This window comes from Vicia villosa, linkage group LG3, assembly GCF_029867415.1.
Source record: "Vicia villosa cultivar HV-30 ecotype Madison, WI linkage group LG3, Vvil1.0, whole genome shotgun sequence".
Lineage (NCBI taxonomy): Eukaryota > Viridiplantae > Streptophyta > Magnoliopsida > Fabales > Fabaceae > Vicia > Vicia villosa.
Genome location: NC_081182.1, coordinates 35,928,310 through 35,989,467, shown reverse-complemented (window position 1 = coordinate 35,989,467; position 61,158 = coordinate 35,928,310). Strand labels below are relative to the sequence as shown.

The 61,158-nt window shown below is 36.3% G+C and overlaps 5 protein-coding genes across 9 annotated transcripts; 3 read left to right on the top strand and 2 right to left on the bottom strand.

The window, feature by feature from the left end:
- The first annotated feature begins 23,856 nt into the window (after positions 1-23,856).
- LOC131660995 (uncharacterized) lies at positions 23,857-27,832 on the top strand. Of its 2 annotated transcripts, none has more exons than XM_058930383.1 (2): positions 23,857-24,001; positions 24,973-27,832. In XM_058930383.1, exon 2 carries the CDS (start codon positions 25,131-25,133, stop codon positions 27,573-27,575), a length of 2,445 nt encoding a protein of 814 aa, XP_058786366.1. In that variant the 5' UTR covers positions 23,857-24,001; positions 24,973-25,130; the 3' UTR covers positions 27,576-27,832. The 2 variants fall into 2 exon arrangements, with proteins under 2 accessions (XP_058786366.1, XP_058786367.1); XM_058930384.1 differs by lacking the exon at positions 23,857-24,001 and adding an exon at positions 24,016-24,325.
- Positions 27,833-29,813: 1,981 nt separating this feature from the next.
- LOC131660994 (nuclear transcription factor Y subunit C-1-like) lies at positions 29,814-32,225 on the top strand. 2 transcript variants are annotated; one of them, XM_058930381.1, is made up of 2 exons: positions 29,814-30,537; positions 31,963-32,225. In XM_058930381.1, exon 1 carries the CDS (start codon positions 29,876-29,878, stop codon positions 30,533-30,535), a length of 660 nt encoding a protein of 219 aa, XP_058786364.1. In that variant the 5' UTR covers positions 29,814-29,875; the 3' UTR covers positions 30,536-30,537; positions 31,963-32,225. The 2 variants fall into 2 exon arrangements, with proteins under 2 accessions (XP_058786364.1, XP_058786363.1); XM_058930380.1 differs by having other exon boundaries at positions 29,815-30,537; positions 31,966-32,225.
- A 6,938-nt stretch (positions 32,226-39,163) lies between these two features.
- On the top strand, positions 39,164-41,557 carry LOC131660990 (acetolactate synthase 2, chloroplastic). The gene has a single exon (XM_058930375.1). The coding sequence runs from the start codon at positions 39,224-39,226 to the stop codon at positions 41,207-41,209; it is 1,986 nt and encodes a 661-aa protein (XP_058786358.1). The 5' UTR covers positions 39,164-39,223; the 3' UTR covers positions 41,210-41,557.
- A 155-nt stretch (positions 41,558-41,712) lies between these two features.
- LOC131660993 (uncharacterized) lies at positions 41,713-43,833 on the bottom strand. The gene is made up of 3 exons (XM_058930379.1): positions 43,309-43,833; positions 43,110-43,214; positions 41,713-43,002 (listed from the first exon to the last, which is right to left on the bottom strand). Exons 1-3 carry the CDS (start codon positions 43,351-43,353, stop codon positions 42,046-42,048), a joined length of 1,107 nt encoding a protein of 368 aa, XP_058786362.1. The 5' UTR covers positions 43,354-43,833; the 3' UTR covers positions 41,713-42,045.
- Positions 43,834-44,609: 776 nt separating this feature from the next.
- Positions 44,610-49,734, bottom strand: LOC131660991 (TITAN-like protein). 3 transcript variants are annotated; one of them, XM_058930376.1, is made up of 8 exons: positions 49,576-49,734; positions 47,632-47,963; positions 47,407-47,533; positions 46,950-47,274; positions 46,763-46,836; positions 46,448-46,496; positions 45,789-46,210; positions 44,610-45,061 (listed from the first exon to the last, which is right to left on the bottom strand). In XM_058930376.1, the coding sequence occupies exons 2-8, from the start codon at positions 47,934-47,936 to the stop codon at positions 45,026-45,028; spliced, it is 1,338 nt and encodes a 445-aa protein (XP_058786359.1). In that variant the 5' UTR covers positions 47,937-47,963; positions 49,576-49,734; the 3' UTR covers positions 44,610-45,025. The 3 variants fall into 3 exon arrangements, with proteins under 3 accessions (XP_058786359.1, XP_058786360.1, XP_058786361.1); XM_058930377.1 differs by having other exon boundaries at positions 46,448-46,493; XM_058930378.1 differs by lacking the exon at positions 49,576-49,734 and having other exon boundaries at positions 47,407-47,537; positions 47,632-47,896.
- Positions 49,735-61,158: the final 11,424 nt, after the last annotated feature.

Genomic DNA, 61,158 nt, shown 5'->3' with positions numbered 1-61,158 from the left:
GTATTAAATGTTGTACTATCTGTCATAATATTGCTTAATTACTCAGATAATATCTTATGTGTTTTCTGCCAGTCAAATATTCCTATTTCTGTGCATTAAATGATTTTCAGGGTTATTATCGGTAATTTTGCCCGCATATCGTAAATATTAGTTATTTATTATGTCTGTGTTTTTAACAAGTCATGTAAATAAACTTTCATTTTTCACATAAAACAAAAACAACAAAAAAGAAAATTAACTTTGACTGTTGATTTTTCACTCTAACTGCTACATCAATACCTGGACAGTCAGTCGACAGCCAAACTGCTGGCAGTACAATTCTCAGTGTTTTGTACCATCAATCAAATCAATCTTTCACGATTCAAAATTCCAAGATTTTTGTGATAGAAGTCTTCTGAATATCACGCGATTAGCAGAAACTCAGCACTGCACAAAAATCAGGTACGCTTAACTGTCTCCTACACAAACAGTCCCTAATCAGGGTTTTTCTTGTTTTTACAGGAGCAACAAGTTTTTGAGAGCTCAAATGGATTTCATACACATCCATATATCTCAAAGTACCATCATACAAATTTTCAAACTTCAATTCACTCAGACGCACCGTCAGCAGCTCAAACAGTCAACAGACGACCCGTTTGACCAAAAAAGTCAACAGACAGTCAAAAATGAAATTTTTTGTCAAAGTCCATATTTTGTCAAAGGATTCATCATTTGATCATTGGATGATCATAATTCATCAAGGAAAGATCAAAAATCAACAAAACCCTAAGATTCAAAATTAGGGTTTTTGCCTGAAAAGTCAACTCAACTTTGACTGATCATAACTCTCTCATCCTTCATCCAAAAAATTCAAACCAAAGCTTGTTTTGAAGGAAATTCAATTATCTTTCAAATGCCATTGATCCCATGGTCATTGGATTCACCATTTGAAAAAATATGACCAAAGACATTACAGGTCATTTTCAAAGTCAACAAAAAGACACTTTTTTCAAAAGGACACACAAGGAGCATCAAAAATCATTTTGACATGAGACCAAAGACATTGGTTAGAGGACTCTTTGAGGTTTCCAAAAAGTGCAAGATCTCCTTCATATAACAAAAATTGAGGGATTTACACCTTGTTGAAGTTGGCTAAATTTTGGGAAAATGCATGAAACCAACATTGCTCAAAAATGTATTTTTTCCAAATGGGGCCAAGTTTTCAGCATTCAAACATCATTTCCATGTTATTATGGGCCTCCCACAACCAAGACAAAGCCCACATCATTTTTATCCATTTTTGATTTAATTTTATCACATATAAGATTAAATTTAAAAAGGAAAATGGAAGAATAATGGGTAGCTTATTTTCCAAGCATGACTCATCAAATAGTCACTCCAATTATGCAGCAAGGAAGCTGCAAGGAAAGCCTAGAGCAAAGGTGTGGAGATCAAGCAATGGTGGCTTAAGTTTTAAGCTTGAAAAGTCAAGATTCCAACAAAGCTCATGAATGCTTCTTAGCTTATTTTCTAAGCACTCCATGGCTTATATAAAGGCAAGAATACTTCCCAAACAAGGAGAGAGCCAAGACACCCACGAAATATAGCAAGAGTATAGCAAGAAAACTCATCAAATTTCTCAAAATTTCCATACACTTTGTAATTTTCAAATTCAATATTCCAATCAATATCAATACAAAACAATCATTCCAATCATCTTCTAAGATCATATAAAGTAAGAATAAACTCTTTGTGTGGTCCCATGAGAGTCGTAACACATGCATAGTGTTCTTCATATTCATACATGATCAATTTTCGTTTTACTATATTTAATCAACCTCAATGTAAACTAATCATTCTAATGTGTTCATGAGGTCCTATAGGGCAGGTCTGGGCTTTAACATGTTGGTTTCCACGTGAAAATTGCTCAAAACCATTGATGAATGTTCATGCATGTTCAAACTTTAATCTCTTCGAATCCATAGTTACAGTGCTCAAATAGCAAAACTAACACCACCATCGTGTTCAGGAGGTGATTTTAAGTCGATCTGGGTCCCTTTTGTTTTTGTTCATGGCTGTTTTGTGTAGGTTTTCAAAAGCATGGAAATTTGAAGCAAAATCCGCAGGTAATGCTGCAGCTAAATCCATAGGTAAAAGGTTGAAGAAGATGAATAGTAAGTTGGAAACATTGACCAGCACGCGTGGCACTTCTGGCGCTTCTCATTCGCCGGTCAACAAGTCTCACTATCCACATGTGCATGGTGGGGCCCAACTGACTTGTTGAAAGTCTTGGTGATCCCACGTGATCACTCCCACGCATGTGTACCATGTGCCCACGCATCTGGGCCATAGATTTCCATTAATTCTTCATCTAACGCACCAAAATACACTCCCTATGCCATAGACCCTCAGATCAATCATACAGGATAACTGCTCCTTTTTATTTTCTATTTTTATTTTTAATTTCTTTGTTAAATTAATTAAAAATAGTTTTAAAAATCCAAAAAATACACAAAATATATTTTTAGACTTCTAAAATAATATATTATTTTCTGAAATAAAAATATTTTATTTTTCTTCAAAATTTCAATATTTTGCATAATTAATTAGTATATATTTATATATTTGCTGTTTAATTATTCTAACCAATCAAAAAAATCATAAAAAATTGTTCTTTGTGTTAAATATTGTTTATATATTATAAACTAATTTTGTACATATTTTGCATAATTTTCTCTTTAAGTTTTAATTATTTGTATAATTATTTGTATAATTATGTTTTAATTAGCTTAAATCAATTTCAAATCAATTTCAAAAATTCCAAAAAAATTAGTTTTGTTTTAAAATTAATTGACAAATATTTTGTACATATTTTAAACTTAATTTCTAGGTTTAAATCTATTTTCATCTTTTTTCTTCATTTTAATTTAATTAATCATGCATTAATTCTAAATAAAATAAATCATAAAAAATCCAAAAAACATGCCTTTATTTTTCTTGCAATTTAAATTCCTAGATAAATGTATAGGATGTCAAATTCATGTAAATAGGCTAGTTTACATTTCCTGCACAATCGATGTAATAGCGTAGATTTACTTTCCGCACTTTACATTTCCGCATTTTAATTTTTAGCAAATATAAACTGCGTGTATGTCAAAGATAAAATTGAACCGTTAGATCACTAACTTCAAAGATAAAATATCTGAATACAAACACAATCACACTTGCACCTCTTAAGGTAATCCCTTCTCATTCTTTTCAAAATCAAAGTCAAAATTCTACTATTTTGAGTACAAAATCGAACCTTGCGTTTATATCCGGTGAAAGGATAGATTTTTAAAGGAAATAAGGATAAAGACCTTACAACTCAGGGTAGACCTCCTAGTTTGCTTGCTCAAATCAAAACAAACAAAATTCTCATACACTGTTGTTTTTCAAAACAAAACTTTCAAAAAAGACAATACTTTGTATACATCCAAGCACGGATTATTACAAAGTTAACGTTCTTTTCAAAACATCTTTCGAAAGATAAACAAAGCATTTTGTATACATCCACACACGGATCATTACAAAATTCAATTTACAAAAGTATTTGAAACCACATATGAGCAATTTCAGAGCAATTGAAAAGTGATCGAAAAACAAGTGAGCTAAGCAAACTTAAGAGCCCATGGATAACCATGGATACAAAGGGTGCTAACACCTTCCCTTTGTATAACCTACCCCCTTACCCAGAATTTCTTAAAGGTCTTTTTTCTGTTTCTTTTATAAACCTTTCCTTAATTGGATAAAATAAAAGGTCGGTGGCGACTCTGTGAATTTTCAAAATGCGAAAGCATTAAGCGATAAAAAAGAGTCAGTTCACGTATCTCTACAGAACAGAGGTATGGCCCGGGATTAAAAAACGGAGGTCCACAGTAACTTTCAGAATCCCTGCAGATGCGCCAAGGGATAGGTGGGTGCAAGCTGATGCAAGAACCAACAAATGGCGAAGTTGGGACCAAGGTGGTAGAACTGCAATGGCATATAGGAAACAATTTCAAAGACCAAATCGAGAGGCGTATCGATTAGAGAATTATAAAGGAAAAAATCCTATGTCTCGGTCCCAGTGGAGAAGGCATCAGAGAATAAAAAAGGCTCAGAAGGAATACAGGCCAAGAGAAGCTGGAGAATCTAGTAGCAACCAAGTCCCATACCAGGGGGCAAAGTCAAACAAACCTCCGGTGGAACGCAGATTATTCGAAGCTGAAAAACTCTTGGATGAAGAAGAAAAGATGCGTTCAAATTCTTGGAAAGAAGAGGATAGAATGACAAATGATTTTGATTCTGATGGAGTGTCATCTATAAACTTGAATTGCAATGTTGTTTCCGTACTCCCTCACGAGTTTAATCAGGAAACTGAAGTAGAAGACTGTGAAGAGGCTAATATCGAAGAAATGACAAAACACAAACCTGTGTGTTACTATGTGCTGAATAATGGTGCAGTAGAAGAACAGAATGCTTTCTTCGAAAGGCCTGATGAGGGTATGCGAAATCATTTGAAGCCACTCTATATCAGGGCTAAGATTGAGAACGTTGGCATTAATAAAGTCCTAGTTGATGGGGGAGCAGCAGTGAACCTAATGCCTCAATACATGCTAAAAAGAATTGGTATGTTCGATACGGATATAAGGCCACATAACATGGTTTTATCTAACTACGAAGGCAAAATAGGACAAACACTGGGAGTTGTTCAAGTCAATTTGACAGTAGGCTCAGTTACCAGGCCAACCATGTTCATGGTTATACCAGCAAAGGCAAACTACAATCTTTTGCTTGGTAGGGAATGGATTCATGGGGTAGCAGCTGTGCCCTCAACAATGCATCAGAGGGTGACAATTTGGAGAGAAGATGGTATAGTGGAGAATATCGAAGGTGATCAGAGTTACTACATGGCTGAGGTCAACCAGGTGAACAAAACCAACTTCGATAGGAACCTGGCAAACATAGGCCCTTGTCATGCTGCAGAAGAAATGTATACCCCAAATAAAAATGCATTGTACTATTTAACTTTACACCCAAATGGATTCCAATGGGATAGAGAGATCATGGATGGTCCACCAGATACAGCACCATTGGAGAATTATCCGACAGTACGGCCAACAGGCTGGGACGATGACATTAATCATGTCTGAGTCTTCGTTCTTCGAAAAGATTTCGGCCTATGTGGCCGAGAACAAAAGGAAGGCGGCTCTCGAAGCCGAACTATCAGATACAAAGATAGATGCAGTTTTAACCAAAGAAGGAATAACAGGATTGGAGATACGTGCGAGTTTCGAACTCCCTGAACACACGGCTCTAGACGAAGAGATCATAAGAGAAGAACCAAACCAAAGGTTGGATGCAATATACGACGAGGAACCTTTGGGGTTCGAAAAAGACCCAATGGCGCCGAATATAAAGATGTTGGCCCAAGATCCACTTGAAGAAGTAAATCTTGGAGACAATGATCAAAAAAGGATAACATATATCAGCGCGAAACTAGAACCAGAATTGAAAGCAACGGTCATCAAAATGCTGAAAGAAAACAGAGATTGTTTTGCTTGGGACTATGATGAGATGCCTGGTCTAGGAAGGGATTTAGTCGAACTAAAATTACCAATAAAAGAAGGGAAGAAGCCCATAAAGCAAACTCCCAGAAGATTCGCGCCAGAGATTCACTCGAAGATTAAAGCAGAGGTCGAAAGACTCTTACGGTGCAAATTTATCCAAACTACAAGGTATGTTGAGTGGATTGCTAATATAGTACCTGTAACTAAAAAGAATGGCTCATTAAGAGTATGCATAGACTTTCGTGACCTTAATGCAGCTACTCCTAAAGACGAGTATCCCATGCCTATAGCAGAAATGCTAGTAGACTCAGCCGCAGGTTTTGAGTATTTGAGCATGTTGGATGGATATTCGGGATACAATCAAATTTTTATAGCAGAAGATGATGTATCCAAGACAACATTTCGTTGCCCAGGGGCAATAGGCACTTACGAATGGGTTGTGATGCCTTTTGGTTTGAAAAACGCTGGGGCAACTTATCAAAGAGCAATGAATTCTATATTTCATGACTTTATAGAAACATTCATGCAAGTGTATATAGATGACATTGTGGTAAAATCTACCTCGGGTATGAGTCATCTTGATCATCTGAGCCAATCATTCGAAAGAATGAGGAAATATGGCTTGAAGATGAACCCCCTTAAATGTGCTTTCTTTGTGCAGGCAGGTGATTTCTTGGGGTTCGTAGTCCATAAAAAAGGGATAGAAATTAACCAGAATAAGACGAAAGCCATTAGGGAAACCAAGTCCCCATCCACGAAGAAAGAACTACAATCATTATTGGGCAAGATAAATTTCTTAAGGAGATTTATCTCTAACTTGAGTGGACGTACGCAAGCTTTCTCACCTCTACTTCGGCTTAAGCAAGGAAAATTCGAATGGCGTGCTGAACATCAAGAAGCTTTCGATCAGATAAAGCAATACTTGACTTGTCCACCAATTCTGTCTCCCCCAAATGGGAAGAAGCGCATGCGCCTATACATTTCAGCATCAGATAAAACAATAGGCAGCATGCTTGCCCAGGAGGATGAGAATGGCATCGAAAGAGCCATTTATTACTTAAGTAGAGTACTCAATGATGCAGAGACTAGATATACTGATATAGAAAAACTCTGCCTTTGTTTGTATTTCTCCTGTATCAAACTTAAGTATTATATAAAGCCAGTTGATGTTTACGTTTCATCTCATCGTGATGTTATTAAACATATGTTATCTAAGCCAATACTACATAGTCGAATTGGCAAATGGGCTTTGGCCCTTACTGAATATTCATTAATATTTCAGCCTCTCAAGGCAATGAAAGGTCAGATTGTGTCAGACTTCATTGTCGACCATGCGGTGGTTGAGAATCATCAGCATTATGTGGACTTAAAACCTTGGAAGTTATACTTCGATGGTTCAACGCATAGAGAGGGTACTGGGGTTGGAATATTGATAATTTCTCCTGATGGAATTCCAACAAAGCTCAAGTTTAAAATCGAAGGTCCATTATGCTCCAACAATGAAGCTGAATACGAAGCATTAATTGCTGGACTTGAGGCTTTGTTAGAATTGGGGGCAACCAGAGTCGAAATTAAAGGAGACTCCGAATTGGTCATCAAACAATTGACAAAGGAGTACAAGTGTATCAAAGAGAATTTGATTATGTATTTTGTCATCGCAAATAGGCTACTCAAGAAATTCGAATATGTGGAATTAAAACACGTATCAAGGGTGAATAACCAGGAAGCAAACGACTTGGCACAATTAGCTTCAGGATATAAAGTATCAAAAGAAAAGTTGGAGGAATTGATTGAAGTAAGAGGAAGAGCAATGTTTACTAAACTTTCGCCAAGTGATCTAGAGAACTCACAATTGGGTTATGCCAACAAAGAACAATTCGAAGTACTAAATATAGACTCGTTGGCAGACACAGATTGGAGGAGTCCAATTATTAGCTACCTAAAAAACCCTTCGACGGATACAGACAGGAGAATCAAGTATAGAGCATTGTCATATTTTTTGATGGGAAATGAATTATTCAAGAAAACTCCTGAAGGGATATTGTTGAAATGCTTGGGTGAAGCAGAAGCATATTTGGCTATGTCGAACGTACATAGTGGGGCATGTGGTGCACATCAAGCAGGGCACAAAATGAAATGGCTCTTGTTTCGTTATGGGATGTATTGGCCTTCGATGTTAAAGGATTGCATAAAGTTTGCGAAAGGGTGCCAAGAGTGCCAAGAACATGCAGGTATCCAACACGCTCCAGCAAACGAATTAAGTACGATAATAAAACCATGGCCTTTCAGGGGATGGGCATTAGATTTGATTGGAGAAATTCACCCCAAGTCATCTAAAGGTCAAAGGTACATTTTGGTAGGAATAGACTATTTCACAAAATGGGTCGAAGCAATACCACTGGCAAATGTGGATCAAGAGGCTGTGATTGAGTTTATTCAGAAACACATTATATATAGGTTTGGAATCCCAGAAAGTATAACAACTGATCAGGGATCAGTCTTTACTGGACGAAAAATGCAAGACTTTGCCAGAGAAATAGGTTTCAAGTTATTTACTTCTACACCTTATTACGCCCAAGCAAATGGACAGGTTGAAGCAGCAAACAAAATAATAATTGGCCTTATTAAGAAACATGTGGGAAAGAAACCTAAGAATTGGCATAAGACTTTAGATCAAGCGCTCTGGGCTTGTCGGACATCTCCAAAAGAAGCCACAAATACAACTCCTTTCCAGTTGACGTTTGGACATGATGCAGTACTCCCAATTGAGATATGTTTGCAATCGGTAAGAATACAAAGACAAACAGACATTCCTCTCAACGTATACTGGGAGTTAATGATGAATGAGTTAGTAGATTTGGACGAAGACAGACTTCGAGCACTGGAAATGATAAAAAGGCAAAAGGAAAGAGTGTCCAGAGCATATAATAAAAAGGTGAAAGGTAAAACTTTTGTTAATAATGACTTAGTTTGGAAAGTTATTTTACCTATAGATCGAAAGAATCAGGCACTTGGTAAATGGTCCCCACATTGGGAAGGACCCTTTCGAATCTTGAAAGTATTCTCGAACAATGCTTACGAAATTGAAGAATTAGCAGAAGATCGTAGGATCTTAAGAGTAAACGGGAAATATTTGAAGAGATATAAACCAAGTATGTACGAAGTAAGGATTGCAAAAACGTAGATACTCAGGGTACTACGAAAAGCCAAAATGGTCAGGCATGTGTCAAAACATATACGCTACGTTGATCAAAATGGCTTTGCGATCAGAATAAATTTTACTTCTACACCTTATTACGGAAAGGAAAAGAGTCTAAGGAGACACCAAAAGTGTTTTTCATTTAAAAGCATGGAAGTACATGCATTACAAGGGATCCAAAGAACAGGATCCAAGATTACAAAAAAGGGGCATATAAATAAAAAAAAACCTAAGGAAAGACTAGCTAGTTGATCCTTTGGTCCAAGCCTTCCAAGGACAGCACAGGCGAAGGTTCAGCTTCGAACATATCTCTGGCTCCAGAGCCACGCATCCGCCTCACTATACCTTTCTTCAGGAAAATGTAACTGAGGAGTCTCCCGTAGGGAAGACAAGTCACACTCCCTCGACGGTCAACGCCGATAGAGACAGCTTTAACAAGTCCTTTAAAGATCATTAAAGGAATGTTAACTTTCCTCCCTCGAAGACCACAGAGGATGAACTCCAAGTCTTCAACCATGATGTTGTTTTCATCGATCCGCCGAGGTTGGAAGTTCCCCACGAGCATCTGGTGCCAGATCCTGATGACTTTGGCACTAAAGCGATCATTGTCCATAAGAGTTCTCAACATGAGATGAGTAGTCATGCTGAAACTGTTGTCATCAAAAGTTTCACCAGAGTTATTGCATCTTATTAGGTTGGCAATAGTGGTGGGAGTGATGCTGAGACGAGCGTGTCGAATTTCAGAATCAATGGTGGTCCTACCTTCAGGATCTATGCGTAAAGACGCATTCATCCAGAATTCTGCCACCATGTTGGGGTAAATAGCACCCTCCAAGACTTCTTCAAAATAGAAGTCCAGTTCTTGGTTGACAAAGAGGTTTTCGATGTTGATGAAATGACGAACAAGTTCATCCTCAGAGAGTCTGAACTCGCCTCTGATGAGGGCTTTGATGTCGTTAAAGAAGAGAGGTTCAGCCATTGCAAGATAAGAAAGGTGTTCTGAGAGAGAAGTTGTGTGTTTTCTTTTTCTGTGTTTGGTTTGGAGAGAAAGCGCATGAATGAAGAAGATGAAGAAATAGGAATGAAAGGTTGTGTAGAAGTGCAAGACCAAGTATTTAAAGGTTTAACGGAAACCTTTTTTAAATCTTTTGGGTAAAATCCAAGGAACACGTGGCGGCTGGTGATTTAATCCAACGGCGGTCGAATAAAGTTAGCTTCACTCCTAGTATGTAGGAGTAATGATCAAGAAGTAAGGTTAAAACGTGGGAATGTAAGTTATGAGAAGACATCTTTGAAAATGACAAGACGTTTCGGAAACAGGGTCATCAATGATTATGACGTTAGTCAGCAGTCTTGGAACTCTCAAAGATCAATAAAGAACGAAATCTTATAATGACAAGAAACGCCTATTTCTGTTGACTCTCGAAACAGGCATTTATTGGGGGCAATTTGTTAGCTGAAGATTTCGTTTTGTAGTATTTATCCTTCGAAGAAGTAGAAAATCGAAGGAAAGATGGTTACTGATGGCCATCCCTTAAAAATAAAAGAATGACTACTGATGGTCATGCTTCGAGAGTAAAGATTTCTAAGTTCGCTATGAAGATAATGAATACTGAAAGCTAGTGAAAAGTATGTGTCTTCGGGGACTTAGACAAATTTATAAATATATTCAAGTATTACTACTTAGCGCGTGTTTTTTTCGTAGTGTTTGTTTAATACACTGCCACGCGTCGAAGACAGACTCAGGCGGGAAGATTTGAAATTCGAAGACGGTTTCGTAACTGTCCAAGTAACAGATGGCATCGCTAGAAGTTCTTATGAGAAACGTGGCAGCAGATTAGTATAGGACCGTTAAGGTCGAAACTAGTATAAATAGGAGTCTTAATGTTAGGATTCTGTGTGTTCATTTTGTACAAATCACTCACATATTTACTCAAGTATCAAGCGTTAAGAGAAAGAGTTCGCTGAGAAAATGTACGTATGACACCACCATTTTAATACATGTGTATTATCCTTTGTTTTTAAATATCTTCCAGAATTACTGCATTTCGTTTACTTCTTGCCATTTACATTTCTGCGTCTTTACTTTAATGTCATTTACTTTCGAATTACTTTCATGTTATTTACTTTCAAAGTCTTTTACATTTCTGCAGTTTAAGATTCTTTACGTTTCAATAGTCCTTTTAATTTTCTATGTTATGTTACTTATCTTTTCGTTGAAGTCACATTTATATGTAACAAAGTGATTGTCAAGACTATTGGTTCTTTAATCGAACAACGCTTATTGAAGAAGACAAATAATGAATATGGTTCGAATGAACGTTGATGACAATCTTCTTGACTATGTGTCCTAGGATCAATCTAGTCGATCCTGCGAGTAACCAAATCATATTTATTATAGTTTGGAAGACTAGCGGTTGTTTACCGGAAATCACCGTAAACACCCCCCCCCCCCCGTAATATTTGGGCACCCCCTAAGCGTGTAAAAACCAGGGGGGGAAATCAAAAAAGTATATTTTACAGGGGGTAATTTTCCCTCTTAGGGGGCAAAAGACTTACAATTTTAATATTATAGGGGGGTAATCTAATTTTTTTTTAAAAGAGGGGTAAATCAAATCTCGCTACTATTGCAGGGGGTGAAAGCCATTTAACCCTAAAAAAAACAAGGAAATTTTTTACACTTTTCATTAATTACATCTTTAAAATAATTTTTAAAAATAAAATTATCAAACATATGTTATTTTGTTTTTTCTTCAAAACTGTTTTTTAAAATTAATTTATAAAATAATTTTGAAAAACTAAAAACTAAAACAAATTCAAATAGGACCATAAATCTTCCTTTTGCTAGTTTTAGTTTTGCCTTATAAATTTTTTTTTTGTATTTCTCATTTTTTTAATATACTAATAGTTTTATAATTTTTTTTAATAAATTCTCGTTAAGTCAGCTCATTTAGTAGTTGTTTAGAGACATTAGATACATAGTTATGGGTTCGAATTTGCGATATCTCATATTTCACATGTGTAGGTCTAAAGTAGATATTGAGGCTTTTAAAGTTATTATTAATATTTTATTATATTATTATATTAACTATTTAATTTTTCTAGGTAGATTTTTATAGACTTTCGAATATCTGTTTTTGTAGTCTTTTTGGAATACATAGTTATCTATTTTTCTTCAAAAATGCCAACATTTTAATAAAATATAATTTTTCATTAAACAACTATCATCATCCTATTCTTTTTCCCATTTTGAGATGTCTATTTCTTCTTGATCCCCCCCCCCCCCCGTTCTGCTCTTCGATTACATTTCGTTTCTTCATGGATTTGGAATCTCTTTTCCCTAAAATAACGGCTCCGCCGTTAGCCTCGGGCAAAACTTCTTCTGAAATTCCAAAAGAGTCAACCTCCAATGTGCAGGGAAATAATCCATAAAAAGTCCTTCATTAAAGCTCTTAACGGGGTATGAGATATCCCATTTTCTCATATTCCTCCGCCTATTATCAAGGGGGATAGGTTGTCGATCATGATTACAGAGGAAGAATATCAGGAAGGTTTACAGGACTGCAAGCATAATCTTCATGGCAGGATTTTATGGACCAAAGGTACGACTCCTCTCATTGTTTTTGCTCTTCGCGCTACGCTGACAAAGGTTTGGACTAATATCAAACAATGGAGAGTTTTGTCTCTTTGTAAAGGTTACTATGAGTTTATGTTTTCATGTGCTGAGGATGTGAGACACGTGCGTGCTGCTGGTACTTTGAATCTCAACTCAAGGTCGTTGAAATTGTTTGCCTGATCCCGAGACTTTAACCCGTCTTCTTAGAATAACACACCTTCTTAGGTTTGGGTGAAATTTTTCGGGTTTTCGCAAGAGTACCTGAGACTGAGGATATTGTTTGCTATATCCTGTAGTATTTCCACCCCATCTGTATTGATGCCGCTGTAGTTAAATCAAGTGTTAATAGATCTTCCGGGCACTTCGTTCGTGTATTACTGGATATGGACTTGGCACAACCTTTGAACTGTAATGTGTTGGTGGAAAGAGCGGGATTTGTGTTTTTTTTGCTGATATGGAATATGAAAAGTTATCGGAGTTCTATACACATTGCAGAAGATCGGGTCATGTTGTGCAATGCTGTAAAACCCTTAACAAGGTTTAACAGGCTAATGTTTTTGTGCAGAAAGGCAAGTCTGATTCCAAGAAGGCGGAGGTTTGTGCAGGTTCTTATGATGTTGTGTCGGGTGTTATTATGGATCCTGTTGTTATTTTGGTGAATGGTAATGATGATTTTATGCAACAGAATCATATAGTGGTTGAGGTGTAGGTTAACACGATCATTCCTAATTTTGTCTCTTAACTTTCGGATGATTCTGAGTCTCCCTCTTCGGATTTTGCAGCGCCTACTAGGAAGGAACTTTAGATTGTAGAGGTGGTTTCTGATGAGGCTTTGATCGATAGGAATTTCCTTCGAAATTCTTGGGCAACCTTAGCCGATGAAGAAGATGTAGCAGATACTCTGGTTTGTGATGAGGATAGAGACAAAGGTTCCTTTTCCAAAGCCATCTCTAACCTTAAGCAGAAACATAAGAATCTGAATTCGTCCTAGAAGTATAGCACAAGGTCCTAAGCAGGCCTCAAGAACCTTACTTTATGATGAGTCTATATTGGAATAATAGGGGAATTACTAATCCCCCCTCAAGATTATCCATTAAATGGTTGTTACGTTTACATAATCCTCATTTCCTTTTCATAGTGGAGCCGGAGATTGCATTTGATAAGTTTCCTGTTAATTGGTTTTACAAGCTGGGTTTTAAATTCTTCGCTGCCAATAACTCTCCTTTGCCTTCTCTTTGGTGTTTTCGTAAGCTTGATATTGTTCCGTCGGTGTTGGTTTCCTCGGCCCAATTTGTGGCTTTCTCATTTGTGTTGGAAAGTAATACCCTGACCATTGCTGCAGTTTACGCCTCTAACAACATGTATATTAGGAAGGTCCTTTGAGAAGATCTTAATAATCTTGAAGTGCTTCACAAGCTTCCTTGGACTTTTATTGGGGATTTCAATGCCATCATTGGTGCGCACGAGCATAGTGGTATTCACTCTTCGGAGAAGACTCCTATGCGTGATTTTCAACCGTGGTCCATTACTAATCATGTTTTCTATGTTCCCACACGGGGTGCATTTTCGTTGAAAGAAGATTAGATTGTGTTATCGCTAATTAGTCTTGGTTGAATACATGTGTTCGTACTTTGGCTTGTACCCTCACGAAGTTAAGTTTGGATCATTTCCCTATTCTTCTAGAATTCTCCACAGTACCCTTCAAAGTAGTTTCGCAGTTTTGGTTTTGGAAGGCTTGGACCTTGCATAACAACTTTCATAAGTTGATTAAGGATTATTGGAAGCATACTGTCTTGGGGTGTCCTTTAGAGGTGCTTGACAGGAAGCTTAAGAGGCTAAAACATGAGCTAAAAGTTTGGAATCATTATAGCTTTGGTAATGTCATTATGAATGTGTTGACGACTAAAGCTAAGTTAAACTGTATTCAAGCTAGTCCTCTTGCTACTGATGTTATGTTTAACAGGTTGGAGAAAGAGGCTCAAGACCAAATGTCTAGTGCGCTGGACATTGAGAAATGTTTTTGGAAGGAAAAGTCTTGAATTAAGTGGCACATTGAGGGAGATCGTAAGATGACATTTTTTCATCGCATTGCCAAAATTCGTAACGCTTTCAAACCTATTTCTATCCTTAGGAATGAGGGAGAGATATTTACGAAGTTGGATCGTATTGCTTCGCATACGGTGGACTATTATAAGAATCTGTTAGCTACTGACGTTTCTTTTTTGCAGGATTGTTCTTTGGTTGCTTCTAGTATTCACTGTCTTGTGAATTTGGAGATGAATACTATGCTTACTTTACTTCCGTCCCTGGAAGAAATTAGAACTGTTGTGTTTGCTTTGAATTCGGATAGCACCCCTGGTCCGGATGGCTTTGGTGCCTCGTTCTACCATCCATACTAGGAGATTATTAAACATGACGTATTGGCTACAACTCTCCAGTCTTTCTTTAATGGTTGGCTTCCTCACGGGTTTAACTCCAATGTTTTAGTGTATTATCTGACTCCAAGTTCAAGATTATTTCCAAAATCATTGCGGTTAGGCTTAATTCTATTATGCCACAAATGATTTCTCAAGAGCAACAAGGATTCATTCAAGGTAGGAAAATTAAAGACTGTGTTGCATTGGTGTCGGAGAATTTCAACCTTCTTGATTCTAAATCTTGGCGCGGCAATGTGGCCCTCAAGGTGGATATCTCGAAGGCTTTTGATATTTTAAATCGACAATTCCTTCTTCAAGTCTTGAATCAGTTTAGGTTTAATGAAAATTTTTATTAGTGGATTAAAAGTATTTTATATTCTGCTTGGATTTCTATTTCGGTTAATGGAGAGCTCCATGGCTTTTTAATTACACCAAGGGGGTTCGCCATGGCGATCCTTTTTCCCCTCTTCTCTTTTGTCTTGCGGAAGACGTGCTTGGAAGGCACATTAATAAATCAGTGGAGGCCGATTCTCTCTCTTTGATTAAGGGCCCTAATCTTGTTAAGGTTCCTTCTCATTTGTTCTATGTTGATGATGTGCTTACTTTTTATAGAGGGAGTGCCGCTAATATTAGACATCTGGATTCGGTCTTCAAGGCTTATGATGTCGCCTCTAGTCAAGGGGTTAACTGCAATAAGTCTTTTATTTATGGTGGGGTGATGTTGCAATCTCGTTTGAATATTTTTTCCGGCTTTGTCTGATTTTAAAGTTGGGATCTCGGCTCTTGTGTATCTCGGTGTCCCTATCTTTAAGTGTAAGCCGCATGCGATATTCCTTCTCCCTTTTGCTGAAAAAATTATTCTTTAGCTTGCGTCTTGGAAAGGTTCTCTGCTTTCTTTCGTTAATGCGACTACTAATCTTAAGCTTGCCTGAGACTTTCTTAACTCAGATGATCCGTGGGCTATTCTGGTTAGAGGGAAATTTACGAGGAAGGATAAATTCATTAAGCATCACATCTTCTCCGCTTTGTGGTCGAGTATCAAGGTGGAGATTCTGATTATTCGTGATAATTCCTCTTGGATGCTTGGCAATAGCATAGATATTAGTTTCCGGTTTGATTCTTGGTATGGTGATCCGCTTCATTTAGAGGTGGGAGTATTTAGGTTCCTAAATATTTGTTAGTTAGTTCATTTATTTCCAACATGAAGTGTATTTTTTCGGATGACTTTGGAATTATCCCGGTAACCGTTCAGGTTAGAATTCTCAATTGTCATATTCCTTTTGATCTGAGGCTGGATCAGAGAATTTGGAATAGTCATTCTTCAGATGATCTTTTGCTTAAAGAGGCTTATGATTTCAAGCAGATCTTGGGTACCTATGTGGATTGGTGGAGTTGGTTTTTGGTGAGGTATATTCCGCCATTTAAATCGTTCTTAGTTTGAGATTTTTTTCTTAATAAGCTTTCTTCAGATGATCAGCTTAAGCAGAGGAACTTATCTTTTTCGTCCATTTGTAGTCTCTGTTATTCAGCGGAAGAGAGTTATGCTCATCTCTTCTTAGATTGTCCGTTTGCGACGAAGATGTGGGATTGGTTGGGCTCGGCTTTGAATTTAGCCATCCGTATTTATTCATGGGAGGATATTTGGGGAGTTAGTAAGCGAGCTTGGTCTGCTAAATGCAAGTTAGTTTTCAATGTTGCAATTATTTATTTGTTTAATGCCATTTGGTTTTCCTGTAATAGTTTTAGATTCAAAGATGTTCGTATTCCTCCTTCTGTCTCTATTGCTGGTATTGTGTTGGATTGTGGGTTGGCGGGTAGCAACTTCAGCAATCTGTCTTACATTAATATTTAAGTGTTTGAGTTTTTGAAGAAGTTCAGGGTATCGATTCAACATCCTTGTGCTCCTAAAATTTTGGAAGTCATTTGGAAGCCTCCTCTGTGGGATTGGACCAAGATTAATTGCAACGATGCTTCTTTAGGTAATCATGGTCCCTCTGCTCGTGGTGGTATTGCTAGAGATTTTAATGATAAGTTTCTTGGTACTTTCGCTCACTTTATAGGTATTTCTAACTCTCTCATTTCCGAACTCACCTGTGCTATGTTAGCTATTGAGTCCGCCCATGAGAAGGATTGGAGTAGGATTTAGTTAGAATTTGATTCTTTAGCTGTGGTTTGAGCTTTCTCCCTTCCTTTCCTTGTGCCTTGGCAAGCCCGTACTCATTGGGAAATTTTGTTAACATTACTGAAAGTATGTCTTTTGTGGCTTCTCATATTTTTAGAAAGGGGAATAGTTGTGCGGACTCTCTAGCTAATTCTCGTCTATCGGTTACTGAATACACTAACTATATTAGCATTCCTATTTTTTTAGGGCAGACTTTGTAAAGAATATGCTAGGTTTGTCTTTCTTTAGGTTCATTTCTCATTGAGTGGGTTTCTGCATAGTCCCCCTGTTTTCTTTTGTACCTTTTTTCTTTATTTTATGGAAAGCTTATTCAAAAAACTATCATCATCCTATACAGCTAACACAGTGGCTGCCGAGGATCCAATTTCATCATCCTATACAGCTAAAACCAATCTTACCTTATTTAATATTTTGAAATTTTACTTTAAACTATAATTTCAACGGATACACATATCACAGATCTATACATTCATTACTACGAAAACTCCTTCCATAACACAATATTACCACGACAATTTATCCACCATAGTCATATTTCATTTTTTACACGCATGTTTTTTTATTTTATTAAGAAACTTTTCATCACAGTTCCTTTAAATAACCGTTGTCGTATAATTTAGGTGACCAACTTCGAATTTCAGCATCAACATTTTTCTATTTTTAGTAAAAATAAATGCGTGTACCTTAATATTTATTTTTATATAAAAATTAAAAGTATAACAACTACGGTTGTTTTAATAAATCGTGGTTATATGTTTCATATTTTACGACGGTTGAATCATGCAACCGTTGTGAAATTATTTCCCATAAAAATTAAAATATAACATGTACTTTATTCATTTTATAACACACATGGGTGCCCTAGCGAACAAGACGTCATCAAATATCATTTATGGAAGCAAAATCTTCACCATATTCATTCATTTGATGGAAGTGAAATCTTCATCATACTCACCATCTTCTTCGAATACCATTTCTAGTACGTTAGTGAACAAGACGACAACGATAGCGAAATCTTCACAATCTTCATTCATTTCTGGAAGTGAAATCTTTACCATCTTCACCATCCTCTTCGAATATCATTTCTGGTATGTTATCATACTCTTCTGAATGTTTAGGTTCTTCGCTAGGGTTACTTGTTTTTTTTAAACGTGTAAATGAAGATTTTGTTTACATGATATTTCACGAATCAATGGCTTTTGTTTATGGTCTTCGAAATTGTCATATGTATTATTCATGTTTTATACATATTTTGTGAATATGATTTAGGTTTTGGTGTTGGATATGCATATGCATATAATCATATTAGAGTGTTGTGTGTGTAACATTAGTGTGTCATTCACATTACTCTTTTGATATAAATTTTACAATTCATTATAGACCGCAGTTGGATGAATGTTGATATATTAGGTCTGGTATATGAGAAAAGAGTTTTTGGATTCCTTGAATTCGCCGAAAAAAATGTTCCCGACCATAATGGTGTCTTTTATTGTCCTTGTGTTGTTTGCGGGAATATCAAAAAACTGTTGAAAAAATAAATATTCTATCACCTATGTTGTGATGGAATATGTCAAAATTAAACAACTTGGACGTGACATGGAGAAGTGGATAATAATTGAAACGAGACATCACAAATGGATAAAGATGATGAAGATATGGATGATCGACTATAAGACATGATATGTGATATGGGAGAATCTTCTTATATGAAATCCCATATTTGTGGTAATTTATGCATTGCCAAAAATGTGCCTTTATATAATGGGTGCACTGGTTATACACGGTTGTCTGTGTTGTTAAAATTGTTTAATCTTAAGGCAAAAAGGGTGTGGTTAGATAAAAGTTTCAGAGTTGCTAGTTTTGTTGATACAAATGCGACTAGAAGATAATAATTTATCGTTGTTATGAGGACAAGAAGATATTGTGTTCAATAGGTTTGAAGTATGTCAAAATACATGCCTACCCTAATGATTGCATATTCTACAAGAAAGAGTATGAGAATTTGGATTAATGTACAGAATGTGGCGAGTCACACTACAAATTGAAGAACAATAATGGTGATGACAATGACAATGTTAGTAAGAAGCGTCATCCAACTAAATATTGCAAAGAATATAAGATGGCATACAATCAAAAGAAAATATGATGGAAACATTCGCCATGTAGCTGATTCTTTGCAATGGAAGAAAGTTTATTCATTGTTTCTGGATTTTGGCCTTGAGCTAAGAAACCTTAGGCTTGAGCTTTCCACAGATGGAATGAACCCCTTTGGTAATAGGAGTACTAACCATTCTCCGTGGCTTGTTTTTCTCACGATTTATAACCTATCTTCTTGGTTGAGCATGAGGCGCAAGTATGTGATGTTAAGTATGATGATTTCTGGACTAAGACAACCTGAAAACGACATAGATGTTTATCTAAGTCCATTAATTGGAGATTTAAAAATTTTATGGGATAAAGGTGTTAATGGTAATGATGCATGTTATGGGGAATAGTTTAAGATGCATGCAATGTTATTTTGCATAATCAACGACTTTCCTATATGTCAAAGGACATAAAAAGTGTCCTATATGTGAATCCGATACCTTTTTTCACCAACTTGAGTTAAAAAAAGACTATTTACCTTGGATATCAGAAATTTCTAAAAGCCAATCATCCTTATCGTAGATTGAGGAAGACTTTCAACGGAGAACAGGAGTACGGACGTGCTCCTAAACTTTTAACCTACGATGAATTTTATTAACGACAAGAACACCTTAATATTGTCTTTAGAAAGAATAAAGATGGTCCCGTTTAGGGATGACAGGCAGACCCAAACCTGCGGGGCCCACCCGCACCCGAACACAAGTCAACGGGTGAAAACCCGAGTTGATTGAGTTCGGGTGCGGGTTTGGGTAGTGTGAAACCCGCACTCGAAACTCGAAACCACACCCGTTTAGACATGAAATTACATAAGTGCCCCTATATATATATATAGGTTGTAGGAATATTGATAGAAAATTTCAATGTTGTTATATTTTATCTGTTTTGCTGTGGGTTCGGGTTTGGGTGAAAAACCCTGAATCCAATAGGTGTGAGCGTGAGTGTTATTTTGCCATCGGAATAGCCTCTGGGTTTAAGTGGTGATTTTGGGTGCGGATTTGGTTACTGTGAAACTCGCACCCGACCCTACCCGTTGCCATCCCTAGTCCTGTTGAGAGAAATATTTGGAAAAAGAGATCGATTTTCTTTGAGCTTCTATACTGGTCTAGTCATGATGTAAGACATCATCTTGATGTGATGCATGTGGAGAAAAATATGTGTGATAGTTTGATAGGAACACTTCTAAATATTTAAGGCAAGATTAAAGATAGTAAGAGTCCCCGTTTATATATGATGGCGATAGGTAATAGAAAACTGTTGGCTCCAGAAGATAGAGGAAAAAGATATTATTTTCCTCCAGCATGTCACAGATAGAGGAAAAGAAAAGTTTTTTTGAGTGCTTGCAAGGTATCAAAGTTTCCCAAGGTTACTCTTCGAACATAAAAAAACTTGTATCAATGAAAGATCTCAAGTTAATTGGCTTAAAATCTCATGATTGTCATGTCTTGATGCAACAACTTCTACATGTGGCTATCTGTGGTATCCTTCTAAAAAATGTAAGAGTAACTATAACCAAATTGTGCTTATTCTTCAATGCTATATGTAATAAAGTTCTTGATTTAAAAAAATAGATGAATTAAAAGAAGAGGCTGCAATAATATTGGGTCAATTGGAGATGTATTTTCCTCCATAATTTTTTGATATTATGGTTCACTTACTTGTCCATCTAGTAAAAAAATCAGGTTTTGTGGTCTAGTTTATTTAAGGTGTATGTCTCATATAGAGAGATACATGAAGATATTTAAAGGATATACGAAGAATCATCACCGACAGGAAGCTTCGATCATAGAAAGTTACATCATAGAAGGAGCTGTTGAGTTTTGTTCAAACTATTTGTCAGAAACAAAGTCTATTGGAATTCCAAAGTCTCGTCATGCTGACAGATTTGATGGTACAAGTACTCAAGGTTTAAATGTTAAGTCAATGAGTCGTGATGTAGTTCTTGAAGCACATTTCTATATATTGAATAATCTTAATATAGTTGAACCTTACATAGAAGAACACAAAACAATTATAAAGAAAAAAATATCCCCGATAGCATGACAAGTGGTTGTTGACACAACGTAACAAGAAATTCATAAGTTGGTTTAATTAAAGAGTTTCTAATGATGGAAGTACATCCGAGAGAATTAAATGTCAGTTGTACATGCAAAAATTCACTGTGATAACTTGGACGATATATGACATTTCTAATTATTCCTTTTATACAAAAGAAAAAGATGATCGTAGTACAATGCAAAGTGATTGGGTTATTGGTTGATGTTGAATCCATATATTTCTCTAGTTCGAAAGATAAGAATCCTATTTTGACAACCACCACGTTCTATGACGTCATTTAGGAGATTTTTGAGATTCATTATGTTACTTACAAAGTGCCTTTATTTAAATGCAAGTGGGTCTCCAATAACAATAATTTACAAACTAATGAGTTGGGATTCACACGGGCTGACCTTGGCAAGACAACTTATAAGACCGAACCATTCATCATGGCTACTCAAGTGAAACAAATTTTTATGCGAAAGACACATGCAGACTTATTGGGTATAGCCAATTGCTCTCAAAGGAAAACACATTTCTCATAATGATGATGAAAGTTTTGGTATTGATGTCACTCCTTCTTACGCAACACAAGTGCCTAATTCATATGAAGAAGTTGATATAGATGATGTGCATGCTATTCGTAACAATCACCAAAAAGGAATATGGGAAAATTAACAAGTAAGTGTTTTATATTTTTCATTCATAATTTATTCTTTGTTATAATTTCCAATGATGCTATCTAATTTCTAACAACTATTATTATTATTTGACATGTGTTTAAAGTGAATACACCAAGAGACTAAAGACTAAGACAACAAGATGGTATAATTTGATGTAATGATGAGTACATTGTAGGTTGTTTTGTCTCAATTTTGATTTTTATGTAATATACAAGGTTTTGTTCCTAATGGAATGGTGTTATTGATGTAATACAAATTTTGGTCTAACTCAATTCACAAATGAGTATATAGGATTCGACCCAAGGGCCTTTCAATTATTTCACAACGGTTGCTTTCGTAAACCGTAGTTAAAAGTAACACGCTATCTAATTTATAACAATACACGTCAGTTGTGATAACCAACATACGTACAATCACACGTTACCTAGCACGTGCTACCGTCATTATATGTGTTTCAGAATCATTATTGTATGTATTTTTCGTAGTAGTGATTGTCTAATTTAAAATATGTAATAATATTTATAAATTTATTATAATAGTTAATATATTCAAAATGTTTTTTTAAAAAAATAGTTTTATATTGTTTCTTGAAGTGCTAGTTATGGTAAGAAACATGTCATTTTAATAAATATTTTTATTTATTTTTCAATTAACAAATTGTAAATTATTTATCAATAATATTTAATATAAAATGTCATTTTACTTTAATTATCATTTAAAAAAAGAGAAAGTATGCTTTTTTTAAATAAAATATATAATTTTTATACTTTAATTTAATATACATATTTAATTTTGTTAAAACCATTAATATTATTTCAAAGAATTGATTATTAATAATATATAAATTTGAATTTGTGTTCAAATTTATTTTTTAAATAATTTTATATGTTTAAAATATAAGAAAACTATTACATATAATTGATTAAAAACACATAATTTATTTTAAAAAAACAATTATACAATACCTTCCATTTATCTAGTACCACAAAAAGACCAAACCAAAAACTTATTAAATATTAAATTAGAAAATCTCTCATTTCACTTGTGGATCTCTCACGCATCACGTGCGTTTCTAAAAATACATTTTATTTTTAAAGGCGTATTTTTGGAAGTACTTTTTTTATTTATTTTACGTTGATTTGTTCCGTAAATATATTTATGAATTTTTTTAACGTTGTTTAAATGATTCCGTAGAAGTATCTAGGAGCGGAGGCAAAAATGAAATTTTGTCAGGTGCCTAAAAATAATATTATGGAGTGGATTAAAATATTGTTTATGGTATCCTTGACCATAAAAAGATTTCCAATTAAATTTACTAAAAAAAAAGAAAACATTTCAAATTAAATTTGCCTTCCATATAAAATTTAAAAAGTTACCATTATTCAAAAAGAAGAAAACTTATACACAACCCTGGTTTCCTTTTTCCATTTTTTACTATATTTTCTACATACATTGTCTCAAAATCATGTTTTTTTCATCGTTTTAACGCTTTTCTATTCTTTTCGCATTTCCCTTTCTCTGTACATTCTCTTTACACCTTTTCGCAAAAAGAATAAAATACATCATTAATCACACAAAAATACTCATAAAGATATATATGTCATAGAACAATAACTTTTACTAAATTGTTTTATTTACTTCATTGAAACGATGCAACACATCGTTTTGCAAACACTGCTTCGAGATAAATACATATAAATAAGGATGAAATCGAACCTATTACAATAACTTAATGAAACAGTAATAAATTTTAGTACCATTTTAATTTAATGCATTTAATATTATATACATTTCATATATCTAGACAACTACAGTAGTATTTTCAAAATAAAACCAAAAAGTATACTAGTAAATATATTACCGTACTTTACACGATAAATTATTATTAGGTCAAATTTAATTAATAAAAATACTTTATACATTTTTTTTTATTTAAAAAAAAATTAAGAAGTGAATGAAAAACAGTATAAAAGGCTCTTAACATATTGGCAAAAACATGCACCGCACAGAGTAAGCTTTGAAACTCTGATCGGAGCCCAATTCTCTCAACTTTTCAACCCACCGGTTTCTCTAATTTTCATTATTCATAAAACACAAACAGCTTCATTATTTTTTTTTTTCAATTTCTCATTTTCCTTCGTTCATCTCTGTTAAGGTGCGTCTTTTATATTCTTATTCACTATTTCTCTTCATTTTTTATTTCAATCAATGCGCGTTAAAATTTCGTTATTTTATTTATCAGTTCGTATAATCTGTAGTTACACTAGTTTATATCTTGATTCTGTTTGAAAAAAATGGGATTTTTGTTTTGTTTTGAGATGGTTATTTTTTGTTTTGTTTTTACGGTTTTTATGTCGTAACCGAACCACCAATGCCGTCTACGACAACCTCAACGAAGCGGTGCTGTGTATTGGAACCACATTACTGTGGTTAATCCGAAACGTTGAATTCTACATGGTGAAAAATCTTTTAGAAAAAGGTTTTAGTTTTTTGCTTTTTATTGTTATTTCTTTGTGATTGTTGTTTGATGTTTATTCATGAAGGGATGCATGAGCGATAGTTTGTGTTGTTTTTAAGTCTCATGGTTTGAGTTTCGATTGATTTTTTGGTCGATTGTATTGTTCGTTATGGATGTTTGTAAAATTTGTTCAATTGAAGAGTTGGGCAAGCAAGAATTTACTTGTGATAGATTAGGAGAAGCATGTGTTGTTTTGTTAATGTTGCCCTAATTTTGAAAGTGATTGAAACTGCTGTTTGATGGTGTATGTTTTGAAATTATGCCATGATTCCTGTTTTATTTTGCAATTCGATTTGATTGTTTGCTAGATTGTGGTAGGGCATTGAGAACCTGAGATTGTGTTGGAAACCTAACTTTATGATATTGATTTGTTTATTTTGCAAATTTGGTACTCAAATATCTGCATTGAATTTGTAGTTACTTGATTATTTAGAGAAAAATTGGGAATTAATGGATTGGAATAAGCATTTACATAACTTCATTAGGTGTTATCTGTTAGACTGTTAACGATTGTTTCTCTTGTTTTGTGAAAATTTGATTACACAGTTTTGATAATTTTTTCATTTCTTTGTTGGTAATGTTGTTTTGTCATCTTGGATTGTTTACAGGTTTCTTAGGTCTGTGCGATTAAGGGAAGCATCTTTATTGCATGCACTGAGTTGTCGGATTCTTGGTGTGAATATTTATTCACTCCTCGTTGATGTTTCTTCGGTGTTATGCTTGGAATCAGAAAGAGTGATTAGCCGGAGAAACAGACCAGTTAGTAATGGAATGTTCCGAAGATGGTGCCTTAAGGGTGAAAAAGATGGCAGAGAAGAGGTTTTTACAGGATAACTTTGGGGTTGCAAAACTACTTGCAACGAAGGCTCGGTCCCTGAATCCCAATATTGATGGCATCAATGAACTTCTGGCTACCATTGATGTGTATATAGCTGCTGAAAAAAAAGTTGGGGCAGATGTAAATTGGTACGAGGTACTTGGGGCACAGCCCTTGGATGATGATGATACAATTCGGAGATGTTACAGGCAGAAGGCTCTTACTCTGCATCCGGATAAAAACAAGTCGGTGGGTGCAGACGGTGCATTTAAGCTGGTCTCTCAGGCTTGGACTGTATTATCTGATAAAACTAAGAGAGCCGCCTTTGATCAGAAGTGCCACTTATGGGAGTCCTTCAAAAGGATTAGTGGTGGTATACCTCAGAATAGTTTGTTTGATACTGTTAACCTTGGTGGGAAACCGTCTGAGCCTGCTACTCGTGGTGGTTTGTTTAATGCTGCTAACCGGAAGGACAGAGATCTCACGAGTGGCGCTCATGCCAATCCTACTCCAAGACCTCCTGTATCTGCTCGATATAATAGTTTGTTTAATTCTGCTACCGTGAAGGACATAGATCATACGAGTGCTGCTCACACCAATCCTTCTCCAAAAGCCCCTATTGATAAACCGACTTCATTTTGGACTGTGTGCAGTTTCTGCAGGACACATTACGAGTACTTTACTGTTTATAAAAACTGCAATATTGTTTGTGCCGGCTGCAAGAAGCCATTTTTTGCTTCTGAGACACCACCCCCGCCTTTAATTGCTAATGCTTCACCCACTTCAAGAGCTGCTTTGTTGAAGCAGCATAAGTTCAACTCAACCGGATTGGTAAGAAACAACCATGTCTCAAGTAGGACACTGAACTTTGCCGGAAATTCCAGTGGACAGACATCAGTTTCTACTGTTTCTGGGGCTCTTGGTCATTTTAATAGGCCATCTGTGAATTTGAAGAGAAGGCATGAAGATTCGACACCTCTCATGAGTGAGGAGACACATTTAGGGAAAACTCATGTTTTTGAAAGAACTGTTGCAGGTTCAGATTTTCAGCCTTCTTTGAAAAAAAGGTGCCCAGGTGAACATAAAGTTGATAGTGATAGACTAGGCATGGAAGCTGAAATGGCATCAAAAAAAGGAATAAGCTCTACCAATGTGTCTGGGTCTCTGAAGAATAGTTTTGATGCAGGAAAGGTTAGTGCTTCCGGAAATTCCAGACGAAATGGTATTAGGGACATGTCTCAGCAGAATATGAAGAACATCTTGGCAGAAAAGGCTCGGAAGGTGATTTGTAAGAAACTTGATGAGTGGAAGGAGAGTAGTAGAAAGCTTGATGAATGGAAGGCGATTCGTAAGACGCTTGATGAACGGTATCCGTCTTCTACATTAAAGAATACTGGTGCAGAAGTCAAAGTGAAGGAGAAGGAAAAGGCTATTAATGGTGTGAAGCCTGGTCCAAAAGAAATCGTTGTTTCTGAGACCAACAACTCTATCTCTGCTGTTTCAGAGGTGCCTCTTTCTGTCACAATGAGTGTTCCAGATCCAGATTTCCATGACTTTGATGGGGATCGAGTTGAAGACTCTTTTGATGAGAACCAAGTGTGGGCTGTATATGATGATGAAGATGGAATGCCACGCTACTATGCCTTTATCCACAGTGTGATCTCAAAGAATCCATTCCAAATGAAGATAACCTGGCTGAGCTCTAAAACCAATGATGAGTTTGCACCAATAAGGTGGGTCGGTTCTGGCTTTCCAAAAACCACCGGGGATCTTCGACTAGGCAAGCGTGTAATCAGCAGCAATCTGAATTCTTTCTCGCACAGGGTTAAGTGGACAAAAGGTCCAAAAGGAATTTTCCGTATATATCCCAAGAAAGGGGATGTTTGGGCTTTATATCAGAACTGGTCCCCTGATTGGGATGAACTTACTAAAGATAATGTCATACATCAATACGAAATGGTGGAAGTGCTTGACGACTACAGTGAAGAGCACGGTCTAAACGTTGCTCCCCTTTCCAAGGTTGCAGGTTTCAAGACAGTATTCCGCCAGAATGCTGACCCGAGAAAAATCAGGAACATTCCAAGGGAAGAGATGTTTCGCTTTTCACACCAAGTACCTTCATACTTGCTTACCGGAGAAGAAGGTGAAAATGCTCCTAAAGGTTTCTTGGAGCTGGATCCTGCTTCTACACCTATGGAACTTCTTCAGCTCATCACTGATCCTCCAACCCAAGAAAAGGAAATGCCAGTTGAAAATTCTTCAAAAGATGACTTGAAGCACAAGGACAATTCTAGCGCGAGAAACAAGGCGGCTGAAGCACAGGCAGGGAAGGTTTGGCCTGAGAATTTGCTGGTATACAAGCGGAAACGTTTTAAGGTAAAAAGGGATCAGTGAAGTGAAGTGGGTAGTAGTTGTGAATAATAGAATTGAATTGAAGAGATTGTGTTCCATTTAGCTTTAGAGTTAGCCTATTCAATTCAAATACTTTTGCAAAACCATAGTTTATAATCACCAATTCAAACTAAATTGCTTTTGTTGTTATTGTTGTATATTGGCAGTTAGTCCTACAATTTTGCTTTTGGTTGTTACATCTGTAGGGCTCTTTGAAATGCCAATGTAAGCCAGTTACTAGCTTCTTTAAGTCAATAAAATTCAGCATAATTTTATTCATATCCTTCTATATGCCTCCTGCTCTCAACACTGATACACAATTGTTTTGTTCCTTTGACTAATTAAGTTAAAGTTTTGGAATGTAGTGTGTCAAAACCGCTGTTATTGTAATTTAATCAAACTCACTTTTAGTTTAAATGTGTAATTAGGTCGATTTTTTCTCACAATGAAATTAGAAGCCTTAAAAACCACATAAAAATCATTCTGGTTTTTTCAAACTATATTATTTATCATTATAAAATGATAAATTAAAACTAAAACGAGTAAATCATGAAATTAGTCTTTTCATTCAATAGAACACTCTCAAACAAGTTTATGAGATTATAATTTGAAAAAAAGAGTAAACTGTTAAATTTGTTGAATGTTATAATCAAATTTTACTCATATTTTAATCATTCAATATTGATAGCAATATTAACAATTAAATTTATGACAAATAGTTAAATATAAGAACAAGAACAATACGAATGGAAATCCTATTTTAACTGATAAAAGTCGATATTGTTAGGTTGAAGTTAGACGTCATCAAAGTTTAAATTGATACTCGTTGTTTTGTGAGTTTTTAGTAGTTACTAACACTTTGTCTACAACTCATTATCTTTTTTGAAATGTTCATAATTTTAATGACATATTTTAAAGTTCTATAGCATTGTAGATTAATTTAAAGGTTTATTCACTTAAAAAGATCTTTGACTCATAAAAATATTAAGTGATTACTCAAATCAAAACTTTATCTAGTTGAGGGGTTGCATAAGACTCTCTGCCTAAAAGGCATGGGAAGGAGTTCAAATAGCTAAGAATGTCAACACGTATTGTATTAGAAAACTAATTTGGGACATTGTTCTGTACAATAAAAAAACTCTAGGCTAATATTCTCTTCAATAAGTATGTATCTGGTGCTCGCATTATATCCCACACGAATACAGACTCTCTCACCTTAAATTATATAATCAAAGTTAAGAATGTGCTAAAATATGAGTTTGTTTGGAGGATAGATTATGGGTCTTCATCCTTCTAGTTTAATTATTGAACCTCCCTTGTTGTGCTTGTTGCAATCGTCCCATATGTTGATATTCACGACCTGGCTCTAATCGTGAAAAACATTTGTTCAACAAGACTGCCTCATCTCAAACTTAAAAATGATAAAGGGGATGCTCGCCACTCAACTTCCCAACATTCTTGGTCCTGGATAGGGAAGCTTCACCTCATTGAAAAAACCAAATTTTTGTTTTGGCTGGCCTCACACAACTATGTCTCTTCTCTTACAATATTGCATTAACAGAAACTTCAAATGACAGTTTTATGCACTATTGTGATTGGAATGATGAATCATTCCTATATACTGTTTGAGATTGTAGATATTCCAAAAAATTATGATAAATCCTAAGTTTGCTAACTTCAGATGTTCACAATCAGGATGTAGATGTCCCAAATTTCTTCATACCTCAGGATGTTAACAATTGACTTATAAATGATATGTCGAATGAATGAAAAGAATCATTTTGCATCAGAAATTTGTAGGGTTTGGAGAAACTCAACATGCATCACTAAGGAAGTCATTCCCTTGTATCGCCCTTACCTTAGCAATGTGGAGCATGATAGACTTCTTCCATAGTTGTTTCAGCAACCCACAACTTGAATAAGAGACACATTTAATGAAATACCCTGAACCACCCTCATACAATTTTAAATGTTGATGGAAGTAGCCGAACCCCTGTCAAAGCATAGCAGGTTATGAAAAAATCATGAGCAACTCATCCGGTGTTAAGAAAACATGATTTTATGGTTACTTATTTTGATCTTCAAGCACTCTTCAAGTTGAACTCCATGTCATCAAACCAATGACTAACAATTTAAAAAAAAAACAAAAAAAAAAAGCCGGAAAAAAGGAAAAGAAAAAAAATCCCGTGCCCTAGGCCCTACCTTATCCCATCAAACTAAATTGATTTCCTTCCATTAAATTCCCAATTCCATCAAAATCAAGAGCCACCAATTCTCACTCTAAAACATCATCCATCATCATCATGGAGAACAACAACAACAACCACAACCAACAACAACAAACCCAATATCCACCTCCGCAACCCACGGCGGCCACTCCTCCACCATTCCAACACCTCTTACAGCAACAACAGCAACAGCTTCAAATGTTCTGGTCCTACCAAAGACAAGAAATCGAACACGTCAACGACTTCAAAAACCACCAACTCCCATTAGCACGCATTAAGAAAATCATGAAAGCCGACGAAGACGTCCGCATGATCTCCGCCGAAGCACCCATCCTCTTCGCTAAAGCCTGCGAGCTTTTCATTCTCGAACTCACCATTCGCTCTTGGCTTCATGCGGAAGAGAATAAACGACGGACCTTGCAGAAAAACGACATCGCTGCTGCTATTACGAGAACCGATATTTTTGATTTTTTGGTTGATATTGTTCCGAGAGATGAGATTAAAGATGAAGCTACCATTGTTGGGGCTACTGCGAGTGGTGTTCCTTATTATTATCCTCCTATGGGGCAACCTGCCGGGATGATGATTGGTCGTCCGGCGGTTGATCCGGCTACGGGGGTTTATGTTCAGCCGCCTTCTCAGGCTTGGCAGTCTGTTTGGCAGACTGGTGCGGATGATGGTTCGTATGCTGCTGCCGGTGGTGGTGCCAGTGGTCACCACAATGTCGATGGCTAGAGGTATCGTTTTGTTTTATTTTTTAGGGGATGAATTTTTGTTTTGAACTATGAAGCACAAACACTTAGACATAGACTCTAGTAATAGTTTTAGAAAATAGAACTGATTAGTGTTGGTGAGGCTTGGCGAGTAGGGGTTTTACTGGTTGGAGACAGGAGTTTGTTTAAATGGTCGTTTTGAGGTAGTGTTAGAGTAGTCAATCCCGGATAGCAGCGCGGAGCGGCCGACTCCAAAAATGGGGTAGCAGCTGGATGAGAGCTATTTGATCATTTTTTTTTTTTTTTTGGGATAAATTACATGAATACATTATAAACGTATGAAGTGAGAGGTGAGGGAGGAACTTGTGTTTTTTGTTTTGGAACGGCTGAAGTGTTGAGTTTGTTTAAATGTTCGTTTTGAGGTAGTGGCGCCGTTTTGTTACTTAAAATGCATATTGGTATGAATAATCATTATGCAATTATGAAGGGATATTCTGTTTTTATAGATAGATGATTCATTGGTTGGTTTGAACATAAGTATACTAGATATTGTATAAATAAATGTGTAGAGCTTATTCATAAGATTTGATTACCTTGCATGTCATTTCTTGGTTTTTAGTTACATTCATTGTATTCAATTTTAGTGTATATCTCTGCTAATGACTTTACTTTCCTACTGTTTTAGTCCAATGTGTCTCTTTGTTCGACCGTATAGTAGGCTTTATCAAAAAAATGATGGTTGGTGTTAGATGATGTATTTGCATTTTCCATTTCACTAGGCGGGGTCAGTTGGTTCTTCTGTTTTTCTATTTCAGTTATTATTCTTTCGTCATGAAAGGACGGTACAGAACTTACCAACAATGGCAGTTTAAATGGTCAAGGTTGATTTTACTCATTACTTCCATCAAATATGTTTAGCCTAGAAAGCTGTTGGATTTAGAGCTCCTCCAGCCATCAATTAGTTTATTCAAATTCCGTAGGGCTAAATTTAACTGATGGATTTCTTTCCAGATTATAATATCAAACAAATCAATTAACACTTTTTACCTGCAAAATCTGCTAAATGTGGTTTGAATTTATATCAAGTTGCATTCCTTTAATAACATTCATCTTATACAACACTTGCTTTATTTTCTTTGCAAAATTTGAGCCTCTGTTACTTTAATGTGATACTGGATTACTCAGTAGCACATTTGAAAATTTGATTGCGACTTTTCAAATTAGATTTGTTGCACTGCATGAGAGTAATAACTTAACTCAGAATTAACCCATGTGCACTTGTGCTCCAACACGCACAGCCATGTTAATTTATATGCATAATCATAAGTGGAACTGGCAACTTTGTTATATACCATTCAGATCTTTCTCTTTTTCATTTGGCGTGTTTTTTTGTTTATACTAATGTCTGGAAATGGTTCCAATGCCTTTGGTGGTTTCCTTTTTGCTCAGCAGCTAAGTAACCACACCGCTGAAGATGGATTGTCAAGACGCTGGACTTCTGCTATGTTGCTTGGAATTTTTTTATTGCTTGCAATTTAGAAATGGTTTTGTTAACTTAATTTGTATGGGGTGGCATCAAGAACATGTTAACTTGATGATCAACAGCATGATTTAACTGTGTATGTACAAAAAGTAAAATGGAACAATGATCCTTCTGTGCAATGTGTGAAACGTGTTAATCCTGCTAACAGATTTTAGGCTGTGTTCTTGCAGATGTTTCCTAATTCCTATGATACTAATTGTATGTTTGTGTTGGATGCAAGTGTGAGTGGTTAAGTCTCACCTCACCGGGCATAATGTTGGATTTATAAGAGAGGTGACTCGTATACCTGGTTCCGAACTATTTTAGTTTATTTACTACAATGGTCTTGTGATTGAGAAAGAAATTGTGACAGATTCAAGCTCATAAAATTGTTTCTATTAGTGCAAATGATCTTGAAATTCAAGTTTTGTTAACAAGTTCTTGAAGCTTTTTTAGGCTTTGAACACTAAAAAAATTGTTGATACCAGTTGTGTAGAATTTGGTTTGTTATTATGTGTTCAAATAGTGTACCATACCAATCCCAGGAACTCAAAAACGTTGAACTCAAAAAAATAAGAGGATCAGAGTTTGTAGAGTACTCAATTTGTAGTACTCAATTTGTACGCAATGATCAACAAACACATAACTAATCAAAATGAAAGACCGCATCTAATTACGGCTCTGTTTTGTTCAACATTTAAAATGTATTTTAAATTTAACACGAAAAGGAGAGAGAGAATTTTAATGGACAAACAATATAAAATCATATTTTATACCATTTGCATATTTAAGATTAAATTTAAATTAAATTTTTTCGAGTCTAAGTGTATGTTTGGATTGACTGCTGAAAAAATTGATTTTGACATAATTGATTATATTAAAATTGATTTTAATAGAATTGATTTTATTAGAATTAAATTTAACATAATTGATTTATCTTTAGATATATTTATAAAAGTGAGTTGAACAATATATTTAAACTCAGAAATTGTAGTTAAAAGTAAAATCAATTCTTAAAACAAGATCAATTCTATTTTAAAAGAATCAAACATCTTATAATCGCTCCAAAATCAATTATATATTTTTAAAATTATTTTTGACCCATTTAAAAGTCAAATCAAACATACTATAAATATTTTTAAAAAAGTATTGTTTCTCCACTAGGGACTGGGATCCACTGCAGTAAAAAATGATGCGGCCACTGCAGTTAAAGGTATACAAACCATTGGATCAATTTTTTATCCATTCTCCACCATTAGATGAGTTTATTTCAAAAAATATTTAAAAAATTCTTGTGGAGAGAGATAGACACAAGTGACTTTAGGGGATTAATTTCCCTAGCTGTTTTACAAGCTTGTGGGTTGTTAATCAAATATCATTCTTTCGGAAAAAAAGAAGAAAGAAAGTAAAATTAATTTTGTATTTGGTGTGAGTATAATGGTATATATCCTGTTTATATTTATGTGTAAACACTTATATGTATGTATATGTGAATAAGTGATGATCTTTTCCCTAACTCTATGACCAGATATATGTAGCCTTTCTTCTTTGGACTGGTCAATGTTTTCACCTACAAACCTGGTCGCTCATCATTTGAATTGTGATTTTGTCTATAACATGGCAGGTGACTCTTTCAATATAAGATGTTGTGGCGAGATTGATAGCCCAAGACTAATAATATTAAAGAATATCTCGATCCACCCCTTATACTCTTACACACCTAGTGAAATTTCATTTATGCCTCCGGATTTCGGAGATACACATAAGGATGCACATTTCTTTTTGCTAATTTTTTTCTGGAGTTACATCTATGCAAGCATTTTAAACTAGTAAACATTGGGAAAAACTTCAAATTAATTCAGTTCAGGTTTTTTCTGTAGCTACATCTACAGAACGTCTTAGCGCCAGAATATTTCGTAGATGTAGCTCTGGAACTATCTGATATACTTTAAACGAGCATGATCACTCTCCAGTTGTTGTTTTTCTTCTTCAACACTCATCTTCACCAAGCTAAAAATCCTACATCATCAATATCATTTTTCACTCCAAAACTCCGACTTTTTGGTGCAACAAATCAAAGAGAGCAAGAGAAGACTGGATTTCAGGTAAAGATTTAACTTTGTCCATTACGTTGCTCAGATTAAGCATCAAATTTTTATTAAAAAATGTAACATTGTTTCTGTAGGTGCAACTCTGGAACATGTTGAACATGAACACGTTCCGTAGGTACATCTCCAAAACACGTGTGTGCTGTTTTTTCAGCATTTTTGTAATTTTATGTTATTTTTGTTATTGTTTACAAATAGGTATGGTGCACCCCGATAATATTTCAAAAGAATTAGTTTCTACAAACAATGTTTCTTTGAGTGTTGAAGGGGTTGTCATAAAGGCGGTAGATGTCGACGGTGAATTTAATAACAAGCAAGAGTTTGATGATCGTGATAGCATGCTCACATGGATTCGTAGGAATGAAACTAGCCTTGGTTTTGGTGTGGTAATAGGAAGATCAAATAATGGTTCGGAAAGAATAAATGCTTTCGTAACAATGTTGTACAAAAGAAACGGGAGATACCATACTCCTCTAAGGAGGTTTAAAAGAGACGACACGAGTAGTAGAAAATGCAAGTGTCCATTTAAAATTCGTGGTTATATGTTGGCTAGCAAGAAGTGGAAATTTAGTTTTATTTGTGTTTTGCATAACCATGAATTGGGCTTAAAGTTACAAGGTCATCCTAATGTATGTCGGCTCAAACTGGAAGAGAAGACATGTATTAGTGACGTGTCCTTGAATCTTGTCCAACCGGAAAATATACTTGCCACATTGAAACAGAAGTGACCAGACAATGTATCAAATATAAGTCAAGTGTATAATATTTGGTACAATAATAACAAGGCGATTAGGGGAGATATAAGTGAGATGTAACAACTATTGAAGTTGTTGGATGATAACGGTTACGTGTTTCGGTACAGAACTTGCGACGATGCAGTTACAGTCCGAGATATTTTTTTAGACTCATCCGGATTTGATAAAGTTGTTCAACACATTCTCAACAGTGCTCATTCTCAATTTTACCCACAAGACCAACAAGTATAGACTTCCACAAGCTTTTGGGATATTATCTAAGTGATTCAAACATTATCCAAGTTGATTTGCCATTTAGGGAAGAAAGGCACCATTGCCATTTTGGAAAAGTAAGCTTTTTGCACAAAGTCCACTCCTTGAGCCTCTAACTTGTTCCTTCTGCATACACTCAACATACAAGCTCAGAAGCAACATATTTAAAGTGTCCAACTACTCTAAAGATCTTTGTATTATCCATTAAAACCATAACTTTCTCATTTTCTTCACAAACAAGCAAAGTTATACAATTTGAAATCAGGAGAGCCAAATGATCTGACCCCCCCCCCTCAAAAAAATCACAAATTGAGCCTATAAATAGAGGCCTTTGGTTCTGAAACAAAACATACAGAAATTCTCAAAATCACTACTCCACTTGAAACTTCAAAATTGTCACTTTGCATAAACTTAGCATTTTTGAGTTCCAAGTATTTTCTATGTCAAACAACCATACAAACACCTTCCATACACTTATAGAAACTATTCAAGCCTTAACATTAGGTCTGTAACACCTTGAACACCATTCCCCATTTTCAACTTTTGCCACTTGCAAGAGGATTCGGGTAGGAGCATCCAGGCCATTTCAAAGGGTTCTAAACATTCAAACAGCTTCACGAAGGTCCAAGGAAGCAGTTCAGATCATTCAACCACTCTGGAAGTGCTCTAAAACACCTTTCGATTTCCAAATTCAGAGGTAACTTGATCTAGTGCATCCTTTAAAAAACTAACATAGGCGCCAGTCCAAATGGCACATCCCTTTATGTTGCAACGCAGACTACACCATCATACTCTCTTCCATACTGCATGTGCCACATTGAATGGTGCCTTTGCATCCATGCATGCAACCTGCCACCCTATATGCTGCCATGCTGCCAACCTCGTATGCGCCATATTGAATGGCGCCTAGCAAAGAAAAATAATGCATGCACCAATGGTAATGGCTCCTAGGTGTTGGACTACATGCAACGTTCAATTGTTGCATTTAACACGTAAAAACCAATCAACCACTCAATTCCTTATAAATACCACTTTCACTCACTTCATTTTCATCATCAACAAACACTTTCCTAACTCATTTTTATCATCAACAAACACACTTTCCTTACTCATTTTTATCATCAACAAACACACATAAACTTTCTAAAAATGACGCTCTTAACCATGGGTGATACACATAGAGGAACCGTCAATAACATTGTGAAATTTGTAAGTTTTTATTTGCAAGAATGTATGCATTTCTTTTCCTTAATATTTTTTCTTTATGAAAAACTTATGTATGTTTTTTTTAGGATCAAAAGAGATTTCGTTATCATGTACATGAATATATCCCAAACGACGTGTTCATAGAACCCTATTTACATCATGCCGGTTTAGGTAATGTTCTCAACATCTTTTTCTACTCAATTAATTATAAATTTATCCTCGCATTACTAGAAAGATGGAAACCCAAAACACACATTTTTCATCTTCCAAGTGGAAAGTGTACTGATACAATAGAGAATGCGTACATGTTGTTGGGTCTACGTATCGAAGGTAAGGATGTTAATGGAAAAGCTAACCAAGACAATGTAATACGTGAGGAACTTTTGGGTGCCGATTTGTTTGAAGAAGCAGTGATAGGCCAAGGTATTCATCTAAGTCACCTTAAACATCATTATAGAAATATGGTATTAAACAAAAATTCTCGAGAACAAAAAATAATAATTAAAACTAGATGTCATATTATGATGCTATTTGGTCACTTTTTATTTCCCGAAACTACAAGTAATATTGTAAATTTAACGTATTTATATTTGTTAAAAGACATAGATAAAACAACAAAATATAGTTTAGATTCAACCATTTTATCCCGTTTATATAGTTCTTTGTGTAAAAGCGCAAACAACGGTACTTGTTCATTTTGTTCATGCACAATTTTGCTCCAAGCATGGGCTTGGTAGAGGATGTCGTCCCTAGCCCCGTCAACGACAACGACTTCATATTCCCCTACGCGACAAAGTAAATTTGTAATATTATTTCCATTTACTTACTTTATACTATAAATAACTCTAAATAATTTACTTTCACTCTTTTGGGTTAGATGGTCCACTCAAGGGATGAACTACAATAAATGTTCTAAACATTGTATAACAGCTTATCGAAATCTTTTGGACCACCTTGGATGAGATGATGTATTACAACTAAATTATTCATCTTGGTAATTTAGTTTTAATATTAACCATTTACTAATCTAATAATATATTTCCCCTCTACATTTTATTTGGAGGCCATATCTGGGCCTGAACCATGAAATTAACCAAGAAGATGTTGTCGCTTGGGCAGTAACAACAATGATCATCATGTTCACTACTGTGAAGATACACCATGTGACCTTGTCAAACTTCAGTCCGACATGCATCAACAAATCCTAGATTTTCCGACGTCTTTGGGACAATAGCATCAACTTAGAGTCGATGCCCAATGGAACTTTACCAATTGGAAAGACTTCGCTAATAATGGTGTCGTTAGTGAAGTGTTGTCATCAATGGATCATAAATGATGTTGTCATGCTATTCGAATCTAAACCAACACAGAATTATATGAATTGGTATATATCAAGTACGACAACTCAGTTTATGTCTGAACTGAGGTATTTGATCGACGAGCTTCGTCATCAAACACCCAAGATGATTACCAATCCTCCTACACCCAACAACCGACCCAACGAAATTGTCAACCCACTTACACCCAACAACCAACCCAACAACATTACTAAACAACATACATCCAACATCCAACAGAACATGATTATCTATCCACCTACACCCAACAACCAACCCAACAACATTACTAAACTCGCGACTAATTCATGCCACACCCCCAAACACAAAACCAAAAACACGACTTATACCACCAACAAACATATGTCGCCACCACATCTTACCTTAGCATCGGCGAGGCATATGATTACCACCACTTTCTACCATAGCACCCAACCAACATACACCCAAACATCATACCACCAAAACACCCAACCAATACGTACCTACCAAACACCACAACAACCATTGTTTCGTTTCCAAAACAAATCAATGTCCCAATTCAACCGTCTAGCCTGCCTACCTGTAACCCAACCAACACAACCAAACTACGACGGCATGGACACCGAGCTCGATTATGGTAGCTGAGAAGAGATGCTAGTTGTCATGGATAACACTAATATCCTAGGGATCTCGCACCGAACACCTCATGTGAGGCACCGAACACTTCAGGGGAATCGTGGGAGGCCTCTACGGCAAAGGGGAGCGTCGAGGTGTGGAGTTTGTGGTCGTTATAATCAAGCTGGTTGTTAAAATATGTGTATAAAATTTTCTCGCATATAATTCTATTTAAATTCATTAATATTAGTAATTAAATTTTATTATTATTATTTAATTATACATTTTAATTTAAAAAATAAAAAATATACATTGGCGCCATACAATTGATACATGTATATAACATTTGAACATAAGCTCAATAGATCTGACGCATGCGCCAATATGTATGGCACATGAATTCAATTTTGAAGGCGTGTGTCAGTGTGTGACACATCCTCTTTACTGTAAATTTTTTTGTTTTGTTTTGAAATTCGAGTATTTTGACATTATAGGAGAAACATGATTAATGTAGTAATTAAATTGAAAAATTAGATTACTATAAAAAAAATCATGAATAAAATCCAATTGTATTGTGTTTATTCTATGAAATTATGATTATCAAAATATTAGAAAATCGACACAAGTCTTTTTATATTGTTGACACAAGTCTTTTTATATATTGTGAAAACAAATATCTAAAAATGTAAATTAACACACGTGGATTATCGCGCGGCGAGATACACACCACAAAATGAAACCCCATCGACTGAAGTTGACTAATTTACCCTCCACACACCGATACATTATACAAAAAGACAAGGGCAAAAAAAGTAAAGAAAGAACCAAAACAACCTCAGTCACATACTATGATACTAATAATATAAACCAGACAAGACAACTGAATATTCGTATCATCACACTAGCAAACTCAAACTCTACTTCCATTCAACAATGGCCGCAGCCGCCGCCACCACCGCCGCCACCACCCCTTCCAGATCTCCGTTCACTCCATCTTCTTCTTCGTATTCCACTTTCCTTAAACGAAACTCTACTCTCACATTCCCTTTCTCTCCCATTTTCAACAAACCACCATCCATTCACACTCGTCCCCTCACTATCTCATCCTCCCTCTCCAACTCGCCGACCGCTCCACCGTCCACCATCTCCACCTCCGATGACCAACACATCTCCCGCTTCTCCTCCACCGAGCCAAGAAAAGGCGCCGACATTCTCGTCGAAGCTCTCGAGCGTCAAGGCGTCACCAACGTGTTCGCTTACCCCGGCGGAGCTTCCATGGAGATCCACCAAGCTCTAACCCGCTCCAAAACAATCCGGAACATACTCCCCCGCCACGAACAAGGTGGAGTCTTCGCCGCCGAAGGCTACGCGCGCTCCTCCGGTCTCCCTGGAGTCTGTATCGCTACCTCCGGTCCCGGTGCTACTAACCTAGTCAGCGGTCTTGCTGATGCGTTGATGGACAGTGTTCCTCTCATCGCCATTACCGGTCAAGTTCCCCGGAGAATGATCGGAACTGATGCTTTTCAAGAAACCCCAATCGTTGAAGTAACGAGATCTATCACAAAGCATAACTACCTCATTCTTGATGTTGAAGATATTCCTAGGGTTGTGAAAGAGGCTTTTTTCCTTGCAACTTCAGGTAGGCCCGGCCCGGTTCTCATCGACGTGCCTAAAGATATTCAACAACAGTTAGCAGTTCCGAATTGGGCCGAGCCCATCAAGCTCACTGGATATGTCTCCAGGCTACCCAAGATTCCTGATGAAGCTCAATTTGAACAGGTTTTGAGGTTAATATTAGAATCTAAAAAACCGGTTTTGTATGTTGGAGGTGGTTGTTTGAATTCCAGTGAGGAATTGAACCGGTTTGTCGAACTAACTGGTATTCCTGTTGCTAGTACTTTAATGGGACTTGGTAGTTACCCTATTGGAGGGGAACATTCCCTTCATATGTTGGGTATGCATGGTACTGTTTATGCTAATTATGCGGTTGATAGTAGTGATTTGTTGCTTGCTTTCGGGGTTAGGTTTGATGATCGTGTAACTGGAAAGTTAGAAGCTTTTGCGAGTAGGGCTAAGATTGTTCATATTGATATTGATTCGGCTGAGATTGGGAAGAATAAGATTCCACATCTGTCGATATGCGCTGATATGAAGGTGGCATTGGAAGGTCTAAATAGGGTTTTGGAGAGTAAAGGAGTTAAGGGTAAACTTGATTTTGAAGCTTGGAGGCAGGAGTTGAATGTTCAGAAATTGAAGTTTCCTCTCGGGTTTAAGACGTTTGAGAATGCGATTTCGCCTCAGTATGCTATTCAGGTTCTTGATGAGTTGACTAATGGAGATGCTATTATTAGTACTGGTGTTGGACAACATCAGATGTGGGCTGCTCAATTTTATGAGTATAAGAGACCTAGGCAGTGGTTAACATCTGGTGGACTCGGTGCTATGGGTTTTGGATTACCGGCTGCTATTGGTGCTGCTGTTGCTAACCCCGATGCGATCGTTGTTGATATTGATGGGGATGGTAGCTTTATAATGAATGTTCAAGAGTTGGCTACTATAAGAGTGGAGAATCTTCCAATTAAGATATTGTTGTTGAATAACCAACATTTGGGTATGGTTGTTCAATGGGAGGATAGATTCTATAAGTCAAACAGAGGTCATACTTATCTTGGTGACCCTTCTAGGGAGGAAGAGATTTTCCCCAACATGCTTGGATTTGCTGATGCTTGTGGAATACCGGCGGCTCGTGTGACAAAGAAGGAAGAGCTTCGAGAAGCTATTCAGAAAATGTTGGACACTCCTGGCCCTTATCTTCTTGATGTCATTACGCCTCATCAAGAACATGTATTGCCAATGATTCCAAGTAATGGATGTTTCAAGGATGTGATCACGGAGGGTGATGGCAGAACAAGCTACTGATTTCTTGGATCAAATAAGATATGATATTCCTTCATGTCTGTTTTGTACAATAGATATAATTAAGGCTATCGTAGTTGCAGGATTTTACACTTGGTAAGCTAAGTATTGTATTTTGTTGTAGTTTTTAATGGCATGTGTTTATGTAGAGTGAACATTATGTCGAAAGTTGATCCAATTAGCCGACTCCACTCAGTGGGATAAAACTTTGTTGTTGATGTCTCTTTGTAGAGTATCATATTTCTTGTTGTGCTGTTCTTATTTGCTGTAGTGAGATTGAGGCTGAAGTGATTGATAGTAACAACTCTTCAACTCTTAGAATTTGAATAAAATCTGATTTCAATTTGAAAATGAGATGAAGATTCTATTAGAATAGATATTGAATCTAGTTTTACTTCCCTTTTAGCATATAAAATTAACTTTTAGCTTCAACAGTTTTTAGCATTTGCACAATTTTGTTATCATAATTGGACATGTTTGGCTTCATCACCTTCATAAACAACATTAAGCATAAAAGGAAAGAGCATATACCAAAACAGGATAAGAGATGTTTGATCGTGCCAAGAGGTTTATGGTAAGACGTAAAATAAAAAGTCTTGAAAACATTTATCTGATAAAGAAAAAATGGGGTTTGGTTACAATAGACAAACAACCAAAACCTCATTTAAACATAAAAATACAAACAACCTGGTTGATTTAGGAATACATATGCATCCAAACCAGTGACCAATAAATAGTATTCTATTTGTATGTACTAATTTATTCATTCTACATAGTACACCGGGAAAATTCACGGTTCTTTTCTGCAGTGCAAACTTCATTTGTCTTCCGAATAACATTCATTCAACTACTTGGGATGAAGCGCCTGAGGTGTCAAAGGACTCCTTTCTGATTAAAAGACAGGTGATTCTTGAAGGATTGGAATGAGTATTATTGGAATGAGTATTGTTGTCAAGACTACAGATCACAAAATCAGGGCGATGAAGCGCGAGATGGAGCCGATCTCTTCCAACTACATAGGCAGATGCATCAAGTAGCACATGCCAATGGTTCCTATGAGCCTCTGAGATCCAATGCATTGTTCCACTAGCATCTGCTGGATAAGTGAATAGCCCTTTGGGGCTGATTTTACACCTCCTCCTAAAGTTTTGGCTCAGCTGAGACCCTTTAATCCTCAAGTCCAACCAACTCTTTGGTGCTGGAATCACCTTTGACTCTTTAAAAAAAGCAAATTCCTTTATATAATCTTCTTCTTGATCGAGAATCGTCATGTAGTAGTTTCCCTTAACAAAAGGGTAACTTTCCCCTACCAACATCATAGCATCCTTGTATCCCGGAGTGAAGAGAACAAGGTACTCTTCATCTGTCAAACCGTAATGTTTCAAAACCTTATTTTGCGCTTGGATTTCCGGGATCGAGATGAAGCTTCCGGTGAAAGAGGATTTCTTGTTGAGAATATCAAGTAACCTTGATGATTCCAATTGAATCTTGGCCCTATCAGATTCAGGTAAACTACTGCCAAATGAATATACAGAAGAGTCTCTAGGACTAGGAGTTCCTCTTGGTGACTTTCCCTTTTCATCTAAAGGCTCCTCATTGATGATAAAGGTAGACATGTCTATCCCATTTCCATCTCCTTCAATCAACCTTGAGTATTCTGGATACTTTGCTAGAACATACTGTTCAACATATTCCATTTCTTTCGGCGTGATTGGACCGGACCATCTAAGATCGATTTCACGGATAGTTGATATTGCTTCAGCTATGATGTGAGCAGGAATCATTGCATGACCTTTCTGTTTTCATACCAAATCACACCACTTTTCAGCTTCAATTCAATGATACATAACACAATCTCTACTCTGCCAACAAAGAAGTAAAAGTTGGAATATTGTATTTTTACCTTTATGACCATGCTGGTTGATTTGCAACTTTCTGCTGTTATTTTGTGGGTTGCATCTTTCCTAGGCTCCCTAACTTCATTTTCTACCATCTCCTGATATTTTACCTAACATGAATTAAAGTGTATACTTCAGAATTCTTGAAGCTTTAGAGGTTAAAAATTGAAATAAATACAACTCACATATAAGGACAATCTTTACCTCAGATCCTCCTGAAATTTCATGCTCTTGGCTATTTGTTCCCATATCAATCTATTTTATCTTCACCACTTCAAAAACAAAAAAAAAAAGATACCTACTTTTAAGTGCCTAATACCATATAAAATCTTTGGTAGAAGGCAGAAAGATGACCCACAAAAAAAAGGTCTAGTTTTTCAAAAACCCTGTTGAAATCAGAAGTGGGTTTTGGAAGATTAAGGGAATGATGTAAGGATTACAAAATTGAAGATGTGAACCTATGATTACAGAGACAAAGACAATAACAATGGTTTTGAATTGGTGTGTAATGTTGATGATGAAATGGTGTTGTGTTTCTCTTTACTTAACCATGGTTTGCACAATATTCTCCAGATTATTCGTTTGGAGCTATTATTAATTATTGGTATTTTCAATTTCAACACTCAAAAACTAAAGCTTAATTAATATTTGAAGCTATTATGTTAGGGGAAGATTATTATTGAGGTGCAGCTTTCGAGTGGCAACAGCATCACCATATTTGTTTATTGGATATGCAACGTCCCTCTGGAATTATATATTGTTGATGGAAAATGACCATTATAGAATCTTGATGAAATGTCAACATAGCCTTGGCCTTATTTTGATAATTTATATTTGGCATATTTCCTAAGCATATTTTGGTGTGATTTTTTAAAATTAAATTTAATAACTGTGAACTGAATTAGATGTAGGAGAAACAATTTTAAGAATAACAATCATCTAATAATTATGCCATATAGAGATGCCTTAAAAAGAATAGTAGATATGGACAAGGACAAGATGATCACAATAAAGTTTAGTATAATTAAATAAACATTGACATAAGGATAGGAGTGACTGCACAGTGGAAGGATATTTTAATGGGGATTGTTGAGGTTCCCCATTAAAAAATGACTTGCATGCTTGAATATTTTTAGAACTCTTTCTCTTCTAAAAGTAGTATTGAAGACTTTCAAAATATTTTCATATTTGGAGGAAGGGGCGGGGAATCAGTTTCTTCAAGAAAAATAACTATTTTTTGTGAAATTTTTTTATAGTTGTAACTACTCTTTTAAATCTAAGAGGTTTTAATAAAATAAAGTATTTCTCATAAAAGGGAACATGTCTTTTTTAAGCTGAATGAAATAACAACAATTCATGAATAATAACATGGATTGAAGTTTGAAAATTACCTAGTAACCCTCAAAGATCAAACAAAACCCTAAGTAAATTTTTATAATTAACCGATTTTCAAGATCTATGGCAAAGTCCAGAAAAAGTATTACAGAAAAGGAACAACATCAAAGAGAGATAAATGCAGTTGAATTTCTAGAAGCGGTACTGCACACTACTATGAACACATTGTCCTGTGTTCAAAATCAAACTGGTTGGCAAAAACTAATTAAACATTCAGTAACTGCTCAAAAATTGTGCTTAATCAAACCCGGTCCTATAAAGCTACCGTCATGGCAGGATTCAGACAACACTCAAAATGTACAATGGATTCCCTATGATCACAATCATTGATGTAGAGCAATATCTCTCAGTCAATGCTTAATGTATGTGCTGTACATATTTTTACGAACCATTGTTGAATTGGTGGGTCAATGTTGCACAGTATAAAAGAGGCTAAACACGTTGTGTTTCATTTTCCAATGTAACAGATGCTAAATGCATATATACATTAAAGATGATTCCCCCAACATTTTTGCTAACCGAAATTTCACCCGCTTGCATGATCAGCGCCACTATCCATCCGCTGCAAAGTACAAACAAAAGGAACATGTTTCAATACTTACAGAGTGACGAGTGAAAACAACTTTAATGTGCATTGTAGAAGGAAGGGCCTAGTTATTAGATAATAGATTAACAATTTGGATTGGAGCTACAGCTGCAAATTCATTTTCTCATTTGCAGATTTTCTTTCAAATTTCACCCTTGACAAGGCTATAGAGCCACTCTAGAGATAGGCAACACACGAAGAGATTAAGTCACAAACACCGTGTCTACTTATGGCATTCTTAAGCTGAGTTTAAAAAAATGAAGAATCCATAGAAATAACTAATTATTCATTAAACAAACACATACTAATTAAGTTAAAATTCTTAATAAAAGAATCTGTAGTTAATTGAAGCACTAAACAAGCCAGACATGCCAACATATTAGCATGTTATCCAAAATATTAGTTGTTTCAAATATAAAATATAGATCATTTTATTGACTCTGTAAGTTGGCCCGTGGTTAGTTAGACAGAAGCCCCTTTTAAAAAAATGTTCCGCCGACATGCAAATGATACACCATTTTAGCCGTGTTGGCCAGCTCAGTACGAGGGACTTGGCCCATTTTGCCACTTATTTACCAAACATGGCAGACTAGGGGTTTGGCCATTTTAAGCCTGATTGCATTATCAGCACACCGTGTAGAATGGTTTTGGCAAACAGTTATGAAATAAATCAGACCAATAATATTTAAAATGTAAAACGCACCATTTTTTTGCTAACATAGGGTTGTATCTTGATTGGCATCTCAGATTGAGTTTCAACATTTAACAATTTTTGTTTCTCCTTTTCAAATTCTTTTCTTGATTCTCTTCTGCTACCAGATTGCCAAACTCTACCAAAATTAGGAAGCCAGTTGGCATCGCATTCGTTCCTCACAATCTCCCCTCTCTTTTCCATCTCCATTTCAATCTTTCTTTTTTCAGCCCAAGCAGCTCCAACACGTTTAGGATTCAACTTTTTGTGCTTCCCTGACTTGTTTGAATGGGAGACAAGGTGTCTTGAAACAGGCTTAGAACGTATCTGAACTCCCTCAGTTGTTTCAAACCAAGGCGGCGGTGCTCCAGAATGAACATTCCCAGCATTATTTTCAGCGGGCGCAATAGAGATTCGGGTGAGCATTTGTATACCTGAAAATGAAGAAAATCTTTAGTAGAGAATGCATCATACACTAGTTTACCACTATACTCATAGCCTCCTCTAAGCTACCTATATACGAGTGACTTATAATGCCACAGAAAACCCTTTTTTTTACTGCATTCATATTAGTCTTCAAATATTTTGTATATAAGGACAAATGCAATAGTTGCACATAGTCCCCAACTTTATACAATTACAAGAACTGAGAAAAAAAACAAATTGAACACCTTGCTGACTGCTCTCTCCATTGACCACTTTACCATTATCAAGAAGCTGCTACACTCATTAAAAAAAAAACCTTTGTCAGTGTTGAAATTAAACATTAATAAGTTTCAAAACAGGAAGGGACCAACAATCAGAATAATATTAAGAAAGAAATTAATGATTATAAAATGTACAAGCATTTAGATGAATTGATCTTGCAAACCAATGAAATCACCAACCATTATTGCTGAAAGCCTATAACCCAATAAGTTAGATTTTCATACAGCAGAGCCAAAGCCTAAGACACCCTCCCCTCTTCCCCCAATACAGAAACTTACCACTTTATTGCTGGAGTAGCCATCACTTGACCATTGCCCACCATTAGAAGGGAGAGAATGACTACTCCTTCCAACTGAAACAAACATAACCACATGGAAGATAAGTCTTAACTTTAAATAATCCCACAAGTGAACAATAGTTGTAAACAATAAGAAATGACATTTCCAATAGACAATGTAAGCATACCTGCAAAATCCTGCAAAGCAAGAGGATTTGCACTAGAGCACGCTTCCGAAGGTAAAGAAGAGTTATCAATATCTAATAGGCCAGTATTGCCAACTCCAGAGTGGCCTGAAGAGGATACCTGATACTTATCCGTGTCACAGTGTAAAGGCAAAACAACATTTGAAGGATATGATTTCATAGAATGGGAATAAATATTTTCAAAACTATCAATATTTCCATTGTTCAATTGATTATGGATATCACTTGAAGGTCCAAAAACTGCTTCAGGACTTTCCTCGCTTTGCATAGAAGCTTCTTTTTTAAGGGCCGTGCACCTCTTTTCCCACTGCACTCACAAAGAAACGGCAAATGATGAACAAATGTTTTCCTAAAAAACTTGATGAACAAATGCATTCTATATATCACGAGTTTTTTTTTTAATTCCCCTAAAATACAAATATAAGATTTTATACGGCACCTTTGCGATGTCATTATCAGAAACTTTAAAGACATCCAGCTGATCTACGGCACCACCATATTTCCAAAAGAAGTGCTTCAAATTGTTTACATGTTCCACACTTGCTAGGTGACGAATCGCACTTTCACTGCCTCGAGAACAAAGACAACATTCATTTCAAGTTATAGTTTAATTAAAGAAAACCTGGACTAACGGTTCATCAAATTGAAAACAGAAATTAGATACCAAGCAAAGGAACTGGCGAGGTCGTTGATATCTTGGTCACAGAAAACACACCAGAAGCGATTACGAGAAGCGAGTTCGGGACTGAGAGGGGAGGGCGTTTTGAGGAAATAGCGAACATCGGAGAGTTTGTTTTGGAAGCGAGAGAGGAAGGTGGAAAGGGAGTTTTTGTGTTTAGGGAAGTACTTGTGGCGGATACCTTGGTCGTGATTTATATTGCAGACCTTGCAGAACTCAAACTCACTTTTCTTCTTCTCCTTTGTGCCTGTTTTAGGTTTTGTACTCCTGTTATCAGATTGCTCCTTCATTATCAATGGATTCTCTTTCGGTATTCCCTATGAACAAAAACACCTTAGTAAATTTATTTTACCAGTCACTTTTTCGTGTAGACAAGAATGCCATTTACTGGTGTGGTAAAGCAACATATAAGAACAATAAAGTCCCAAAAGGTAGAATCTGATTTAAGAAATCCTGCCCAACTCAACCATACTCTACATGAACCTAGGTTGTTAATCTCGGATAGCGGCGCGTAACACCGGGACTCCCAAAGTGCTATCAAGGCATAGCGGATAGCAGGATGACCGCTATTGTGAAGACTAGAAAACAATGTATATAGGAAATAAAATTCCAACAGCATACATAAATACTTAAAAATAGAAATTGCGACAGCATATACAATAAAATTCCAACAGTAAATATAAATTCCAATAACATGCATATCCCATCAAAATCAAATTATAAAGGTTACTACTCATGTTGAAGGGTGCTCACAAAATTCACAAACTGTTTTTTATCTCTGGTCTTTCTAAGAGTTCCTCTACCAATCAATATCAAAGTTGTCACCAATAGGTTTAAAATAACTTTTGTTGCTAGAAGTTGGTGTTACACTTGCAGAGGCATAGGATAATGATGTCATGGTTTTATAAAAATTGAAATAGGGCAACGCAAACAGAACAAAGGAGAAGGCAGGGGAGAATGAAGGGGAGTACGGCTGGAACGGTGAAGAACAAGAGAGAATTGCGAAGAATAGTGGAAAACATGAACTGAAGAAGCAATCGAAAAAGACCAATATACCCTTAAAAAATTGGGTTTACAAATTTACACCCAAGATGAGAATAGCGGCCAGCAAACCGCTATGGCACTCTGCTGCTGTCCTGCTACAACACCGCTATTCGTGGCCGCTATGACCGCTATTGTCAATAGCCCTTTACAGGTCAATAGCATAGCGGTGAGGGGTCGTGCCGCTACATACACCACTATAGCAGGGCTATAGCACGCAATTGACAACCTAGACATGAGCCACGGCCAAAGTGTTCACAAAGCATAAAATTATACAAATCCAACACCCCACTACAAATTTTATAAACAAAATCAGAAAACAGACAAATATTTAGGTATAATATAAATGCAACTACTGCAAGCTTCACCACCTAATTCATGAAGGCGTCATTTTATTTTTTTTTAGCTCTTTTCTAATTAAAACTTGAATGAATGGTAACTTCTTTTTCATATGTTACCACAACGGTAATCAAGAAACCATTCAAGAACTCACAAGTAACCAACCCAGCTACATTGAATCACAACAAGGATTCCATTTGAAAGGGCCAAAAAGAATAACAAAGTTCACCGTTCCACAAAAAAAAACTTAAACATTTTAACAAACACATTAAGTGGGTGAATAAGGATAAGCTCATCCATATGTATATTTGCAGAACTTGAACAAAAGCAGCAACGGGAGCAAATATATAATTGAGTTCACTCACAAATCAAATCCCCCATAAATAGCTAATGATCTAATTCAAATACAGAAAAACACACGCACACACATTTTTTGGTGCGTTTGCAGGGGCGGCTGTCGCGGCCGCAAATCAGGGCGGAATTGCATCATCGCGTTACAGGGGGAAGGAAAATCCCTAAGTACGCAATAAATAAATAAAAAAGGAAAACCTGTATGAAGTTTCTCGCTGTTTCAGACGGAAGATGGAAACTCCGGTTGAGCTCGCCGGGAAATTGGGTTCAGTGCGACCCCAATTTGGTTACAAGGGCGAACTAAAGCGGCACGGAGCTACTAAGTTTTGTCGTTTTTGAGTTTTATAATCTATTATTAAAATTTAAATTAAATTGGATTGGGTATTTTGTTTTTTGTTTTTTAAGGTAAGATTAAGTGGAAAACTTAATATTGTCCCCCTTTTTCTTTTTCGACCACATTGCCAATTTTGGGGTAAAATGTACTCTAAATCTAAAATTGAATCAAATTTATTTTTTTACCTTTTAGTTACAAAAGTTATGCATATTTGTTGTGTTTTATTTAACTTTATTTACTGATTTTCACATTTTATGGTGTTAAACTATTTCGTCCATCATAAAGTGTAAGACATTTTGGTTATTTCACACAAATTAAGAAATCAAATATTACTTTATAGAAAAGTGAAATAATGCAAGACTTTACAAAAATACTCTTCAATAATTATATTGGAAATCAAAATTAAAAGAGTCGAAAGAAGAAAGAGAAATAAATAGTAGAGAGTTTATTAGACAAAAATCATTAATGATATATTAGAATTGTAAAGTAACTTATAATTTGGGAGAGAGGGAGTAACTTCTTCCAAAGTCAAATCTATAACTTTGTGACTTTTAAAATTTTCCTTTCCATATTTTATGGAAGTTCACGCCATCTCTCTCTTCCCAACATCATCTCTCTTCCTCGTCTTCTTTCTTCTCTCTTCCGCCTCTTCCTCTTCTTCTTTCTTATCTCTTCCACTACCTTTGTTTTCGAAACTCCTATCTCTCTCCATTTCTTGGTTTTGCGTTTCTCCCCCTCCAAAGGAATAAAAAACATGGATCAAAGTGAAATTAAGAAGGATAAATGAGGTACCAATCAAAATAAGGGATATGACGGCGGATCTGGCCTTTCTGGCACTTTTACGACGGGGTGCAGTTTCGCGGTGGTAGATATTGTTGGAACATACAAATCAAATTAAGGTTTCTTTAATGGGGAAAATGTTCAATTGAAGAAGATGAAGATTAAAGAATGAAGAGAAAATAATAGAGAGAGAGAGTAATTGAGGGTGAGATAGTGAATTGGCATTAACCACAACATAGGAGTAGTGAGCTCCTTATATAGTACAAGTTACAAAATGATTGGAATGATTTAAAGCACCCTAAAACAAACAGAAAAACAGTTGGGCTTCAGTGTAACCGGTTACGGCAAACAGCGTAACCGGTTACGCAAACGCAACATCTACAGTAAATCTGTTTCACGGGTTCGTAACCGGTTACGGTAACAGGCGTAACCGGTTACGCCAACTGAAGTGCTAAAAACAGCAGTTTCAACACACCACCTCACTTCAGTTGGTCCAAGTCCACCATGCTCAGCTTCCTTCTCAGCCTCTTGAACACCTCATTGGTCACACCCTTGGTCAATAAGTCAGCTACTTGATCTTCGCTTCGACAATACCCCAATCGTAACTTTCCATCGCTCACTAACTCCCTTAAGTAATGAAACCGCATCTCTATGTGCTTGCTTCTTCCATGTGCAATTGGATTCTTTGCAAGGTTGATCGCGGAGACATTGTCGACAAGGAGAGTAATAGCCTCACCCTCACTACTATTAAGCTCCTTCAATAGATTCATAAGCCACATGGCTTGGCAAGCACACAACGATGCCGCAATATACTCGGCCTCACAAGATGAGAGTGCTACCACCGGTTCCTTTTTCGAACACCAAGAGATTGGAGTTCTACCTAGCATAAAGATGTATCCAGCTGTTGACTTTCTATCATCCTTATCACCACACCAATTGGAATCGGTGAAACCAAGTAAATCACACTTTCGGCTCGTATCCGATGCCGGAAAGAGAATTCCACAACCAAGAGTCCCTTTAATATATCTAAGGATCCTCTTGACAGCTGCCATATGAGATACCTTTGGTCTCTCCATGAATCTACTCGCAATACCGACACTAAATGCCAAGTCCGGTCGCGTATTGCACAAATACCGCAATGATCCAATCAATCTTCGATATTGAGTTGGATCAACATCTTGCTCATCCTCACTTTTGGACAGCTGTAGCCTTGCTTCACATGGTGTAATGGCAACATTGCAATGTTCCATTTCACACCTCTTCAAGATCTCAAGTGCATACCTCCTTTGGTGCATGAGCAGTCCCGTTTTTGACCTTTGGAACTCTATGCCAAGGAAGTATTTCATGATTCCAAGGTCCGTCATCTCAAACTCGCTCATGAGTTCCTTCTTGAACCTTGAAATACTCTCCTCACAGCTGCCGGTAATCAAGAGATCGTCCACATATAAGCAAAGGATTATCACTCCATCCTTAGCATTTGATCTCACATATACACCATGTTCGGACACACACCGCTTGAAGTCAATGTCAACAAGGAAGCCATCTATGCGTTTGTTCCAAGCTCTTGGAGCTTGTTTCAAACCATACAAGGCTTTATGCAACTTGTAGTATCTCATCTCTTGATTCTTTACTTCAAAACCAGGGGGCTGTCCAACATAAACTTCCTCATCAAGTGGACCGTTTAAAAACGCAGATTTGACGTCCATTTGATAAACGCTCCAATTGTTGTTGTTTGCAATACCAACAACCAATCGGATGGTCTCAAGCCTAGCCACAGGAGCAAACACCTCCTCAAAGTCTATTCCTTCACGTTGCAAAAACCCTTTCGCTACTAATCGAGCCTTATACTTGATTATCTCGCCCTTCGGATTTGCTTTCACTTTAAAGACCCAACGGACACCAATTGGCTTCTTACCATGAGGTAGATCAACTAACTCCCAAGTACCGTTTTTCTCGATTGATTCCAGCTCCTCTTTCATTGCACAAATCCATTTTGGATCCCTTAGAGCCTCCTCCGTATTCACCGGTTCGGATTCGGCCATAAGCGCAAAATGAACGAAATCACCTTCATTATTAACTTCGTTATCTTGGAATCTCTCACATTCTTGGAGTCTAGAAGGCAACACTCTTTGCCTTGTTGATCTTCTACGGTGTCCTTCAGTTTGAACATCATTCGGAGGCTGCGGAACTGTTTCGGGACTGACTGGATCATCAAAAAATACAGCAGTTGGGATTCTGTTCTGCTCGTAACCGGTTACGCCTGTATGTACTGGCTGACCGTAACCGGTTACGCTGTTCCCTGCAGAATTCTGACTCTGTTTTTCCTGTCCGTAACCGGTTACGCCAGTTTGTACTGGCTGGCCGTAACCGGTTACGCTGAGACTGCTGCTGTTATTTTCTTCAAAAATAACATCTCGACTAATTTGAATCTTCCGATTTCTCGCATCGAACAGTTTGTAACCGCCTGTAGAGTGATATCCAACGAATATCATCTCTTCTCCTTTATCGTCCAACTTCTTTCTCAATTGTCCCGGCACATGTTTATAAGCCACCGAACCGAATACACGCAAATGACTTAGATTCGGTTTGAATCCACACCAAGCCTCTTCCGGTGTAAGCTTTTCAAGCTTCTTTGTAGGACAACGATTCAATAAGTATGTGGCTGTAGAGACCGCTTCTCCCCATAGTTCCTTCGGTAGACTTTTACCGCTTAACATGCTTCGAACCATGTTCATAATTGAACGATTTTTCCTCTCGGCAATACCATTTTGCTGCGGCGTATAGGGTGGCACAACCTCACGCACTATACCCTCATCATCACAATACTTCCCAAACGCAACCGAGGTATACTCACCTCCACCGTCCGTTTTGAGAACTTTCAACTTGCGACCGCATTGCCTCTCCGCCATGGACTTAAACCTTTTGAATACATCAAACACCTCATCCTTTCTCTTGATGACGTAAGTCCACAACTTTCTACTAAAATCGTCAATGAACGTGACAAAATATCGATTGCCACCAAATGTGTCCACTTGCATAGGTCCACAAACATCGGAATACACCACCTCAAGGTGTGCATTGGTCCTATGACCCGCATCCTTGCTAAAACTTCCTTTGTGTTGTTTTCCTTTCACACATTCCTCACACAACTCAGCTGGAACGTTAATGTGTGGCAGCCCGGTAACCATACCCTCTTGTTGCAACGCTTTGAGATCACGAAAATTCAAGTGACCGAGACGATAATGCCATAACCACTCCTCTCTACTTGCAGCTGTAGCTAAGCACCTATGCTCCAATACTTTCAGCTCCACTTTGAAAGTCCTATTGGTAGCCATGGGAGCCTTTAGGATCAACACTCCACTAGCATCAACAACTCGCAAGATCTTATCTTCCAACCGTATATTGTAACCTTTTTCGAGCAATTGACCAATACTCAAAAGATTACACTTAATACCTGGAATATATAGCACATCCTTGATCATAGAATGTCCACCATCCTTTTTCTCGATCAACACATCACCGACACCTTCGGTCATGAGAGTGGAATCGTCCGCAAACTTTACTTTGTTTTTCGCCACTTGATTGATTTGCACAAACCAATCTCTTCTTCCCGTCATATGCGTTGAACATCCGGAGTCTAAGTACCACTCCTCTTTGCCTTGAGTTCCATCACGAACCGAAATCATCACATTTTGTTCCGAACTCAAAACTGTCGCTTTTTCTGCACTGCTGCAGCTGCTGTCCCGTGACTTGTAGCTGCTGTCCAGCACCTCTGTCATGCCTTCGCACTCATCGGTAATCATCATTAAGAGTGTGGCTTCATCATCCACCTCTTGCCTAGCAACCTTGGCTTCATCCCCTTTAGTTTCAAGCTGTTTAGCACCACACTTTGCTTGAAAATGCCCAAGTTTCCTGCATTTCCAGCATTGTACCTTGCTCATGTCTCTTGGTTTTCCACCTCTCGCGTTGCTTCGATCACCATAACCGTTTGAGCTGCTGCTCTCACCCTTTTGTCCCTTCGAATGTTTAGGTTCACCATCGCCTTGCTTCCCTTTCGAAGGCCATTTCCCTTTCGAACCTTTACTCCTTTCATTGAAACGAGCTTGCAAAGCTAATTCCGCCTTTGCTTTATCGCTTCCTCTCTCGTCCATTCTTTGTTCATGTGCTTCTAGGGAACTTTGAAGCTCATCCTTGCTCAGCGACGTAAGGTCCTTCGACTCTTCAATAGCAACCACAATGTTGTCGAATCTTGACGTCAACGAACGTAAGATTTTTGACACAACATTCTGCTCTAAGATCGTTTCCCCACACGACTTGATTTGATTCACTAAGCGCGTAATGCGCGTCACATAATCGTTGATCGTTTCCTTCTCTTCCATTTGCGTTAACTCGAATTGCCTCTTGTGAGTTTGTAACCTCACAACCTTCGCCTTCGCAGCCCCAGCATATGCTTTCTCAAGAATTAACCAAGCTTGCCTCGCGGACTCGCAATCACCGACCTTTTCGAAGTTATCACCATCGACGCAAGAGTGTATCAAGAAGAGAGCTTTGTAATCTTTCTTCTTCTCTTCCCTGAAAGTGGCTTGATGTGCAGCTGTAGGTTCAGCCCCAAGAGGTGTGACTCCATTGTTGACGATATCGAGAACTTCTTGATATCCAAACAAGACCTTCATTTGCTTAGACCACTTGTCGTAATTCTTCGAATCAAGAATCGGTAAATTGGATGGGATTCGATCATTGGTACTCATTGTTGCAGCGGAATCGGATCAGAACCAGAGCTCTTGATGCCAAATGTTGGAACATACAAATCAAATTAAGGTTTCTTTAATGGGGAAAATGATCAATTGAAGAAGATGAAGATTAAAGAATGAAGAGAAAATAATAGAGAGAGAGAGAGTAATTGAGGGTGAGATAGTGAATTGGCATTAACCACAACATAGGAGTAGTGAGCTCCTTATATAGTACAAGTTACAAAATGATTGGAATGATTTAAAGCACCCTAAAACAAACAGAAAAACAGTTGGGCTTCAGTGTAACCGGTTACGGCAAACAGCGTAACCGGTTACGCAAACGCAACATCTACAGTAAATCTGTTTCACGGGTTCGTAACCGGTTACGGTAACAGGCGTAACCGGTTACGCCAACTGAAGTGCTAAAAACAGCAGTTTCAACAGATATGTCGTAACGCTCCAAACTTTCTGCACATATTTTGTGTATATATTAATTTATGCAGGGACAGATCCAGAAATTTCAATAAGTGGAATCAAGACACTCATATCTCATAAGGTAACAACATAAACAAAACACAACATCTTTTGTTACACTATATTCCAACCAACTACCAAATTCAAGAAACCAATCTGGATTGAACTTACGTAAAGACATACCAATTTGTCGTTGTGGAAAATTATGCTCCTTTGGTTGACAAGGCCCTTTTAGTAAATAAGCTCTTCGGATTTCATCTCGATCATTAGGATAATAACTTGACATTTGATTCCTCTCTCCAGGATCAACAGGAAAATTATCTAAATCAACATCTAAAAATCTTTTTTTCAAATATGGCTCTAATTGTTGTGTTGATGCAATTTCCACTTCATTAACTTGTTGAGACTCTAATGTTGATTTTCTTTTAAAATACTTTTCCATTTCTAACAGATAAAAATATAACTCTATTAGTTACTACTTACTTGATTCTAATACAATTACAAGCATAAGCTTTAAATTAAAAACATGAAGGAAGAAACTTACTTGAATTATTGTCTTTTTATTTCACTTAAGTAGGAGATTTGTGAAAGAAAAAATAAAGTAGTGTGTAGAAGAAGAAGAAGACAAAAAGTGAATAGAAATGAAAGAAATTGGATTTTATAGTGTATTATACTCTGCAAATTTAATTGAAAGAAACTTTCTCATGCCTTTTTACCTTCCATTTACTTTTCACGAAAACAAAAAAAACGAAAAAGTAAAATTTACTGTCAGTTTATGTTTCTTAGAGACTGGAATTTAATGTAAATGAGTGGTGTGGAGATATTAAAATATTTTCTGTGGGGTCAATATATCAAAAGTTATTATTATTAGTATTAAAAATAAAAATTAAGTGGGGTCACTTGACCCCAATTAGTACCACATAGATCCGTGCCTGTTTATATGTGCGAATTTTAGGGTTTTTTCTTCACATATATGTACATATTTTAGGGTTTCATACTTTGGGATGCTAATGTTAGAACTACTCCAATAGTTAACTCCATTGAATTTGTTGGCTACTTCAACAGTAGATTTGTACGACACACTAGTTATGATTAGGGGTGGCAATAAAATCCATTAACACAATATCCATCCAATCCATCCTATAATTTATCCATCCAATCCATCCATTAACCAAAAAAATAATTTAATGGATTTATCCAATCCATCCATCAAATCATATGGATGGATTCAATCCATCCATCTCATTTTAAAAATCCAATGGATATTATTTTATCATTTATTAAATAATTTTTTTTAATAAAAATATATATTAAATATTTAATTTCTTTTGTTAAAACACAATAAGAAAAAAAAATTGAAAATTCAACTCAACATATCAAATTCAACTCAACATCTTAGATCCAAATTTCTTCTTCCCACAAACTTCACAATCACGTTCTCACTTCTCTCAAGAACCCTAATTTCGAATTTCCCAATTTCTTCTTCCTTTCCCAATCTAAGAACCCTAATTTCGTATTCCCCAATTTCTCGATGAAACCATTTAGCTAGCAATTCAACTCAACAATCAGTTCAACAACACAGCATCACAACCTTCTCTTCGGATTCAGATCGAGCAACATCGGATCCGCATCATTCACACGATTCAACGCGCATTCGACGCTCTACCCACACAATTTCTGCCCTCTACAGCTTCCTTCGATTGCTCCAACAACACTACTGCACGCGACGAATTCGACCTACAATCACACGGTAATCTCTTTCGTTGCTATTTTAAGTTATTCTAATTGTTGTTGTTGCAAATATTGCTTGCTCCGATACCGTTGACGCTTTACTGTTAATATGCCATCGCGTTTTTGATTCCGTTTTTTTTCTGAGCGAGAGTGGAGGACGAGTGAGAGAGAGTTACTTTGTTGTTGTTGTTTGAGTTCTGGGTAGAGGAAGATTAAGAAGCGGAGAGAAGCTTATGATGGTTATGGGTATGGTGGTGGAGTTGGTTCTGGGGGCAAGGCTTCTCTGCCTGCACCGATTGGTTAGTCTTTGTTGAGAATATCTTTAATATTGCTGTGATTGTTCTGTGATTTAGATTTTAGATTCAATTTGAATAAATTTCACAGCAGATACTTGGATTGAAGGAATTTAATTCACAATAGTTATGATTGTGCAATTTTTCTGTTTTGTTTCTTTATTGATGTGGTAAAAAGCTATGTAATGTTGTGCCTTTGTGAATGCTGGTTTTAATGTTTTATCCAGTTAGCTGAAGGAGGTTTCAATTGTGTGTGTGTGTGCCCTGCTTTGTAGTGAGGGTGTGTTGGGGCATTGTATATTTAACTGGTCATATATATGCTGGCAGCTAGGATTTTATTTTTTGTTTGGGGTTTTAAGTTTCCTAGAATGTTGTTTTTGTTAGGATTTTTGGTTTGCTAGAAGGTTATTTTTAAAATTGTGTTTTGTTTGAGGATGATTGGTTTTGTTAGGTTACATAGCTTTATCTTCTGTAGTGGCTATTGTATCTGAAGTTGGAAACCAACTAAAACTTATTGATTGGTAAACCAGTGAGTTCTAACCCGGTTGATAGTTCACTGATTTGTTCATCATTCAGAAATGTCTCACTCCCAAATGAACCTCTTCATTGTAACCTTGTTTTTTGCCAAAGCTTGAACATCTTTTAAGAATTTGCTTGATGAGAACATCAGGTTGAGGTAGCTTGTTGGGTTTTCTAATGGCCATTGTTGTGTTTTTGTGTGTTTTTTTTCTCTTGTAAATAGAAACTTTTGAATGTGTTGAATGATGGTGTGTGTGGTGATTGTTGAATGAGAGAGGGTTTTATTTATGGTTGAAGATTTTTGAGTGTGGAAAAGAGAAACAGAGTTTGAGAAAACAGTGTCACGTGGATATTATGGGCATGAAAAATTGAAGTGTGTGTTGGTATTCTATATTGTTTGATAAGGCAGAACAATGAAGCATAAGGTTAGGATTAAGATGAATGAGGTTTTAACTTATTATTTAGAAGGGAAAACAAGTTACAAGTGCAACCCCACTGGGCTTTCTTTTGTCTCTTGCTTGACCAATAAACACTGTGGGCCATTTTTTTAGTTTGAAGTGTTGAGGGAAAAATAAATGATTTTTTAAAAATATTTTAAAAAATGTTTTAGTAGAGAATAATAACATAAATGTTTATTTTTATTATTATAGTATCTATAATAATATATCTACTGCACTTTCACAAAGCAATAGAATTGAATTCATTAATCAAAGTAATTATGCTTTCCATTCAATGTAACAACTCCCCCCTTATTGTAGCAGCATGGTTCCATACTTCTCTTATTTAGATTTTAGGCTAGTAGTATTTCGAAATTTTCCATTTTTGAATTGCATTATCATTTGGCTTAAGAGAATAGATATTAGAATAATAGCTTTGTAACTGGTCTTATCTCTTCATAAATACTCACACGTTTTTTCTTAGGATAAGCAAATGTTAGTATATTAGCTATTATGTTACTAGTATTTTCTCTTTAATGTTGAATGAATTTGAATTGTTTTATGTTAGTTTCCTAATTTTAATAAATTGGCTATAGTTACAAATCAAAGAGATGAATTCACTTTATCACTTAATCTTCCTCTTGATGGCTACTCCTACACTTTTGTCTATTTGTGGTAATTAAATTCTTCCTTTACCATGTTATTTACTTGCAAGCAGGAAATATGTCTACCGATGGCAATGAACCCGTAATTCAAATTGAGGATTCAGTTGACAGTTCGGTCCCTAGTTCGAAAAGAGCAAAAACTTCTACAGCTTGGGAATGTTTTGAAAAGTTTGTTGATGATGAAGGACTCCCAAAGGCCAAATGCAAAAATTGTAATAAAATTTACATGGCTAGAGATGGTGGTGGCACTTCAAATTTGAAAAAACATGCGGCGATTTGTGTTGGAAGAGAAAATGGATCATCTTATCCGCCACTGAATCAAGAAATGTATAGGGAAAGAATTTCTGAGGTAATTGTTAAACACAATTATCCTTTTAGTTTTGTTGAACATGAAGGGATAGTTAACTTACTTAGTTTTTTGCACCCTGATGTTAAGTCCATGACTAGAAATACTGCAAAGTCTGATGTTCTTAAGGTGTTTAGAAAAGAAAAAGAAAACTTAAAATCCTATTTGCAGTCAATTCCAGGAAAAATTTGTTTAACATCTGATCTATGGTCTGCAATAAATACTGATGAATATATGGTTCTGACTGCACACTTTGTTAATAGGAATTGGGAATTAGAGAAAAAAGTTTTGTCCTTCATTCATTGTCCACCACCTCATAGCGGTTTTAATTTGGCAGAGAAGTTAATAAGTTTGTTAAAGGAGTGGGGTATAGAGAAAAAAGTATTCACGATTACTTTAGATAATGCATATAACAATGATGTTATGGTGAATATATTAAAAAAACATTTATCATCAGGATTAGGATTGATAGCCGAGGGAGCATATTTTCATGTTAGATGAGGAGCACACATTTTGAACTTAATAGTTCATGATGGTTTAAAGGTTATAGATGAATCTTTAGAAAAGATTAGGCTGTGTGTGAAATATGTAAGGGGCTCAGAAGCTCGAAAGATAAAGTTTGCATCTTGTTTAAAGCAACTTTCAAATGTGACTTCTAAGCAAGTTCGTCAAGACTTACCTACTAGGTGGAATTCCACTTATCTGATGCTTGAGACTGCTATAGGTCAACGAGAATCCTATACGCTCCTAAGTGATATTGATCCCCATTTTGATTGTTGCTTATCAAACGAGGAGTGGGATGAGGTAAAAACCATAGCTGATTTTTTGAAGCCTTTTTACGATATCACAGTGTTATTTTCGGGTAGTTCTTATCCAACCGCCAACCTCTATTTTAGTGGTGTGTGGAGAATTCACATGAAAATCAAGGAAGTTGCATGTGTTGTTCATAGTGAGTTTGAAAAACAAAATCAATTATGTTGCATGGCTAGAAGAATGATGAAAAAGTTTGATAAATATTGAAATTCTTATAGTGTTGTTCTATCATTTGCTGTCATCTTGGATCCTAGATATAAGTTGCAGTTTGTTGAGTGGTCCAATCATAAATTTAATCATTACTCTCTTCATTTCAATTTAATGGATTATTTTCATCATTTTACTTTATGGCAGGTTCTTTAACTTGAAGATGAGCAATGATGAGAATGGCATGCAAAGAAGAGGTCGAAAGGTGAAGAAATTGAGTGGCTCAAATCAGTTGGAATTCTCTTGTAGCTTAAGGACTTTGATTTTATGCAACTCGAATTCAACTTGTTTCAACTTGGGATATGTAGCTAGTAGTCTAGTACTGTATGTAATCTTGAATTTGAATCTTGTTTCACTTAGAAATTCTCTTTTGTAATTCAAGAACTTGATGTAATTGAAATCGAAAGGTTTGTACTAATTTTGTATCACTTTTTCTAAACTTATTAACATTA

What these genes read in the sequence shown, in the direction of transcription:
- LOC131660995 (XM_058930383.1), top strand. Translation starts at nt 25,131, where the DNA reads ATGGAATGTTCCGAAGATGGTGCCTTAAGGGTGAAAAAGATGGCAGAG.
- LOC131660994 (XM_058930381.1), top strand. Translation starts at nt 29,876, where the DNA reads ATGGAGAACAACAACAACAACCACAACCAACAACAACAAACCCAATAT.
- LOC131660990 (XM_058930375.1), top strand. Translation starts at nt 39,224, where the DNA reads ATGGCCGCAGCCGCCGCCACCACCGCCGCCACCACCCCTTCCAGATCT.
- LOC131660993 (XM_058930379.1), bottom strand. Translation starts at nt 43,353, where the DNA reads ATGGGAACAAATAGCCAAGAGCATGAAATTTCAGGAGGATCTGAG. An exon ending in AAATTTCAGGAGGATCTGAG is followed by an intron (nt 43,215 to 43,308) that starts GTAAAGATTGTC and finishes AATTCATGTTAG; the next exon opens with GTAAAATATCAGGAGATGGT. An exon ending in CAACCAGCATGGTCATAAAG is followed by an intron (nt 43,003 to 43,109) that starts GTAAAAATACAA and finishes GTATGAAAACAG; the next exon opens with AAAGGTCATGCAATGATTCC.
- LOC131660991 (XM_058930376.1), bottom strand. Translation starts at nt 47,936, where the DNA reads ATGAAGGAGCAATCTGATAACAGGAGTACAAAACCTAAAACAGGCACA. An exon ending in TGCTTTGCAGGATTTTGCAG is followed by an intron (nt 46,837 to 46,949) that starts GTATGCTTACAT and finishes TGTTTGTTTCAG; the next exon opens with TTGGAAGGAGTAGTCATTCT. An exon ending in TGGAGAGAGCAGTCAGCAAG is followed by an intron (nt 46,211 to 46,447) that starts GTGTTCAATTTG and finishes CTTCATTTTCAG; the next exon opens with GTATACAAATGCTCACCCGA.